This window comes from Dendronephthya gigantea, unplaced genomic scaffold (assembly GCF_004324835.1).
Source record: "Dendronephthya gigantea isolate DGI-Jeju-01 unplaced genomic scaffold, DenGig_1.0 000132F, whole genome shotgun sequence".
Taxonomy (NCBI): Eukaryota; Metazoa; Cnidaria; class Anthozoa; order Malacalcyonacea; family Nephtheidae; genus Dendronephthya; species Dendronephthya gigantea.
The window spans coordinates 455190-509557 of NW_021163142.1; the positions used below are offsets into that span (position 1 = coordinate 455190).

The window sequence follows — 54368 nt, forward strand, 5'->3', positions numbered from 1 at the left end:
AAGGACTGTGTAGTAGGAGTCCAAGATCAGGGAATAGATCTGTTTTTACTTTTTATATGACTATTTATATTAACATAAGGATTTTTATTCAAACCGGCTTAGCGATTGGAATGTAATTTGCGAAAATTTCCAAAGTTTTCTTAGCTACATTATACGCTATTTCATACGGCAGATTATTAAGCTACTTCTGGTAATTTATTATTGTTCTCGTGGTCATGCATCGTATTTTATTTTTGGCTGCAACGGTGTCCCAAGGTCGCCATTCCAGATGGCAATATATTTTAGAACAATTATATTCATTTTATTATTTCGCGTATTCTTAGTTGAAAGCCTATATATATATGAAGATAATTTTTCATATCTCCACCGAAATAAACATTTTAAGACATTTCTCTCGATCAACGTTTCATGCATATATCGAAAGAACACTAACACCCGGCGCAACTGATATATTGAAAGAACATTAAGTCACAATAGCAAACACCTGGCGCAGCTAATAATCATTTATTCGAATGGCTAAAATCAGCATCCCATTTTAAATTTGCAGTTAAATTCGGCTTCGATTTCATTCCGATTTAAAATGAGCCTAATTGTGAAGCCTGGTTTCAATAATGTCGACCTGCCCGTTTACAGTTATTCATCCTAATTAAAGATCACTAAGGTTTATATAATATTACACGTTATACTGAATAACGCGGGCAATCTTAGATCGATTGAAGAAAACACTACCGTAGGATATCGCCAGTGCCAGTGGCGTAATCAGCCTGGCGATTTTCTCCCGCTATGTCGAGTTATTATAATTATTCATTCCTTTACGTAGAAATTTATTGTTTTCACAGTAAATGAACACCGTAAAATATTAGGATAACGAGGCAAAGTAAGAGTAAATGATGAAAGACAGGCTATTCTTATCATGTATATTTTAACTATACTTTACTGTAGAGTAACATTATAATCTTGTTAATCAATGTAATTCAGTCTCTGAGTGCGAAATTGGTTCTTTTAATAAATTTTAAATCATAAATCCTCAGGCTGGCTACGCTACTGGATATCGCTATCCATCTTCAGCAAAACTGGACAACGGCGATTACGTTGCATGGTGAAACCTCAGTACACAATAATAGGCTACTGAATTCAAAATATAATAAAATACATGCAATGGCTTATCCACAAGACTGACGATTTTGTCCCGCTATGTAAATTTCCAGTTATTATAATTATTCATGTCTTTAGCAATTCATTATTTTCACAGTCAATGAACATAAAAATATTAGCATAACGAGAAAAATTGTCAGACTGGCGACGCTATACAGATAAAATATATATATGTAATATTACTTTTTATTAAAATAATACCGGCTTGAACTTGTAAGTTTATGTTCAGACATATATGATGAACTACAGGGTGTCCCAAAAAAAACGAAAACTATTGAAATCACCCATAACAATGCCATTGTTAGAGTTTGAATGCCCAAGCACTCTGTTGGGCCCACAAGTATATAAATCAGGGTTGCCATAAGCATTTTTATGCATGCATATGATGCAGTCAAATTTGCTTGTTCGCAAAAATGATATTTATCAACAATATTTACAATTTACAAATTTGGATAACATTATTTAAATGTGCATCTCAAGGACCATGACCTTCGACATGTCCCCTTTCTCTAGCAACACAAAGCATTTAGCATTTTATAAGTTGCATTAAATCCCCACGGGCTGAAATTCGTGAGCACGGCATTCAAATTTTAACAATGAGTGATTTCAATAGTTTTCGGTTTTTTTGGGACACCCTGTAGTATAGCTACAATTATGCAGCGATTATGGGCGTAGGCTTACAATTGAGCCTATTAACGATAAGGCTTTTACATTCATACCTGACTTTCGTGCATCTGCTCTTTCAGGAAAGAGAAAAACAACCTGAATCTTTCTTATGAATTAAATTTTTTAGGAATCAAATGTGTTGTTGTTGGGACAAAGTTTTCAGAATTAACAAAACTTACATTTAGAAAAATGCTAGTCAATCATATCTTCGCCATTGTTGCTAACATCATTTTGATTATTCTTGCGATAATTCTCAACGTTGTTCCAATCATAACGGTCTAGAAATCGTCTCAACTGAGAAGCAAGCCTTGCCATTTTATCATTTTGATGCAATTGGTGGTTGACTTGGCAGTTGGTGTGTTGGCAATACCCCTTTTCGTCACCTTTATGATCAGTCTATTGGATGAAACGTCGAACTGTTTGCTTGCAATTTTGCCTTTGAGAGGGACAGTTTTATTAATTGGGTTTCCTATATTTACAATCATTGCTATGACAGCAGAAAGATACATTGCTATCCTACATCCATACGCTTACCCCACCCTAGTAACAAAGAAAAGGCTTGTGAAATTTGTGTGCTCCTGTATTGTCGTGAATTTAGCTGTTACTGTCCATTCCTTTTCATTAGATGACAGATATGCCAGGATATACGCATTTGCTATAACATTAATTAATGTAATCTTCAACGTATTTGCTTACACAAGAGTATACGTGGTTGTCAGGGAGGTTGTCAGGAGGCAAGTTTTCAATATAAAGCTGTTGTTCCATAAGGTTGTTCCATCGCGAAATTCAGAAGCACATCGTAGTTTAAAAAGTATAGTCGACTATAGAAGTTCAATTGTTCAAAAATGTAAATAAACCGCATGATACGTTCACTTTGTCTTTGGAATTCGCGTTTATGTAGTTAAATTGAATCCTCAATCCTGTGCAAACTGCGACGTGTCAACGTGCCCATACACGACCATGCACATCTTGTTAAACGGCGAAATTGCAGCGATATTATTAAAATAGGACCAGAGTCTATAGGTATTAAATATATTCTTACCACAATTAAATCTAAACTCAATCGAACAGCATCAAAAGAACAACTATTTGTTCCTCTTGGGGGAATCGCTGTATCATGTAAGTGAAATCAAATCGCGCATCGAAGAATTAGCCAAAGTTTTCAAGCTGTGCAGCACACAACTCTTTGGGGACAAAACTGTGACGTAGTTAAATACGGTCACATACACTTTTTCAAATACTGGTGTATTTCGCGCGAAAACACACTTGCGACGACAAAAAATAATAAGAAAACGAAAACAAAGCCTTGGCGAGTTTCAACTCCGTCGCTGACGCCGGAGTAACTAAAACTCTCCAGTCTCATCTATAAGACCGGCAAGTGAGCGTTTGTGAAACTGAATCCGGCAAACTACAAATACATGTTTGATGTTCATTAAACAGAAGCCTGAAGCTCTTGTTTTTGCATGTGACGGCGTGTCTTTGTTCATGCAATTACTTACACTTTGTTACATTTCGTAAGCCCTTGGCCTTGGCGTAACGAATATAACAAAATCCAAGAACATAGCTTCTGACTCTGAAGTATTTTAGCACCGGTACGCTCCTTGTAAGTGCCTTTCAAAACAGTTGATTAGTTTTGATCTTCATGGACGAAAGCAACTGCTTCGGGTGAAATCGTTTTCGTGGAGAAACGTATTATCAATGACTTAATTTGTGCGAAGTTAAACTCATTAAAAAGAACCGGGATTTAAAATGATTAATTATATTTCTTGCCGCCGTCCAAAACAAAAATAATTTACTCTGTAACTTAAGCTGTTATTCTTCTAAAATAAGTTATTTTTCGATTGTTTGATAATAAAGCAATTTACCCGCGTTTTCTACCATAATCCGCACGAATTTACCTGCGTTTTCTAATTTCTACTATTATCCGCAAGAATCTATCCGCATCCGCCTATCCGCACCTGCGTTGTCTACCATACCGTTACAAAGCGAATATGAAGCATGCAACTCACTAATGTCAGTAACAAAAATTCATATGGGCTATGTTTAAGTTTACGTGCATTGACGTCGAATCGATCGACGTAGATCATAAGGTCCCTAATAGTAATATCCCAAATATTGGACCACCTATCACCAGAATGAATGGCAAACAGTTGTTCTTGCAGGCTTGTAGCTCTGTAAATCAGAATCATTTTAAAGGTGCTGTTAGACTATGTAGAAAGTGTTCGTATTTGACAACTTGGGATACCTCAGGAGTAGAATTGCATTGCAAGTTGTAATGTTGCATACTGGTAGTGTTACATGCACCGCCTGAAGCAATGTCGTAGCAGGTATTTACGGTAAATTTCTCACAGGCGTTGAAATTTTACTTTTCGTGATGTGTAAACAGGCAATATGCCCAGGTCCAACATTTAGAAGTTTGCGGAAAATTTTCAAACTTTAGCTTGCATCGGCGAGATCATGGTCCATGCCTGATGCCTGCATGCCCACCGCCTGTTCCTTGTGGTGGGATAAAATTCTGAGTTTGGCGTGAAATTTTCATCGAGTTCTGGGGCCTCCCCAACCACTTTTACACGAAGAAGCTCCGCGTGATAAAATGAGTGATCGAGGTGATTGGCACCTTTAACAAACAGAAGGTAGGCTGTTTCTTTTGGTATAATTGGTACTGTCTTTCGGGGACGAAGATCACACCAAGTGGGGACACTAGTCCCTGAGCCTCCCAACCGGCCAAGGCCTTTATATAGTTCTTGCCCTAACTCCTAAATGAGGAGTCGTAACCCCGGCTGCCTAACGTGTGTTACTCTACTTTATTTTTTTCTTACAATCCGAAATTCATATTTTAGCGTTTCCTGCAATCTGATTGGCTACGCGAGCGGTCCGTATGAGGCCGTACGGACTGGGCGAGATTTAAAAGCAGAGGCCCAACGCTAAAATATGAATTCGAACCGCAAGAAAAAAATCTATTATTTACCAGTTTAGACTGTGAAACTTAGCGTATTCAGACATTTTAGATCTGAAGAGTGGTGGAAGCATAGCTTCACGTACGAAACTGTACAGTAATCTATATGTTTTTAAATTTTTACTGTCTTGGTTTACTTTTATTCTATATATATATATATATATATATATATATATATATATATATATATATATATATATATATATATATATATATATATATATATATATATATATATATTTATACTGCCAGGAAGGACCAACTTTTTACATCTTAGCTGCCGTTGTGGAAAAGTGTACATTACTACCCTCTTTTGAGAAACCATCAAAAGCGGGGCTGATTAAGAATTTACTGACTGAGAGTGAGGTCCGTACAGTAAAATATCAAACCGAGGTCGTGCCGTATTCACCGAGCGATAGCGAGGTCAATACGGCACGACCGAGGTTTGATATTTTACCGTACAGACCGAACAATCGAAGTCAGTAAGTTATTTATTATATGACTTAATTCGGGAAAACCATAAACACGAATAATAATTCATTTTCATTACATCCGAATTGCTGTTGTTTTTCCCGAGGGCAATAAAAACTGAGCGTATTGCCCGTGGGCAATATGGGAAAATCCCGCTTCGTCAGCAGCCAATCAAATTGCAGGATTTACAAAAACAAACACTAGTCATATAGTAATAATAATTATTAACTGCTTGTCGTGTCAAGGTTCAGAGCTGCCTATTGTTTATTTCCACACCACATATATGCCTATGGCGGATTCTAATATGGACATCGAACATCAAGCAATCGATATACCGGTAGGTTCACTAGGTTGTTGAAATATTGTAGATTGTAACCGTATTTAATTTTGTCAAGTAATTTATGACCAAATATAGTGCAAATCGACATCGTCATGTCTCAATTTGATGCAAATAAGATAAAAAAGCATTCTGGAATGTAGCCATATAAATTTTATTGCATAACCGATCCCCATGTGTATAATAGATAACTTACATTTTGGGAAGATTAAGACCGGAACAAATTTCCTTTCAATTTCCTTACTATGTTGTAGATAATAAAATTTGCTAATAATATTTGCTATATGTGGCTAATGAATATAAAATGTTTAAAATCTCACCAATCTTTAAACCTTATGTATCGACTATATTTATCTCAGAATGGATGCCAAATCCCAAATGTTTATACACCTAGTTAGGCCTATATAAACTATTTCAAAATGATGGTATAAAATTCCTTCAAACCTAAAATATTTCTTACACTGTGTCTGTGTATATAGTTTATAAAAAGACTAAAATGAAGTATATCAACACATGTAATTCAACTATGAACTAAGTATATTTTATAATTGAACTACACAGGGGATTCCTGGTGCAAAGAGAAGTGCTTTCTCTGAAAAATTGTTAGAAACTTATGATGGGATAACAACTGCTTATGAAGCCTACTTAAAAGGAGCTGAAATTTCTGGTGAGATGATATTTCAGTTGTCTATAGTTGTTAGCTAAGGAAACAGCACTATGAAGTGTTTAGATGTAATTTGTATATATAATATACCTTATTTGTCCAGAACTTATTTAACCATTACAATCAGTAGCGTAGCCAGCGATAATCATCAACTGACATTTATTGCACCCTTCACATTTGCCTTGCTATATCATAGCTCTTGATTGAGGTAGGTATGTTGCAGCTTTCCAAGTTTACAGTTTTTTATTATTGTAAGACTCTGCGCTCCGATATGTGTAAGTAAAAGAGTAATACAGCAAAAATATGGCTGCATTTGGATACAAACTATCCAAAATTCAGGCAATTACAAAGTGAGGTCAATATAGATGATCCTTTTAGCGTTTCCTATGTGGAAGATAAATACCAAACCAGGGGTGGATCAATGCTATTCTGAAAGGAGAGGTGCATATTTTCATAAGGGGGTGCATTGGTGTGCTAGCAAATGATTGCCCAGTTACAGTACTTCCTTGCAATATATTGCAAATTTGTGCAAATGCCAAAAAAAGGAGTGGTATGCACTTAGTTGGTAAAATGGGACAGTATGTAATCACCTTTCAAGTTAAAAAGTTACAAGTTACTCTACAACAGCCTTATTGTACAATTTTCTAGCCTATAATAATATGCATGATAAGAGCCTTCAGTTCGTATACCGTTTTTTTCAGGAGGGGGGTTCTAAAGAACTTTAGAGGGTGCACACACCACCTGCACCAAACTATTGCTAATATTGAGAAGTGAAGCACAGTGATCTCTAATAAATAACTGGAATGATACCTTTGTGAAGCCAAGACTTTACATCGATCTAGACACACATCTGGTTATCTCCATTATTTATCAGAGTTCACTGGTGAAGCATCTTTTCTGTTCATGCATGTGCTGGTACCCAAGAACCCTCTGATTAATATGTAAAAACATAAAATTCAAAAGAAATTGTTTTTGGATATAGCTGGCATAAAGGCTTTATTCATATAAAATAATCCTGATCAGCTAAAACTGCTATGCAGTAGTGTCTGTTTATGTCTCTTATCACCAGAAATTTGTCAAGTTGTGTAAGTCTAGTAGAGTGATTGTTTGCAAACAGTTCATATATCCATATGGTTATTTCATATCTAATTCATATGATTCATTAAATTATACATCATACTAGCTTAGCTAAAATGTGCATTTAAACATATACAAACCACACTTAATTATCCTGCTATTTGTTTAGGTGACAGGCCCTGCTTGGGGAAACAATTTAATGGCTCCTACGCATGGGTGACTTATAATCAGGTACAAAACTTTCTTTTTTACTAGGGTGCTATGTAGGAATCTTTTGCCAGGGGGGGGAGGGCACTGGTAGCATTTGGAGCAGTAATAACTTAGTTGAAGTCAATTTAGTGCTACAAAATGAGTTTTGTTTTGTAGACCTAGGCAGAGGGGGAGGACAACTGCCCCCGTTCCTCCCCCTATCCTGTCTATGTGCAGCTCTGCCTTTTACCTGTTAAATACGAATATCACCTTCCATCACTGGCATATTCCGCGCGTTCACATTAACTCGAAATGCGAAGTAGATATAGCATATTCGCTACGCTCACTCGTGAGATATTGTTTTTGCCACTCGAAGTCTCGAACATAAAATCCATATCTTCTCATAGCCTTTTTACCTGTTTAATGTTCTGTTTGACTAAATAGCATAAAAGCTAGTGACAAAAATAGACACTAAGACGAGAAGTGAATAAGCCACGAAAGACCATTTAATACATAAAGTAAACATAAAAGTACCTAGAATAATAAAGTTCAACTTACATAAAAATGTCTTTTTAAAATGTGTTTTCCTTGTCTTTTCAAATTCCGACGTTAATTTCGTTTTATACTACGAACCAAAGAGAATTTGTATTGAGATTTGCATTTTCACAACAACAATAAAAATGAAAATGGCTGGAAATTATTGAAACTCGTGTTGTGTCACTCCCAGTGAACTCTAATACAACTGGAACGATGACTCAAATGATGAAGTCTCTAATATTACTGTCTATATTAGAAATTCATGCAGTGCAGCACCGCTCGCCATTTCCAACCAAGAAAATAATCTCCAGGGCCTAGATTCAGCTATAACTAAAAGTTTATATTATGGAATGACTCAATAGCACAGCGTCGATAGCCAATATTTTTATCATTTGGTAAAAAAATATAGTCACAACATTGAAGGTGATATTACCCGTTTTCTACAGCCGTTTATGGACCCTACCAGCTTAGGTAACTGTTAAAATTTCAACATTCGAGGCTTCAGAAAAACATCGAAACAGTACACAATATTCAACTTAGTACAGAATCTCAAATATTCTTTGAATATACATTATTCTTTGAATATACGTATATGCCGTTGACTGTAAAAGCTCTATTTAAAAAATAGAAAAAGTAGCCCAAAGGTATTTGTGTTTTAATCTAAAGCGTCCATCCCGTTTAATATCGTCTGTGACGTAAACACCAATTGCTATATTTGTATTATAATAACTTATTAATAAGATAAGGTTGGCAACTAAATATAAATTAACGACGTAAACCCTCAAAACTATCGACAAAAAACATTGAAAATATGAAACATAACTCACAAAAAACATCATAACAATAAAATTTGATGTTTTTAATTGCTCCCCAGTAGTATTACCATGGCCATATAGTAAATAGATTAATATAGTAAGTTCATTTTCTTGTTGAAAACAACTCTAGAAATACGAAAAATTTAGCGATACTTTTCGTGTTGCCATAAATTTTTTCGCCGTAACGATGCGGGATGTCTTTTGCCTGGCACTGGTTTTCGATATAAATGGCGAAGCAGCGACCTCATTGGCTCTTAAAATTGGCGAATAATTAAATTGGTATTCGCTAATTTTACGAGCCAATGAGGTCGCTGCTTCGCCATTTGAATCGAAAACCAGTGCCAGGCAAAAGACATCCCGCATCGTTTAATACGGCGAAAAAATTCATAGCAACACGAAAAGTATCGCTAAATTTTTCGTATTTCTAGAGTTGTTTTCAACAAGAAAATGTACTGGGGAGCAATTAAAAACATCAAATTTTATTGTTATGATGTTTTTTGTGAGTTATGTTTCATATTTTCAATGTTTTTTGTCGATTGTTTTGAGGCTGTACGTCGTTAATTTATATTTAGTTGCGAACCTTATCTTATTATAATACAAATATAGCAATTGGTGTTTACGTCACAGACCGCGATATTAAACTGGATGGACGCTTTAGATTAAAACACAAATACCTTTGGGCTACCTAGGTTCGCTCACAGACAACTTGGACTCGTTGTCTAATTGTTAAATAGAAACACGCTTCTCGACCAATCAGCACGCGCGTACTATAAATGTTATATTATAAATATTTATAGAAACTTGCTTAAAGAATAATATTATTATAAACAACTACATATTATGATATAACATTTATAGTACACGTGTGCTGATTGGTCGAAAAGCGTGTATAACTGTATAGAAACACGGGAATTTTGTGTAACATGTATGCTTTTGTTCCTATAAAACATAACACTTAATGTATGTACACTACTTCGGGAAATAGTGAGTTTTTTTTCCCTCGAGTCTCAATGTTTACCTCGACTTCGTCTCGGGAAATGTTCAGACTCTTGATAAGACAAACTTCGAGCATGAAAGTATCTCGTTCATCGTATTTTCCCGTCCCCTTCTGTATTTACGCGGTGTTCGTACTCGACCAAAAAGAAAATTAGTCGAAATATTCAGAATGCTAATCGTACTTTTGAAGTCTCTGGAGGTGTAGAAAGAAAATTTTCATAATCGTTTCTAATTATAAATTGCCCCCGAATCGGCTATTCGTGTATCCGTGAGTGTCTCATTGAGACCTTTGATTATTTTAGACAGCACTAAAAACAGGAAAAATTTAAATTAAGAAGATATACAAATATCTATAATATTTTAAAACAGATTTAGTTTTCTTTAACAACATTTTACGCTTTTTCGTAGGGCAGATTATTAAACTTCTACTGCTAATTTATTGCTCTCGCTGTCATCGTATTTTACTTTTGGCTGCAACGGTGTCCCAAGGTCGCCATTCCAAATAAAATTTTAAGACATTTCTCTTGATCTACGTTCTATATATCGAAAGAATACTAACACCTGGCGCAACTAATGTATTGAAAGAACAGTAGTAACACCTGGCGCAACTAATAATCATTTATTCGAATGGCTAAAATCAGCATCGCATTTTAAATTTTATTAATGCATCGCATTTTAAATTTTATTAATGCATCGCATTTTAAATTTTATTAATGCATCCCATTTTAAATAAAATTAAATTCGGCTTTAATTTCATTTCGATTTGAGATGAAGGGCCAAACAGACAGGGCGCGATTTTTTATTTTCCAAAAGCAAATAAATATAAACTATATCATGCATAATATTCTTGTAGATCACGTAACGATAATGTACTTTATAACTGCTCTGGCGTCTACGGATTCCAAATCTTGCTTCCAGAGGTTCATTTATATGCTTCTGAAACCCGAAAATTCGCGTCGCGTTGCCGCTTCGCGTCTGGTCTGCGTGGGCCTTAATTGTTTTCACAGTCAATGAACGTCAAAATATTAGCATAGCGGGAAAAATTGTCTGGCTGGCTACGCTACTGATAAAATATGTATGTATATAATAGTACTTTTTATATATAACCAGGGTGCAGCGTGGCAGCGTCTTCAAATAACTTAGCATCAAATGTTGTATGCTGCCTGAAATTGACAAAAACACTTCTCGACGTTTTGATCTGAAGGCCTTCTTCGTCAGGAGAGTTAGTATATGAACTAACTCTCCTGACGAAGGCCCTCAGCTCGAAAGGTCGAGAAGTGTTCTTGTCTATTTTAGGCAGTTGTTCTATCACATTTATTGCTAAATTACTTTCTTTAATGATACCGGCATGTACCGACATTATATTAATACCTATAAGATAAACTAATATAGCAATTATATGGGCGTTGACTTGATTAAGGCTTTTATTTAATACTTCACTTTCGCGCATCTGCTCCTTCAGGAAAGAGAAAAACAACATGAATCTTTCGGGTGAAGAAAATTTTTTTGGAATCGAATGTAGCGTTGTTGGGACGACGTTTTCAGAACTAAGAAAAGTTACATTTGGAAAAATGCTAGTCAATCACATCTTTGCCATTCTTGTTAACATCATTTTGATTATTCCTGCGATCATTCTCAACGTTGTTCCAATCATAACGATCTGGAGATCGTCTCCACTGAGAAGCAAGCCTTGCTATTTTATTATTTTGATGCAATCGGTGATTGACTTGGCAGTTGGTGTGTTGGGAATACCTCTTTTTGTCACCTTTTTGATCAGTCTATTGGATAAAACGTCGGACTGTTTATTTTCAATTTTGACTTTGACAGCGACAGCTGTTTTAATTAAGTTTTCTATATTTACAATCATTGCTATGACAGGAGAAAGATACATTGCTATCCTACATCCCTACGCTTACCCCACCCTAGTAACAAAGAAAAGGCTTGTGAAATTTGTGTGTTCCTGTATTGTCGTGCATTCAGCTGTTACTGTCTTTTCCTATTCATTAGATGGCAGATATGCCAGGATATATGTATCTGCTATAACATTAATTAATGTCATCTTCATCGTATTTGCTTACACAAGAATATACGTGGTTGTCAGAAGGTTGTCTCGTTCGGAAAGAAGAGCACATGATTCTTCTTCCGAGGGAAACACGACAAGAAGAAAGGTGCTTCTTCAGGAAATCAAACAAGCTAAATCTTGTTTCATGGTAGTAATTTGTTTTTTCACTCTCTACCTTTTCCCTGTTGTGGCTATTCAGTCGGTCTTCAAAAGCCTTGAGAAATTTGAAAACCTAGCATTCTTTATGTGGGTCATTACGCTCAACCTTAGCATTTCTATTGTGGACTCTGTGATATATTTTTGGACGAAGAAAATGTTGAGAAAAGAAGCAGTGAAAATACTGAACACAATAGGCCTGTGCCTGTCGTCGAACAATCAGGATACTCATTAGATAAATATAAATGTTGATTAGGTCGTAAATTTTTTTGCTGTTCATATTATTAACTTGATGTAAAAATTAAAATCTGTAAACTTGGCAGACACAAGATGTGCTTAAAGTAAGGCACTATAAAAAATATGCAATGGATAAATACTTCAGTCATTCTTCTGATTGGCTTTGATCTATCTCAGTGATTTCAGCCTGGCAAACTTATTATTTTAGCCCGCAGAATATGCTGCAATTCCCACCAAAGTTGATGTAACAAGACGCCTGTTCTGGCGTTAACTCCGGCGTGCCGCGCACGTACCATGCAGTCTTCAATATAAAGCTTCTGAACATAAACAATACAGTTCATACTCATTTAGATGCCTTGCGAACCTAAATGCTGTTCGATCGCAAAATTCAAAAGCACATCGTACTTTAAAAGTATAGAAGCTCAATTGTTCAAAAATGTTAATAAACAGAATGATACGTTCACTTTGTCTTACACTTTGCCTTTTCGCGCTTATATAGTTATATTAAATTTTCAATCCTGTGCAAACTGCGACGTGTCAACGTGCCCATACACGACCACATCTTCTTAAACGGCGAAATAGCAGCGATATTATTAAAATAGGACCAGAATCTCAATGTATTAAATGTATTCAATCTAAACTTAATCGAACATCATGAAAAGAACGGTTTATTTGTTCCTCTTAGGGGAATTGCAGTATCATGCGAGCGAAATCGAATCGCGCATCAAAGAGTTAGCCAAAGATTTTAAGCTGTGCACCACAACTCTTGGGAGACAAAATTGTTACGTCGTTGAATACGGTCACATACACTTTTTCAAATACTAGTGTATTTCGCGCAAAAATACACTTGCGACGACGAAAAATAATAAAAAGAACAAACGAATTTTAACTGAGCCCGGCAAGTGAGCGTTTGATGTTTATTAAACAGAAGCCTGAAGCTGTTGTTTTTGCATGTGACGGCGTGTCTTTGTTCATGCAATTACTTACACTTTGTTGCATTTCGGTAAGCCCTTGGCATAACGAATATAACAAAATCCAGGTTATTCATTATCAGCTTAAAAAAACCTTCCAAAAAAACCAATAATTTCCCGTCGAAAAATGCGAAAATTGGACATAGGAATTTGAGACGTTCCTGAAAGTCATGCAAAGATGAGAACATACGGTCATAGTAGAATTTGCTTTGTAAGTAAGTTTACTTGCTTTGTAAGTTCCTTTCAAGACAGTTGATTAGTTTTGACCTTCATGGACGAAAGCGACTGATTCGTGTGAAATCGTTTTCGTGGAAAAACGTATAATGAAACTCATTAAAAAGAACCGGGATTTAAAATGATTATATTTCTTGACCGCCGTCCATTTACGCTTTTTCGTACGGCAGATTATTAAGCTTCTACTGGTAAATTACTACTCTCGTGCATGATCATCGTATTTTACATCTAAGTGCAACAGTGTCCCAAGTGTTGTCCCACAAGGTCGCCATTCCAAATGGCAATATATTTTAGAATAATAATATTCATTTTATTATTTCGCGTAATATTAGTTGAAAGCCTATATATATAAAGATAATTTTTCATATCTCCACCGAAATAAACATTTTAAGACATTTCTCTCGATCAACGTTCTGTATAGTGAAAGAACACTAACATGCATGCATTCGGCGCAACTAATATATTGAAAGAACAGTATAAGTCACAATGCCAACACCTGGCGCAACTAATAATCATTTATTCGAATGGCTAAAATCAGTATCGCATTTTAAATTTACAATTAAATTCGGCTTCAATTTCATTTCGATTTAAAATGAGACTAAAGGCCCAAACAGATAGGGCGCGATTTTTCCAAGTTTTTATTTATTTTTCAAAAGCAAATAAATATAAACTATATCATGCATATTATTAGCATTGCGGGAAAAATTGTCTGGCTGGCTACGCCGCTGATAAAATATATATGTATATAATACTACTTTTTATACATAACATGCAGGGTGCAGCGTGGCAGCGTCTTCAAATAACTTAGCATCAAATGTTGTATGACAACTGCCTAAAATGGACAAAAACACTTCTCGACGTTTTGATCTGAACGCCTTCTTCGTCAGGAGAGTTAGTATATGAACTAACTCTCCTGACGAAGGTCCTCAGGTCGAAACGTCGAGAAGTTGTTCTTGTCTATTTTAGGCAATTGTTATACCACATTTATTGCTAAATTACTTTCTTTAATGATACCGGCATGTACCGACATTATATTAATACATATAGGATAAACTAATATAGCAATTATATGGGCGTTGACTTGATTAAGGCTTTTATTTAATACTTCACTTTCCCGCATCTGCTCCTTCAGGAAAGAGAAAAACAACATGAATCTTTCGGGTGAAGAAAATTTTTTTGGAATCGAATGTAGCGTTGTTGGGACGACGTTTTCAGAACTAAGAAAAGTTACATTTGGAAAAATGCTAGTCAATCACATCTTCGCCATTCTTGTTAACATCATTTTGATTATTCCTGCGATAATTCTCAACGTTGTTCCAATCATAACCATCTGGAGATCGTCTCCACTGAGAAGCAAGCCTTGTTATTTTATCATTTTGATGCAATCGGTGATTGACTTGGCAGTTGGTGTGTTGGGAATACCTCTTTTTGTCACCTTTTTGATCAGTCTATTGGATAAAACGTCGGACTGTTTATTTGCAATTTTGACTTTGAGAGTGACAGCTGTTTTAATGAAGTTTTCTATATTTACAATCATTGCTATGACAGGAGAAAGATACATTGCTATCCTACATCCCTACACTTACCCCACTCTAGTAACAAAGAAAAGGCTTTTGAAATTTGTGTGTTCCTGTATTGTCGTGCATTCAGCTGTTACTGTCTTTTCCTATTCATTAGATGGCAAATATGCCAGGATATATGTATCTGCTATAACATTAATTAATGTAATCTTCATCGTATTTGCTTACACAAGAATATACGTGGTTGTCAGAAGGTTGTCTCGTTCGGAAAGAAGAGCACATGATTCTTCTTCCGAGGGAAACACGACAAGAAGAAAGGTGCTTCTTCAGGAAATCAAACAAGCTAAATCTTGTTTCATGGTAGTAATTTGTTTTTTCACTCTCTACCTTTTCCCTGTTGTGGCTATTCAGTCGGTCTTCAAAAGCCTTGAGAAATTTGAAAACCTAGCATTCTTCATGTGGGTCATTACGCTCAACCTAAGCGTTTCTATTGTGGACTCTGTGATATATTTTTGGACAAAGAAAATGTTGAGAAAAGAAGCAGTAAAAATACTGAACACAATATAGGCCTGTGCCTGCCGTCGAACAATCATGATTCTCACTAGATAAATATAAATGTTCATTAGATCGTAAATTTCTTTGCTGTATATATTATTAACTTGATGTAAAAATTAAAATCTGTAAACTTGGCAGACACAAGGTGTGCTTAAAGTAAGGCACTGTAAAAAAATATGCAATGAATAAATACTTCAGTCATTCTTCTGATTGGCTTTGATCTATCTCAGTGATTTCAGCCTGGCAAACTTATTATTTTAGCCCGCAGAATATGCTGCAATTCCCACCAAAGTTGATGTAACAAGACGCCTGTTCTGGCGTTAACTCCGGCGTGCCGCGCACGTACCATGCAGTCTTCAATATAAAGCTTCTGAACATAAACAATACAGTTCATACTCATTTAGATGCCTTGCGAACCTAAATGCTGTTCGATCGCAAAATTCAAAAGCACATCGTACTTTAAAAGTATAGAAGCTCAATTGTTCAAAAATGTTAATAAACAGAATGATACGTTCACTTTGTCTTACACTTTGCCTTTTCGCGCTTATATAGTTATATTAAATCTTCAATCCTGTACAAACTGCGACGTGTCAACGTGCCCATACACGACCACATTTTCTTAAACGGCGAAATAGCAGCGATATTATTAAAATAGGACCAGAATCTAAATGTATTAAATGTATTCAATCTAAACTTAATCGAACAGCATGAAAAGAACGGTTTATTTGTTCCTCTTAGGGGAATTGCAGTATCATGCGAGCGAAATCGAATCGCGCATCAAAGAGTTAGCCAAAGATTTTAAGCTGTGCACCACAACTCTTGGGAGACAAAATTGTTACGTCGTTGAATACGGTCACATACACTTTTTCAAATACTAGTGTATTTCGCGCAAAAATACACTTGCGACGACGAAAAATAATAAAAAGAACAAACGAATTTTAACTGAGCCCGGCAAGTGAGCGTTTGATGTTTATTAAACAGAAGCCTGAAGCTGTTGTTTTTGCATGTGACGGCGTGTCTTTGTTCATGCAATTACTTACACTTTGTTGCATTTCGGTAAGCCCTTGGCATAACGAATATAACAAAATCCAGGTTATTCATTATCAGCTTAAAAAAACCTTCCAAAAAAACCAATAATTTCCCGTCGAAAAATGCGAAAATTGGACATAGGAATTTGAGACGTTCCTGAAAGTCATGCAAAGATGAGAACATACGGTCATAGTAGAATTTGCTTTGTAAGTAAGTTTACTTGCTTTGTAAGTTCCTTTCAAGACAGTTGATTAGTTTTGATCTTCATGGACGAAAGCGACTGATTCGTGTGAAATCGTTTTCGTGGAGAAACGTATAATGAAACTCATTAAAAAGAACTGGGATTTAAAATGATTATATTTCTTGACCGCCGTCCATTTACGCTTTTTCGTACGGCAGATTATTAAGCTTCTACTGCTAATTTATTACTCTCGTGCATGATCATCGTTTTTTACATCTAAGTGCAACAGTGTCCCAAGTGTTGTCCCACAAGGTCGCCATTCCAAATGGCAATATATTTTAGAGTAATAATATTCATTTTATTATTTCGCGTAATATTAGTTGAAAGCCTATATATATAAAGATAATTTTTCATATCTCCATCGAAATAAACATTTTAAGACATTTCTCTCGATCAACGTTTCTGTATATTGAAAAAACACTAACATGCATTCGGCGCAACTAATATATTGAAAAAAACAGTATAAGTCACAATGCCAACACCTGGCGCAACTAATAATCATTTATTCGAATGGCTAAAATCAGGATCGCATTTTAAATTTGCAATTAAATTCGGCCTCAATTTCATTTCGATTTAAAATGAGCCTAAAGGCCCAAACAGACAGTGCGAGATTTTTCCAAGTTTTGTATTTTCCAAAAGCAAATATATATAAACTATATCATGATATTCTTGTAAATTACGTAACGATAATATACTTTATGACTGTTCTGGCGTCTGCGGATTCCAAATCTTGCTTCCAGAGTTTCATTTCTATATGCTTCCGAAACCTGATCAGTCCAGTCTGCGTGGGCCTTAATTGTTTTATAATAGTCAATGAACGTCAGAATATTAACTTAACGGGAAAAATTGTCTGGCTGGCTACGCTACTGATAAAATATATATGTATAATAGTACATTTATATAACCAGGGTGCAGCGTGGCAGCGTCTTCAAATAACTTAACATCAAATGTGGTATAACAACTGCCTAAAATAGACTAAAACACTTCTCGACGTTTCGATCTGAAGGCCTTCGTCAGGAGAGTTAGTATATGCATGAACTAAGTTTCCTGACGAAGGTCCTCAGGTCCAAACGTCGAGAAGTTGTTCTCGTCTATTTTAGGCAGTTGCTATACCACATTTATTGCTAAATTACATTTTATAATGATACCGGCATGTTCCGGCATTATATTAATACATATAAGATAAACTATAATATGACAATTATTTGGGCGTAGACTTGATTAAGGCTTTTATTTAATACTTCACTTTCGCGCATCTGCTCCTTCAGGAAAGAGAAAAACAACATGAATCTTTCGGGTGAAGAAAAATTTTATGGAATCGAATGTAGCGTTGTTGGGACGACGTTTTCAGAACTAACAAAAGTTACATTTGGAAAAATGCTAGTCAATCACATCTTCACCATTCTTGTTAACATTATTTTGATTATCCCAGCGATAATTCTCAACGTTGTTCCAATCATAACGATCTGGAGATCGTCGCAACTGAGAAGCAAGCCTTGCTATTTCATCATTTTGATTCAATCCGTGATTGACTTGGCAGTTGGTGTGTTGGGAATACCCCTTTTTATCACCTTTATGATCAGTCTATTTGATGACATGCCGAACTGTTTGCTTGCAATTTTGACTTTGAGAGGAACAGTTCTATTAATTGGGTTTTCTGTAGTTACAATCATTGCTATGACAGCAGAAAGATACATTGCTATCCTACATCCCTACGCTTACACACTAAAAAAAGGTGTGTTAAATTTACACACCTTTTTTGTCCAAATTTTAACACACCTAAAGGTAGGTTTTGAAACACACCTAAAGGTGTGTTTAACACACCATAAGGTGTGCAAATAGCATCTTCAAAGGTGTGTTAACACATAGCAAGGTGTGTTTTTGTGCACACCAAAAGGTGTGTAGAACACACTAAAAGGTGTGTCAAAAAACACACCAAAAGATGTGTTTTTGGCTTGTCCAAATTTTAACACGTTCTAAGGTGTGTTTTCAAAGAAGGTGTGTTTTCATACACACCATGGTGTGTTTCATTACACAGCTAAAGCTGTGCTGGAAAACACACAAATTGTTTAAGTAAAAAGTTGCACACCTTTCCTAAAAGTAACATATAAACAGGGCTAGAAAACACACAAACACAATATTAATTTATAAATATATTTTAAGTTCTAATACTGTTAAGAATTGTTAACATTAAGTCACAGCATGAATTATATAAATATCTTAAGCATGCAGTTTAGTTTAAAATAATGTCTTACTATAAACAGTTTATTGACTTGATGTGTCTCGACTTGACACTTGGTGGTGTTTTCTTGTCTTGTTGGTCACCCTTGTTCTTGTTTGTTGGAGTGTATAGTGCCTGCTCAACTGTTGCAATAACATTATCGCCTTAATTCATGATCTTCATAATCAACAAAGGTCACCTGAAAATATAAAATAAATGCATAAGAGGATCTGGCATTTAGAATTTTCCAATTTAAGATGTGCACAAGCATCTGTTAATTTTAAATAGAACATGCTAAATGATACCCAATTTATGAGTTAAGATTTATTTTTGGTAAAATAATTTAGGATGTATTGGCAGCTATAAATACATGAATTATAACCTTCTGTTGAAATTTGTAAAATTGGGGTCTGGGCACATTTCATATTATTAGTTTCTTTAAAATGGGAAAATTTTATTTAAATATGTATAATTTGCTATCTTTCAGGATAAGTACTCAAGTCTATAGTATTAAAAATCATAAACCATTCTGGAACACTCAAGTCAAATCAACTATCTAATATGTTAAATATAGTGAACAAAAAATTGGTCCTTTGGAATGTTACTGACCCCCAAAAGGAACACAAAATATTAAACATAATTAAGACACAAAACAATTCATCAAGATTACACCTAGCGAAATATATGTTTTCTTTATACCAAGCATAAACTATAGCATAAACAGCCTTATGCATACACCGATGTACGTATAAATTTGCTTTTTAAAAGCACCTAGAACAATTAAATTTTGAAGATAGAACGTAATTAAGACTCACCAAGTCTCTCTTGTGATGTCGAATCTGTTCGCGTCGCCATGCGCTTCGGTGGTCTCTGAATTATTAGAATGAAGCAGACTTTTCAGACTTTTCACTTTCAAGCTATTCGGGACCTTCGAAGTCTTGAATTTCTTTGCATCGTTTGTAACGGAACCATCAATTTATTCGCTACAAATAGATAGAGACAACCATATTGATTACACTCGTTGGCCATATTGAAATTGATACAAATGTTTGACACAAACGATTCGAAAAGCACTGCAATACAACTTACCCTCTTATAATTTCTTCTTTATACAACATCACAAGCTCTCGTGTGTTCATCTCCAAAAAATTAATCTTAAAATCGCCTTCACAATAACATATCATTTAAACTTGAAACAGACTCGAAGCACAGTTGTCACAGTAGAGAAGGAAATGTAAACACTAAACAGTGGTTTGTATTTCGTGCGCGTGGGTTTCACACCTCGCGACATTCTTATTGGTTAAAAGCGTATGACGTATTATATCACTGACCTGTATATACAAGTCTGTATGGCAGATATTCAAAAACAACCCACGTTAATCATTCTTACAAAAGTAAACCACAACGATCTGTAAATTCCCTTAAATTTATGTCTTAGGTAATGTTTAGAGTTTTTAATACTAATCAAAGCTGAAACGCAGGCCAAAGATGACAGGAATTTAAAGCAAAAAGTTAAATTTAGATGCGATGGAACAGCGTGAAATTTCCTGTGACTTACACAAGTAATTCCTCGTAAGGCTGACGCTTTTATCGACGCACTAAAATACTATAAGTAATAAATAAGGCCAATCAAGTATATTGTTAATAATTTAAAGGTGTGTTTTATAACACACCAAAAGATGTGTTTCTTTAATGGGTCAAGGTGTGCTGTCAAACACACCAAGGTGTGTTTTCAGTGAAAAGGTGTGTTACTTTACACACCTTAATGAGTAAAAGAAAAGGTGTGCAAATGGATGTGTTTTCGCTAACACACGAAGGTGTGTTTTCGAACACACGAAGGTGTGTTTGCGTACACACAAAGGTGTGTTTCCTTACACACCAAGGTGTGCTTTCTAAAAGCGCGTAGAAAGGTGTGCACAAATTACACACCATGGCGTGCAATTGAGCACACCTTGGTGTGTAGTCAAACACACCTTGGTGTGTAATTCTACACACCTGTTTTTAGTGTGTACCCTACCCTAGTAACAAAGAAAAGGTTGCTGAAATTTGTGTGTTCCAGTGCTGTCGTGAATTCAGCGGTTACAGTCTTCTCCTTTTCATTGGGTGACAGATATGTCAGGATATTCGCATCTGCTATGACATTAATTAATGTAATCTTCGTCGTATTTTCTTACACGAGAATATACGTGGTTGTCAGAAGGTTGTCTCGTTCGGAAAGAAGAACACATGATTCTTCTTCCGAGGGAAACACGACAAGACGAAAAGTGCTTCTTCAGGAAATCAAACAAGCCAAATCTTGTTTCATGGTAGTAATTTGTTTTTTCACTCTTTGGCTTTTCCCTATTGTGGCTACTCAGTCGGTCTTTAAAAGCCTTGACAAATTTGAAAACTTGGCATTCTTTATTTGGGTCATTACGCTCAACCTTAGCGTTTCTATTGTGGACTCGGTGATATTTTTTTGGACGAAGACAATGTTGAGAAAAGAAGCAGTGAAAATACTGAACACAATAGGCCTGTGCCTGTCGTCGAACAATCAGGATTCTCATTAGATAAATATAAATGTTCATTAGGTCGTAAATTCCTTGCTGTACAGTGTATAATATTATTAACTTGATGTAAAAGTTGAAATTTGTGTAACTAAGGCACTTACATTCACTATTTTTAGTGTTTAAATCGACTGTTTCTCGACACGCACACACAATGATACTTTTACTGAATTTTCGCCAGGAAAATTTGCTGTACAAAGTTAATTTAAATACTCCAATAAAGTAGTGCATGGAAGTGTCAAGCCGAATTATAATTTCAGTGTTATTTGCACACTGCCACTTTCGTTGTTAGTTACCTTGTCACAGCAAATTATTTTGATATGGCAACCACTTCGAGTGTTTCCTACATTACAACAATTTGGTCCGTTACAGAACAACCCGTGATTCGATCTGCTTTAAAAAAAACTCAAGGCAGACATAGAATTTACCTGCATCGAGTGAAGTGCCAAAAATCATAATCTTTGAGATAGTTTGAGGTTTCAAATTACGTCGCAGAAAAAGGCAGTTAAAATCTTTTATTATTTCCAAAAATGCAAAATGTATCCTCTCAGCTATTTTTGAAATTTCCATAATTTTGCATTTTGACGCGCAAGTTGAATATATAAAAAATTAAAAAACTTAGGCAACGGGGTATTGAGTGTACTACTCTGCATTGGCAAAATAAAATTATATTTATTTCCTCCGAGTTTTTGACGCAAGCAATGCGCCAGGTCTGTTGAAGGACCCGGAAGTTTATATCCACGCGAGATGTGTTACATGAATGATTATTCGCACTTATTTTATAGCATTTATTTCATCCCATTTATTTCAAATAAGACTATTAAAAAATTTCGAATTTAAAAGTATATATACAAATAGCTATATAATCTTTTAAACATTATTTACCCTAAATCTCATTACACTTATTTCAGGTTTTAGATAGAGCCGCCGATTTGGGGTCAGGAATATTGGAACTCGGTTACCAGCCTTCCGCAGAGACGTTCGTTGGCATTTATGCCGCAAACGGAGTTGAGGTTAGCTTCAAACCAATTTCAGGTTTTTTTTGCTACTGAAATTCACAAAATTCGCACTAGTTTCGAAATTGTTTGCTGACTAAAAGAATTTGTTTGAATTAGTTTCAGAAACCCCTTGGGTAAACATATTATAATTAACATAAAGGGCGCTGATTTTTCAAAGGGCGATAAAGTATGCTAAAGTTGATATCTGTGGGCCAACACACCTATCCCTATACAGGGTGTATCAAAAAAAAGTAGACAATTGTTAAAATGTCTATAAACTGAAAATTTCGCAAAATGTCTGAAGAACGTGTGTTGATATAGGTATTTTAGGGTCTCTTGACTACTTTAACACTCAAATTAGATAAAAAAAAAAATATATCGACGTGTAGGAATGATTATTTCAAACACCACCTAAAACAACCCTCGCGCAAAAAAATGGACGGTTTAAATCTTAATTCATTATCATAGGTTGAAAGTTTGAGTAATGTTTTATAAACTATCAAAGTTCCAGACAATTTGCTGTACATTAAATCCGCCGGACGGCCTCTCGAACTTGGACTTTTTGCTATTTTTGGCCTTTCCCACATACTTTTCGTTTCACGCGGTAATAATTCATGCATTATTGATATTTTACATTAATCATGCGTGAAATCATTTGTGAGCTGCAAAAAGTATGTGGGAAAGGCCAAAAATAGCAAAAAGTCCAAGTTCGAGAGGCCGTCCGGTGGATTTAATGTACAGCAAATTGTCTGGAACTTTGATAGTTTATAAAACATTACCCAAACTTTCAACCTATGATAATGAATTAGGATTTAAACTGTCCATTTTTGTGCGCAAGGGTTGTTTGAGGTGGTGTTTGAAAATAATCATTCCTACACGTCGATATAATTTTTTTTAATTTAATTTGAGTGTTAAAGTGGTCAAGAGACCCTAAAATACCTATATCAACACACGTTCTTCAGACATTTTGCGAAATTTTCAGTTTATGGACATTTTAACAATTGTCTACTTTTTTTTATACACCCTGTAGGGTGACCAATGGAAATTTTTCAAAAAAAACCTGATTTGGCTATAACTGTTATTGTTCCAAAATAATACTTGCTGTGGAGATTATATGAAAGTCATTTAATCAGTGACATATGAACCACGATAATTGCGGGGGAGGGGGTACATATTCATGTATTCATGTTAACAGACTGTAAAGGCAGTCGATTCGAGAAGAAATTGATCTTGCGGAACATGAATATATGAATATGTACCCCCTCCCCAATGATTGTGCTAACTATGCCACAGACTTTGAGTTCTTCAGAGACGAAAGAGACTATTGCATGGGTAAAATGAAATAAATACAATATAGTGTCCGTTCTTTTTAGTGGATACTGGCAGATGTGGCATGTCTTACCTACTCAATGGTGTCTGTACCCCTCTACGACACACTGGGTTCAGATGCCTGCACCTTCATCATAAATCATTGTAAGTCATTAGCTCTGTTGCACACGTGCCTGAGCAAAATATCACTCGTTAAGGCCCACACAAACAGGACGCGATTTGGCAACACGGCGCGAATTTTCAAAGCTTTTTATTCTTCAACAGCATGCAACTATCATAATATTCTTGTAGATTACTTAACGAAAATACATTTTGACTGCTCTGGCAACCATATATTGCAAAATTTGCTTCTAGAATTTAGTTTATATGCTTCGAAAAACTCAAAACTCAACCTTTAGGCTGTTTTCCACTGTGGCGTTTTTTAACGCGCGGAAAAATTTTAAATGTTTCGAAATTTTTATTATTTAACACATGCCGGGTTAACAATTGCATACTAAAACATGCTGAAAACTAAGTTCTGTCGACGTATTCACCAAGCTTTTTCAAATATGAGATATATATGGATTTATACTTATATATAAAAACTCGACAATTGAAAACTGCCCGTATAGCTTGGCGTGTATATACGACAAACCTCTAATCGGAAACCGCAAAATCCATCAGGAATTTTTCAACAAATGCGAAGTTTTTGAAGCCTGGAAATCTTTTGCGTTATTTTCAGACATGAAAGTAACTATATTAAGACGAATAGTGGTCAAGAGAAAGTACCAAAAATACTACCTGAAAACGTGACTTGAAATTAGCCGTTTACCGTTCGCCGTTGGCCGTATTGATTGAGATTAAGGTCCTTAATAGGCTTTTAAGAAAAATTTAAGAAAACTTTAAAAAGAAGAAAAATTTTGGGGTTTTTGGCTATCGATGAGACTAATATTACGAGTACATGTATATGAGTTATTAGCTCAGACAATTTATATATTAGATCATTTTAATATGTCCCAGCGCACTTAACGAGGCTGCCTACTCCACTGCTTCCGTCTTCCGGCAAAGCCATCTGTAATTTAAACCTTAAATACGAAGTGATTTAAGACAAATGGTTTATCTCTTAGCCAGTACTTGCTAAATTATATGGGCCCAATGGCACAATTGCATATAGAGCAGCTAGGTAACGAGAAGGGAAAATTTCACCACAGCTAAAAATAATGTTAGTTCTGTGTGATATCGAGTGTAGATTTTTGTTATTAACATGTAGCCAATATTTCACTGATCGTGTGCGATGAAAACAAAGTAGAAGTTTTGTTAGCGAAAGCTGAACAGTGTCCGAAGTTGAAACACATCATTACAATTGGAGATGTTAAGGAAGAAGTCGAACAGAAGGCTGGGAAACGTGGAATTATGGTGAAATCGTTTAAAAATGTCACGGTACAACGTGAATTTTTTTCTTTTTTTCGTTGGACTTGCTACAATGCTGTTCCAATCTTGTATTGTTTGTAGCAACTTATATAATACCTGTATTCGACTTGTCAGAATAACCTTTTAGCAACTCTGATAATGCCATCCAATGAGTAGGTTTTCCCACAAGTTCCACCTTAACCACGTATACCATATATATCTATTATACTATTATATCATATCTAATGCAACTATTTCTCGAATACTTTTTCAAGGATTTAGGAAAGAATAACCGGAAAGAAAAATCTGTAAGTTCGTAGTCTTGTCTTACTATAGCAGTCAGTATCTCAAGGAATATATCGAGCATTTATATCGAGCCGATTTCAAAAGTTGGGATTTTCGTGTGCTTAATACAACGATATATAATTGAATTTTTGTATCGCGAAAATGAGTAACAAGGTTGTCTAACTGTAGTCTTTGGTGTGTTTAAAATAAACGTACAAAACGTGTCTTCTTAATTAACGTGGAATATCAAATTATTCTTTGTAAAATTTATTCTAATAGTGTTGATATTGAATCCATACTTATTACCTATATCATAGGGGGAATTTCATTATATTATATTATACCAATCAGCAAGTTTGTTTACATTTCAGTAACCCAATCAGAATGCATAAATTTTGATAAAAAGTACAATATATACCATTTTACATGAAGTATTAAAAATTTAGGCATTCTGATTGGCTTTGCCTAAAAAATGCAAACAAATATGACGATTAGTTCAAAACGAAATTCCTCCTTGTTAGCGATTATACTTTTCGTTATATTATATATAATATTTTATATTTTATTCATATTTCTAGCCTGGTAAACCTGATGATCTTGTTACAGTTTGCTACACAAGCGGGACGACAGGTATATGTAAACATTTTCGTAATTATCTCCGTTCTTTCCTGAAGGTTGGTCGTGTCAGGGTCGTTTAATTGTATTCGAAAATTTGCCTGACTAACTACGATTTCGGACATCAATGATCATAAGTGACTTGAAGATTAGCCATTCAATTTCGCCTTTGAGAGCAAGTTTCACCTTCGACTCGAGATGTTTCTCATGTTAGCATTTTCAGCCTGAATGCAGTAACAATTTCTGCGCGTAGTACAAAAGTATATACAAACTTGTAAACATTGCAACATTCCTTATTTTGCAACATTTTCAAACCAAATTTTGCGTTCTAATTAATTTTTGTGCTTAAGCTGTTGTGACTTAATTAGCCATTTTCCAATCGAGCTGGGTACTGGGTCCAGTCACGAACCGCAAAGCATCTATGTACTGTATGGAGGGAAAGTCTGAAATCATTTGTCCCTCCAAACAGTCCTTAGTTGCTTTGCGGTTCGGGACTCGACCCAGTATCCTGCTCGATTGGGAAATGCTAATGGCGTTTCCTTTCCGAGATATTCCAAAGTAATCAATAATGCAATTACAAAGTAATCAACTATTTACCTGTCTTGTAGGCCAGCCGAAGGGAGCTATGATAACAAACAGGAATATAGCGACTGCATGGGATTGCTGCGACGCGCATACATTTTGAACGGGTATGAATGATTTATAGTTAAAGGCATGCTGGTACATTGGCTAACTTTGTAAACTACACACGAAAGGGAAGTTTAAACTAGCTAACTTACTTAGGTGGTAAAAAAAAGGCTTTCAAAGAATTGGTGCACACCGATATTTTTCATTATAAATGGAGGTAGTCCCAATAAGTATATGTTTGTGCATATTTCTTTAGTTTTCTGCACCAGTTAATATATAAAATTTGTGTTTATAAACTCTACATTAATTAGGTGAATATGCATTTGTATCGAAATCGAAATTATGTAATTGCGTGCATGTTTGTCAAACAAATGTCTGATTCAGAACAAATTAAATTCTTCAGAATATATAGGATAGGTTTGATCAAGTCTTCCCGACTAGATTCCCGAAAGCGTTAATTTGTTTTTAGAATGGCCGTCCACTAGTTCCAAACGATGTTCAAATCTCCTACTTACCTCTACCTCACATTTACGAACGGACGTTACAGGTAATGGATTTTCTTTAACTTGTGATTATATATTCTGTCGTACATATTTGCTCATGTTGCAAAACTGTTGTCAATTACCTATTGCTTTTCGTAGCAAATTTGAAATTAAAGTTCAAATATTGTCTCTAATGAAAAAATAGGTACGCAATATGCGTACGTGCGTCTACGTTGCGTATCATATTTTGAGAGATTCGGTCGTATTTGGTAATATGCCGAAATAGAGACATTTTTGTTTCAATCACTCCTGCTCCGAATATTGATGCTTAACCGGCGTTTACCGATTTTGCTCCGACGCTTAGCCGGTAAAATCCGACTGACGTCAGTTCCGATAAAATACAGATACAAATTTTCAAAGCAAAAGCGCTTTGTTTTCTCTCCTTTTATTTCTTGAATACTTAATGCATGTCAAACACAACAATTTCATGGTGATTGAATTGTGAATGTTTATGCTAATCTTTGTGCAGTAAAAGTAGTTCAGATAAATAAAAACGGCATCAATAGTTTTTTCCCTCATAAAACTCCTAGTTTACATATACATGCATTTTGGAGGTTTATCATGCAAGATGCCTTTTTAAGGTTTTTTGCGAAACATGCCAAAAATGTTTTTGAGTACCGCGTTTTTCAAACGTTTATCTTTATATAGTTGGTATTACGTAGTTCTGGCTCAAGGAGTGGGTTTTCCCGAAATGTTGTCGAACTGCTATTCGAAGATATACGGTTGTTAAGGTATAAAATGTTTATTTTATTTTATTTTTAAGTTTATCAAGAGAAAAGCGCAACATAATTGTAAGGTCTCAAAATTCTATTCAAAATATGAACGAGTATTTGAACATTGTAACTAATTCACTCGTTCACATCTATCAAAAGAAGAAAATCCCACATAAAATCGCGGGGCCGTTCGTTCTAAAATTTCTGTTGTCAAAGAAAGATTGCCGCTTAATTGGCTGCAAAATATTACAAGTCGTAATTAGGCCGTTTTTAGTTGTATATGTACTTTTTTATGTAGACCTACGATTTTCCCATCCGTTCCTCGTTTGTTAAATCGCCTTTACGATATGGTAGGTTGAGTTGAATTCTCTGCTGTATGAAAAATGTCTCATTTGTTACATATTAAACAAATACTTCTTCGACGTAGCCATTGTATAAAGAATGGGTGCATACTGTCGCTCATCTTTAGTAGGACAATATAATAGACCGTTTAAAATATAGTAAATATACTAATACGCGAAGACTACGTACGTATAATGTTTAATGTAGGTTATTAAAGATCGTGCCCACATGCCGCCTTTTCTTTATATTTTAATTGCTCATTAAACGAAGAGTTAGTATAACCAAATAAATATAACTTTAAAATTTTAAAATTTTGTTGAATTTATTCTGCCAAAATTTGAATTAAAGCAATGTGAAAAACAATCATTTTTCATTGCAATTCAATGTTTTTTCTGCAGATAGTTGCATCCGTAGAGGGAAGTGGTGGAATAAAGAAACGTTTATTCAACAGGGCATTTGCCTCAAAATTGGCTGACCTTGAGAAGTAAGCAATGAACTTTACAAGACTGCGGGGGCAGCTGTTGGCGAAATAAAACGAATGAAATCCTTCGTTTCATTGCATATCTTAGAATTAAGTTATAAACGTTCTCTGCAAACCTGCTTTGATTACTGTTTCTCTTTGTGGGCCACTTGTGGTAAATCGCCAAGGGATAACTATACTCTTTTTCAGGCTCTTTACAATGTTTTAAGAACTTGTGAGGTTTTTCCCATTTTTAAAAAAAATTGTAAAGATCGCTTGAAAATGTGTTTGTCTCTTCCAGAGGTCAAATTTACAACAATAGCTTTTGGGATAAAGTGGTGTTTAGAAAAATCCAGGTACAACATGGAAGTAGATGAAAATAAGTCGCATGCGTGGTTTAGTGCTTCACGAATATTCCTCAACCGTTTTTGGATTAGATACGGTCGTTTAGAAAATTATGAAAACTGTGTAGGAACACTGAGGTCTAAAATTCTCTGTCTAAGAATTATAGAAACACTGAGGTCTAAGATTCTCTGTCTACTTTTTAGGCAGTCCTGGGTGGAAGGATTTCTATTATAGGTACTGGAGCAGCACCTATCGAAGCAAAAGTTTTAACTTTTTTTAAAGTTGTTTTCGGGTGTTGGGTATGTGTTTTAACATTTAATTCAAACATGTTTTTTTTGAAAACCTAAGCCTTAAATAAACCCTGCTGAGTGTTACCCCCTCCGGTCAAAACATTTTAGCTTCAAGAGTTTGTTAGGACGAGGTCTCATTTTGTGTCATTTTGAAATACTATTTATATTTAATATTATACGCTGTACCAAAACAACAATTCCCCTAAAAGGTTATCGAGGGTTATGGTCAAACTGAAGGTGTTGGATGCGCGGCCATGACCAATTTGCTGGATAAATCTGCAGGTACATTTACTATCACAGCACGTCCGAAGAATTGTTCCTCTTGATGGAACGTTAACAATCAAATTTGTGTTTGATTCCCAATGGCTGAAAAAACGTATTTTAGATGGCTATTAATTTTAAATCCATTACACTGGGTTTTTTGTCGCATTTATTGTGTTCCGGTCAGTTACCCCCCCCCCCCAATTTCTCGGAAATATGTTAATCATAATGTTTCATTCGACATATTTATTGAAATACCAGGTCATGTCGGGCCGCCCACAGCAACCTGTTATATCAAGCTCGTTGATGTTCCAGAAATGGAGTATTATACCTCCAAGAATCAAGGCGAAGTAATTATCTTTGTTAATACATAAAGAAGTGTCTTTTTAGCGCTTTGCATTAGAGACCTGTTCTTAGAGAAGTCGTAATAGTTCATAAATGTTCATATAACAGAATTAAGTTTAGTGAAATGAGACTTTCCCGTAAAGGGTCTCGTAGGGTATACCGAAAATTGTAAAAATTGAGAGAGCTTTCACCAGAAAGGTATCCGCTTGTTAGAGAGCCATTTTTAACTCAAAAGTCGCGCAATCTTAAAGGGTTGTTTAATTATATTAAAGAGCAATATCCATAAATTGATAAGATTTATCCATATAAGATATTGCAAAATGTCAGAATTACCTCGGTTGTAGGCCTTATATATAGGAAAGTGCTGTCTTGAGGATGAGGTTTTCATCTTCAGCCGAAAGTTCATATGCAAAAGGTCCGTGTTCTTGATTAGGAAACGGACTTTTTAAATTTTTGCCCATATTTAAGAGGTGCACACATCACTTAGTCAAAGCACTCATCATTTATACTCGCGTTTCCAATTATATTTTATATTTCAGGTCTGTATTTACGGTACGAATGTGTTTAAAGGATACCTAAAGGAACCTAAGAAAACAGCTGAAGTCATAGATAAAGATGGATGGCTTCATAGTGGTGACGTTGGAGAGTGGAAGCCGGTGTGTTTCCTAAGCCTTTTGCCCCATTGATATACGGTTACTTCTGTGGTGATGAACCAATATCATACAGGAGACGTTAGGTTTTTTATTTTCATATAGAACGGTACTTTGAAAATTATTGGACGAAAAAAGTGTATCTTCAAGTTATCACAGGTGGGTTGGTTTTATAGTAGATCTACGATTTATAGTACAAAGCAGAGTGGCGCGTTAAAATGATTGCAGTGAGATTCAAAAACAGCCTTAATTAAATTGTTCTTTTTCAGATCATTTACCGAGATTTGTTATAAAAGAGATTAAATCTTATAGTTCTAGGAACCAACTGCAGACACATAACACATATTAATGTTTCGATGCCAATATTAATTTCTCCACAATCATTTTTAAGTGTAAATTTCAATTTTATTCAAATATTATTGATTTAATTAATTTTGCGAAAATTGCATGTAATGAGCTTTGCTCGTTGAAGGCTCTGGGACTTCTTCTAGGCTATTATTGGCACCATAAAGATGATAATAATTATTAGGAATACAACCATAGGGCAAATATATAAAGCTGGAATAGAAAATTTGACGTATGGTTTCTGCATCATTTAACACAGGGTGAATATGTCGCTCCCGACAAAATTGAGAACGTTTACATCAAAAGCCCTTTCGTAGCTCAGGTGTTTGTTTATACGGTCACAGTCTGAAGGTAATATTTTTAATTATTTTTTCGCGCTTCTCCTCAGCCCTGTTAGGTTCTCTATTGAAACGGAGGACGAAATTAATCAAATGATATTGATATGCGATTATTTAAAGATTGTTGCTACAGGTCACGGCAGACCCATCACCATAAAATTATGTAGTTCAGGGGACGGTTGTTCGAAATCATTTGCGATTGATTAACTTTGCTTATATTTCTTACTATAGTCCTTCATTGTTGGCATTGTTGTGCCTGATGAAGCTGTCCTTTTGAAATGGGCCTCAGAAAATGGTTTTTCTAAAACATTCCAGGAATTATGTGAAAACAAGGTATGTGTACGCATATATCTTTGTTAGGTATCGTAATTTGTAGAGAATCAAGGAGGAATTTCGTTTTAAACTAAATGGCTTATTTGTTTACACTTTTAAGGCTAAGCCAATCAGAATACCTAATTTTTTTATACTTCATGTAAAGCGGAAAATAATGTACCTTTTTACTGGTAGTCAATATTTATGCTTTCTGATATGCATAACTGAAAATGTCAACAAAATTGCTGATTGGTCTAAAACGAAATTCCTCCTTGTTATCCGTAGGTAGATCAAATGATTTGCACTTTAGTAATTTGTTCTCTCGGAGTAGCAATATAGCCTAGTGTTGGATTCCTGAAAAGTATTTATTAAAATATAGGGTCACAACTATATATTCATGCAGTCTACTGTTTTATTAAAAAGGATGTGAAAGACATGATTTTTAAAGATATCGTTGCCCGAGGGAAAGAGGCGAAGTTGGCATCATTTGAACAGGTTCGACATTTAAAAAAACAGCCCTCACATGCCGTATTTTTTCCCCTTATGCATTTTTTCAAATTTTTAAGTTTTCACTGTTTTTTCTACAGGTCAAAAATATCCTCTTGCATTCGGAGTTATTTAGCATTGAGAACGGCTTACTTACACCGACATTTAAATCGAAACGTTTCACGTTACAGAAGAGATTCGCCGAAGAAATTGAAAAATTGTACAAGAATCAAGAACAAACAATTCGCCCCAAACTTTAATTACAAACTTAACAATATTTTTATAACTAGTAAAAACTGACTAGCTATAGGAGAAAAAAATCCGAAAAAATATTTTTATAACTAGTAAAAACTGACTAGCTATAAGAGAAAAAAGTCCGAACATTTTACATACATGTATCTTTTTTCTCAAAATGCATGCAATACAAATAGTCATAAGTACAAATAACTGTATAATATTCCAGTTTAACCTACATTGTTACAGTGCCCGAACTGCTTTCTCTCAGATAATGTTTCTAAAATATTAATCACAACGGACAATAGCGTTCAGTCATGTTGAACCAAAGTTACTAAACAAAGCCTGAAACGTGCGCCGGTGCACATACGTGGCACATCATAATATTGGATGATATCATGATGATGGCTATTTTTTACGCTATTTGCAATTATAATCTTGTCGCGGGATTTACATTCTACAGTTAATTCTGGACATGAACCCTATTACCGCGAGCAAGTCTTCCAGGAATTATAGTACAGCTTCGTAGAAATGGACATCGAAAATCAGGGAATCGATGTACCGGTGGGTGGTAGAAATATTGTAACAATATGTTGTATGCCGAAATTCAATGCGATGAAAATCATCAAGTCTTTGTCTTTGATGCATACGTAATTTTAATAAAAGGACATTCGGGCACATCCATTATAAATATTATCGTACTGGGGTCGGTTGTATGAAAGCCGGATAGCGCTATCCACTGGATAGTGTTCTTTTCAATCGCTTCAAAATCGCCCGTTGTTGGATTTAACTTTATAAATTAAATGTGGGAAGATAAGACACAAACTGATCTACTTCGACAAGCACTACTTGTTCATTATCTATTCGCTGAAGTTATAATATAAACAAGCTGTATGAAAATATTAAATGGATAATAATTATAGCTTAACTCAATAAATAGATAACGAGGCTAAATAAGAATTATAATTTATTCTTTGTAACTCTGTTGTTTAAATTGCATTCAACGCGACCAAAGTGAGGGCTATAAACTTGACCGAGGGTTGTATAATATAACCTTTATGCACTGACTGCAAATCTCAGCCCTGTGTTGTAAATGGCTTTCAGAATGAGAGTATTACATTTGCTAACCTGTAAAATTACTTCGTGATATAAAATCATCGTAAATTGACACCAGTAATTCAATTATGTTTTGTAATTCAACTATATTCTGTCGTTGAACTACACAGGGAATTCCTGGTGCAAAGAGAAGTGCTTTCTCTGAAAAACTATGTGAAACTTATGATGGGATAACAACTGCTTATGAAGCCTACTTAAAAGGAGCTGAAAAATCTGGTGATTATAATTTATAGTTAGCCAAGGAAACAGCACTGAGTGTAGTACTTATTAATTAAACCATTAGAAAGGTCAGTGCACATTCATTAGGCCGCAGCTAGCTAGGTAATGCATAAGTTTTTTTTAAATATTTCTTAAATATTTTTTATAACAAAATATTAAGTTCCTATATCACAATGCAATAGGAGATAGCAAATTGAGATAGATTTTGAATTTTTGGTTGCCACCTAATGTATTTGAAAACCAAATATTTAAAATTGAATGTGTTTAGGGTTCCTCTCCATATTGCTGGTGCTGTGGGTAAAACGAATGTGCCCTTTTCTAAAACTCTACTCTGCTACCACCCTGAAGTCTGAACTATACTAATTGGTGCCCCTGGTTTCTGTGCATATTATGGTATATGAAGATACAATTATTGATATATTAAGTTTTTAAATACCCAAACGTCTTGACCTAGTAGCTCATTTGGAAGAGCATTGGACTAGCTAGCAAACCAACACTCGAGGGTTCGATTCCCACCATGGTCAAGCTAATTTTTCAGCTTCCCTAGTTGGTGAAACAGAGTAGCATCATCACAATATTCAATGTTCTTTGATACTTTATCACTGTCCTGAAAGCTCTACGTATTGTTTAAAAAAATGCTAAACAAGAACAGCTAGTGTTAAACATGAATCATAAATCATGTTTCTTCAAATGCTGCAATTTGTATTTTCCAAACTGTGTAAGTAATTGTGATGCTAGTGCTTATTTATTGTAAACAGTATATATGCATAAAATTTAATTGAAAGATAAATTATATTTTGTTGGTGTAGACATCTAGCTTGCTTACGTGTGTGTACGAACCATACGCTTGATGCTTCTAAACATGCACTCTTGCTATTTGTTTAGGTGATAGGCCCTGCTTGGGGAAACAATTTAATGGCTCCTACACATGGATGACTTATAATCAGGTATAAAATTCCTTTCACCTGTTAATTAATATTTCTTATATTGTATACTGGCAAAAACCTCCCAATATACATTTAAATGGTTTAATACATTCAAAGCTTTAACCCCTGTCAGCTAGGGGTAAATTCTGACCTGTAGTTACCTACATGCAATTTGCTGTGTCAGAAATTTAATTGTGAAATGAGGAAAACAACAAAACAGTTATATGAAAACATACAACATGCATGCTCATCACACTTGACAAGCAGTCAATATTCAGGCACTTACATATTACATACATACTCTAAAGCTGGTGGCACATGAAGCTCATTCACCCTTATTGATTATGGTCCTAGATTAGAAGCAGCCATATTGGTTTGATTAAACCTGTTTCATTTATCAACAACAATGATCTGCCAACTGACTGAAATTCTGAATGAAGTTTTTTACTCTAAATCACCTCAGGTTTTTACTCTAAATCACATCAAACACATTTCAGGTTTTAGAGAGAGCTGCCGATTTGGGGTCAGGAATATTAGAACTCGGTTACCAGCCTTCCGCAGAGACGTTCCTTGGCATTTATGCCGCAAACGGAGTTGAGGTTTGATATTTTGATTAATTCAGGGGCCGGTTGTATCAAGCCCGTTTAGCTTAAACGGTGGATAAGTCAAATTTAAATAACACCCTTACATCTCTCTTGAATGAGTCAACTTGAATATTATGCACTGAATATGTACTTGTAAACAGTATCGTTGTATTCAGGTTAAAAACATTTTGTTTGCTTCTTCAATAAAACGATAGACTTGCTTTCTATTTTGAACTTAACCACCGTTTAAGCTAAACGGGCTTAATACAACCGGCCCCAGTACTTTAATCCACTAAATCCGCATGGCCGGCAACGGCTCGAACAGTTTCAAACTGAAACTTTTTTGTTTAGATTAATATATCCCTTATATCCAGGTTAATCTCCACAAAGGATTGATTTTTCTTTTGGGGGGGATTTAGCTTTCTATTCCCGCCACGAGTGAAAAGTACAGTAAAGGCTGCTTTCCACTTACACGTTTTTTATACGCACGTACACGTACGGAAACTTTTAAATGCTTTTAAATTTTTATTATTTAACATCTACGTCAACTAATGCATACTAAAATATGCAGAAAACTAAGTTCCTTCGATTTATTCACTTAGTTTTTTCAAAGGTAGCATGTACAAGGATTTAGACTTTTACGTGCGTGTACGTGCGTATGAAAAACGCGTAAGTGAAAAACAGCCTTAAGGTGAGTATGCTCAATTATACTTATATTCATATATCTTCGTCTTATGCCCGACTGATTTCCTATGTGAGCTATTGTTTCTACGGTTGTGAGAACATGAATATATTAATATACCCACTCTCCAACCTTGAATTACTTGATGACTGTAAAAATATTTATAAATACTCAACAAGCACTTCGATAGCGATTAGCGATACAGAAGTGATTAGATTTTCCGGTTGAAACTTCATAAAAACTCATTTCCGCCGTGTTGCGTCACTTGCGTGCACTCCGAGCATCGATGGGATTACCTGGCAAATTAGTTTCCAAGAAAACTGATTTTGGGTTAATTCTTGTTCGTATAAATACAAAAGTAACAACTGGAAATTCTCGGAAATTTGGCCTCGTTGTTTGAGCAACCACGGAATCAGTATTACGCCATAATCACCTTTTTCAAAATGGCGGAGTTTTTTTTTGTTAGAGGTGAATAAGTCAGTATTCGTTAAGAAAATACCTCGCGTGCTTTTGGCAATTTTTGACACCCTCGTTACCCCCTTGGACGATTGTGTTAATATTTATATGCATGTCTGTATACACATATAAGAAGGAAATAAATTATCATAAATCACGTTCGGGCTTTGGGGGGCGGGAGGGACACAGGTCCCCTTGCTAAAATTCTATCTTATTAACTTTTGGCTATACAAGTCAAAAGCTATCTAGTTAAGTTGTCCAGAAAACCTTTATGCAACATTTTTTAGACTATTGACGTTCTGTATTTAGTGCATCGTTTGCATAGAAAAGTTTGACTTAAATGACATATATCAAAGAGCCCCCCCCCCCCCCCGCTTGCTAAAATTTTTGCAATGCACCATTTACCCAAAATTTACGTGACGCTGAACCATATACCCCCTCCCACCATGAATTGAAGTAATAATAGACTCCCCTCCACAAATGCGCACGTAAGGTATAACCGTTGACATTTTTTAACCGTTTTCTTAATTGGCGAATTCGTTCGTGCGAGCGATTTTGTTTTAAAAACTCAAACGGGGAAGAAACAAACTATTGCATTGAATAAATTTGAATGCAGGTTCTGTTATTTTTAGTGGATTCTGACAGACGTGGCATGTCTGACCTACTCATTGGTTTCTGTGCCCCTCTACGACACACTGGGTTCAGATGCCTGCACCTTCATCATAAATCATTGTAAGTCATTTTGAGGTGTTGTGATACTTTGTGTAACTTCCATAGAAATAATAGACATGTCTATTATTTCTATGGTTACTTCAATACAACCATGCAAGCAAATAGATTACTCTTGCGGTCGTGACGTACTTTAGGAGACGAATAGAGCTTCGCCTATTGTATGATACAACGGATCGTTCAGTCAAAATCAAGTGTAGATTTCATTTTTGTTATTCAACATGTAGCCGACATTTCACTGATCGTGTGCGATGAAAACAAAGTATACGTAGAAGTTTTGTTAGCGAAAGCTGAACTGTGTCCGAAGTTGAAACACATCATTGCAATTGGAGATGTTAAGGAAGAAGTCGAACAGAAGGCTGGGAAACGTGGAATTATGGTGAAATCGTTTAAAAATGTCCTGGTATATAACTTGTATGAGTTTTTCACGCAACTAGCCCCAGAGAATCTTGTATAGTAGCTACATGCGTTTGTTTTCACGTCGTGACTTGTAAGATTTTATATACACGCAGTCAGCTCTAAGGTTGTCTTTGTAATGAACTATCGACCTTGATTATTGCCTGAACTTTTTTCCAGGAGTTGGGACGAAATAATCGTCAAGAAAAATCAGTAAGCCAACTTTTCTTATTATCTGCTAGTTTGTCCAGGGGCGAATTAGAACGATAATTGGGGGGGTTTTGAATATTCATATATTCAGTTTTGCCCGACGAATTTCTATATTGTAAGCTATTGCAATTACAAAAGAAATCCATATATTATTATATAACCCCCCCCCCCGATAAATTGTTTTAGTTAAGCCACTGCATGACACAGCTGTTTTTAATCTGCTGGATACCGTAATGTCTTCTGCATTTCTATTCCGCCGAAAAGAACAATCGATGTGGGAAAAGACTCCGGTGGGAAAAAAAGACTTTACGAGTTTAATGATTTCGGGATGGTCACATTCAAGCTAAGATAAGATAAACAGTAAATTTTTCGTTATAAATATGTTTACAGTATTCTTTCCCTAATTCTAGCCCGGTAAACCTGATGATATTTTTACTGTTTGCTACACAAGTGGAACGACAGGTACGTATATACAGTTTCGGAATTTATCTCCTATTAAAGCGAATTTGCTAAAAATGGGCCGTAGCAATTGTATTCGTGGAAGCTCAACTCTTCAATGCGTGATTTCTCACGTATATGTCGGTGTTTGTACGCGATACCGGCCTTATTTACCTGTCAGGATATCTATTCAAGTCTCTCATAAAACTGGTATGTCTTTATTCAACCTCAGGTTTTGAACTAATTCGTTTGTTCAACCTTTTCAATCAACTGCTTTTCAGGTCAGCCAAAGGGGGCTATGATAACAAACAGGAATGTAGCGACTGTAATTGCCGCCAATCGCATACATTTTGAGCGGGTATGACTTGAGTCACCGTGCTTATAATTATAATGATAATTAGATTAATTGAGACGGACTAAATAAATTTCATATTAGTTGGACTACCAAATAGGTAATCAAATAGAAGGAATGCGTGAATTGTCATCAAGTATTGGAGCTAGATTAATTCTTATCATGTCCTATAATCCTCGACAAAACTGTTAAAAAAAATATCTGAAATCATAAAAATATTGTGCAAATTCTCATTTACCCCCTTACCCCCGAAGCCAATATTGGATACCTTGTCGCTCTGACTTTGCTTAGTGAATACAGTACTCATTTATGTTTCAGGGCAGCCAAAAAACCTGCCTGAAAGTGAGACAACATTATTTACATATATTATACCACTTCTGCCTTTTTCTGCAGTGATAAAAGGTTGTTTTTTTAATTATATCCCTGACTGATGAGACAAGGTTTCAACTTTCGAGCATATAGACATACGTCTCAAGACCGAATCAATTTGGAGGCCCATAGCCATAGGACACATAAAGTTTATAATTAAGTCTCGTGTCGTGACTAATAAAGTGTAAACAAGTCTTAGGAGTGGATGAGTTTGATCTGGACCAAGCACAGGTAGCCCGCTATTGGATTTGCTTTTAGTTAAATATTAAACACATTCTATGCAAAACGACATGAAGTGTCATCTTCCTTCATTCACTGCCGACATATTATCGCAGGCGCCAATTCGTGCGGTGCAGTGTAACCTTTATGTATATATTAATATAAGGTTGGCAACTCTTTGTCGTATTTTCACATTTACGAATTACATACCCAAATTACACATGAAAATACTCGTACTTAAACACAAAAATATACACAAAAAACTAAATCTATGTGGGAACTGACTCTCCTAAAACATTTCCGAAACATTTGTTTGTCTTTAAAGCCATTGCAAATATGTGAAATTTACGAAAATACAAACACTTTTTGGTTGAATTTTTTGAAAAGCCGTCGGGATCCCATCACCCTGCCCTACGTCACAGCAAACACGCAATATGATTGGCTTAGCTTTGAATTTTGAAATTTGTTTACGTTAACGGGACTCAACCAGCCAATCATATTGCGTGTTTGCTGTGACGTAGGGCAGGGTGATGGGATCCCGACGGCTTTTCAAAAAATTCAACCAAAAAGTGTTTGTATTTTCGTAAATTTCACATATTTGCAATGGCTTTAAAGACAAACAAATGTTTCGGAAATGTTTTAGGAGAGTCAGTTCCCACATAGATTTAGTTTTTTGTGTATATTTTTGTGTTTAAGTACGAGTATTTTCATGTGTAATTTGGGTATGTAATTCGTAAATGTGAAAATACGACAAAGAGTTGCCAACCTTATATTAATATATACATAAAGGTTACACTGCACCGCACGAATTGGCGCCTGCGATAATATGTCGGCAGTGAATGAAGGAAGATGACACTTCATGTCGTTTTGCATAGAATGTGTTTAATATTTAACTAAAAGCAAATCCAATAGCGGGCTACCTGTGGACCAAGTGCTAAATTCACTAAAAAAGCTTTTTCTGACATGTTTTCAGAATGGCCGCCCACTGGTTCCTAACGATCTTCACATCGCGTACTTACCTTTACCACACATTTACGAACGGATCGTACAGGTAGGTAGCTACATCAGGATGTCGTATAAACACTACCGGCAAAACCCGTTGTTTGAACATTTATCCTTGCTCAGTTGATATTTCGCAGCTCCGGTTCAAGAAGTGGATTTTCCCGCGGCGATATCCAATTACTATTTGAGGATTTACGGTTGTTACGGTAAAAATATTTTTTCTTTTCATAAAACATTGGAATAAAAACGTTCTTAATCTACTGTAAATCGTATTTAAATCGGAAACATTCATCAACTGCAATTACACGTATATACTGTTTATATTTTTAAAATTAGTATATTATTTTTATTACAATCGTGTTATTTTGAACTAAATTTAACCTCATTTTGGGGCTGAATTTCGTTCAGAGCACAAAGTGGAGTTAAACCTAACACTTTAAAAAATAACAGCCTGTTCGTCCACATTAATTCAATACCATGCAGGATTCAACATTTAAACCGTTTGAATAAAATGTATGTCTTTAATATACTCAATACTCGAAGACCATATTTAGTCAATGTATATGTTTTTCCGCCTTAAATTTTCTAAAATTTTTCCTGTTCCTGATTAAACTAAGCAAAGATTGATTGTGTCTGTCTGTCTGAACTGTCCTGGAAATGGCTTAACAAGTCGTATGTTTCGTTTATTCTATGTAGACCTACGGTTTTTCCATCTGTTCCTCGTTTGTTAAATCGTCTCTATGATATGGTACGTTGAGTAAATTTGTAATTATAATCGTATAGGATATTTAAACCTGTTCTAGCGGTCAATTATCATGTAATGGGTGCAGGCAATTAATACAGTACTGTCCAGAAATAACCCAAGCGGCCGATTACATGGACCGGGCTAGCCCGCTTTACCGGGCTGAAATTTAGCAAACGATTGTATATGAGTAGTTTTTGCTGGGCTGAAATTTAGCAAACGCAGAAACCATTGTTGTTTATGAATTTGTGTAACACTGTGCATGTGTTGACAAATTCCTAGCCCCAAATTTCTAGCCCTAACTCCTAGCCCAATTCATGACAAATCATCCACATCCATATAATTTGGAAACTAAACATTTTCCCAGTTGAAATTATTAAATAACTATATTATAACTCATTAAGCTTAATTTAAAAAAGAATTCACTCCGTAAAAGCATTCATTTTCGGATTATAAGTGATCCGGCATGACTGGCATGAGTGTTTGTGCTTCAGGTAACTGCATCTATAGAGGCAAGTAGTGGAATAAAGAAAAGCTTATTCAATAAAGCATTTGCCTCAAAGTTAGCTGACCTTGAGAGGTAAGCAGTGTCCTTTATGATTTAAGGGTTAGAGTCTTAGAGACTGTTGTGACTGTTTTGTTTACTAAGTTTACAAAGTTTGTGTTTACATAAAGTCTCTAACACTTGTATTATACAATCTGAGCTCATTGATTGCTGCATTGAAGATCCAAGCTTCGCTGCAGGCTGTCATTTTTGAATAAACCATGATTTTCATGGGTTACTGCGAATAAACCACGATTTTAATTGATTATTGCGAATAAATTATGATTCCCATGATCTGTCGCCAGGCAACAAGAAGCCGCGTGATTGATTTTGACCAATCGCGTGAGCAGATTTAGGCCAATGCACGAAGATTGTATATTAAACACCATTATAATATAAGTATGATATAACGAGCAATTTGATTGGCTACCGCGCGTGCATTGTGAGGCCATAATGCACGCTTCTGGCTTTTGAAGTTTTTGTTGCTAAGCAACATCTTAAATAACATGTAAGGAGAATTTCATTATTGATCAAATAAATAAATTTTGTTGTTGCCCTATAATTTCTTCTTATATTATAAAAGAATTAAAAAAGCTCGTCGCGTGCCTTTATGGTGTAATAATGCACTCGGGGAAATGCTGGAAGAATTCTCCCAACATTCCCCCATCGTGCATTATTTCACCATAAAGGCACGCGACTCGTTTTTTAATTCTTAAATAAAATACGAACATGCAGTCTCTAAGCCTTAAGTATTAATTCATTAACGAAAATTTTAGGCTTGAAATATTTTATATACATATTCTATGAAAGATTATAGCTATATATTTTTATCTTTCAGAGGTAATTTTTATAGCAATAGCTTTTGGGATAAAGTTGTGTTCAGAAAAATCCAGGTACAAGAATTAGGTAGAAAAAAGTTGCAGTATATATAGAAATATGTTGCTTAAGGATTCTGCATGTTCGCGAGGTTACAAAATTAATGAAGTCGCGGAGACACGGTCGTTTGAAACTCCAAAGTATGACTGAAATTGCCCGCTTATATTTTAGGCAATTTTAGGTGGAAATGTTTCTGTCATTATTACTGGAGCAGCGCCGATCGAAGCAAAAGTTTTAAATTTTTTTAAAGTAGTTTTCGGATGTTGGGTAAGTGTTTGGTAGGTTTCAATTGATAATATTTCATGAACTCATTGCAAGTGGTGTAAAATTGACGCTATTGGACTTTTCTCTGTGTAATGGGGCTTTAATTATATTCTAGCTCCTACAGGGTGTCCCAAAAAAAACGAAAACTATTGAAATCACCCATAACCATGCAATTGTTAGAGTTTGAATGCCTAAGCACTCTGTTGGGACCCACAGGTGTATAAATGTTTACCATACTCATTTTTACGGATGCAGGCATATGATGCAGTAAAATTTGCTTGTTCGCAAAAATGATATTTATTAACAATATTTACAATTTACAAATATGGATAACATTATTTAGATGTGCATCTCAAGGACCATGACCTTCGACATGTCCCCTTTCTCTAGCAACACAAAGCATTTAGCATTTTATAAGTTGCATTAAATCCCCACGGACTGAAATTCGTTAGCACGGCATTCAAATTTTAACAATGAGTGATTTCAATAGTTTTCGTTTTTTTTGGGACACCCTGTAGAGTGAAAGTGATAATTAGTCTTTTGTGATGCTACTCAAATATCATATCTACCCCACTAATACAATTTCCTCTTTAAAGGTTATAGAGGGTTATGGTCTAACTGAAGGCGCTGGATCCGCGGCAATGACTAATATGATGGATAAATCCTCGGGTACTGTATAATAATGATTACACCACCTCTCAGTAGCGTAGCCAGCCTGTCGATTTGTCCCGCTATGCTAATATTTTGGTGTTTACTGACTGTGAAAAAAATATATTTCTAAAGATATGAATAATTACAATAAGTCGAAATTTACATAGCGGGACAGAATCGTCAGGCTGGCTACGCCACTGCCACCTCTTAGCTTTTTCTGCGTACTCTTTTATACAGTAGCGTAGCCAGCCTGTCGATTTGTCCCGCTATGCTAATATTTTGTGTTCACTGACTGTGAAAACAATAGATTTCTAAAGGCACGAATAATTATAATAACTCGAAATTTACATAGCGGGACAAAATCGTCAGGCTGGCTACGCCACTGCTTATATACATGTTTACTTTGCGTAAAAATCGTCAGACAAGCACATGCAGGAGAAAAAATCCAGGTAGCTACATGCATCGCTCATATTTAAGATAATCGCCACAGTTTTTGGCTATTTTTATGAAATTTATTTAATTAGGTTTGATATTGCAGGCAGTAATCCTGCGGAAATATGCAATACAGACGTTTTTACTCTTGAAATAACTAGGTCACGTTGGACCGCCTGTAGCAACCAGTTATATCAAGCTGGTTGATATACCAGAAATGGAGTATTACACGTTCAAAAATCAAGGCGAAGTAAATATTCCTTATATATTTTATATATAGCTGGTGCACCGTAGTCACAGATATATCACCATTCATTTTAAAGGCTCAGGAAAGGGAGTGAATATTAAAAAGCTATACTTATGTTTGGGGTTACAAAAACACCTTTATCAATACGGTCAGGAGATATCAGCTATAGAAAGCTATTCTAAGAAAAGTTTCCAAAATTTAGGCGATTCCTAAATTATAGAGAACTGTACAGAAATGGATGCATGGTATAAGCAGGTGTCTGTACTTAGAAGGGGTTTAATTTGGGTTGAAAATAATATCCTTAGAAAGTTACCCATATAGAATAGAGGTATTACAGAGGTGTTAGTATTAAAGAACGCTCCGTATTTGCTTGCATGCACCAATATTTGAGAATTGAAAAATTCCGTGCAGGAATTTTTTCTAGTTTGTTACGTTACCCCATTTTTTATATTTTAGGTATGTATTTACGGTACGAATGTGTTTAAAGGGTACCTAAAAGAACCAAAGAAAACAGCTGAAGTCATCGATAAAGATGGATGGCTTCACAGCGGTGATGTTGGAGAGTGGAAGCCGGTGTGTTGGGTTATTATGGACTTATTTTACCCTTTTGAGATTTTGGCGTTAGAGTTAGGATGATGGACACATTAATTACGGGACCTTTTCATGTACTTGTTGAAATCATCACGATACTAATACCACACTGTTTTCATATAGAACGGCACTTTGAAGATTATTGGACGAAAAAAGTGTATCTTCAAATTATCACAGGTGGGTTGGCGCTTCATTTGCACGGATTAAAATGAGGGTGAAATGATCAAAATGATGCTGAGAAAAAAAAGATTAAACAATTTGTGTTCAAATATTATATTCGTGTTACAAGAACTATATGTTGGGATCGATCAGCTGGCCTTACAAATACAATCCTTGGAATATAACATTAAAAATAGATTGCTCAGATCTGTTATTATCGATTTATCTGTTCTATTTTGCAGCAGATATTGATCTCCTAAATGTTCATGTCTCAGAAACATGAACGGATATTGGTATTGGTCAGAAAAATGAATTTTCTATTATATCATTTATGTATTATAGACTTTTTTCTTTTAAAGCACTATCAATGTTGTTTTTGGGTATTACACATATATCGCAGGTTGTGCATGATCATCGGAAATACATATAGCTATACGTTAAATTGATTTTTAACCTAACATGAGGCTAACCTTATTTCGATCATGGAAGGAGGGGCCTATAATTATGAAGATAGTCACGATATGTTTTACTTCAGGTCCTAAAGTCATATAATGAGATTTTAATCGTCTTTTCTGTATCATTTAACTCAGGGTGAATATGTTGCTCCTGACAAAATTGAGAACGTTTACATCAAAAGCCCTTTCGTAGCTCAGGTGTTTGTTCATGGTTATAGTCTTAAGGTACGTTTTTTGTTGTATTTTGTACATCTCTTCATCGTATATACGCTGTATAATGATCGTAAACAAATAATTGCATGTCCAAGGCTATTGGGTTAATGATAAAATCACGTTCCTGCGGATTCTGAAAAACATATTGAAATAATTTAATCAATACCGCAGTCCTTCATTGTTGGCATTGTTGTACCCGACGAGGCTGCCATGATAAAGTGGGCCTCGGAAAATGGTTTATCGAAAACATTTCAGGAGTTATGTGAAGACGAGGTATGTACATGTCTAGTAACCAATATAGTATTGTCTGTGTAAATTTTTTGTTCGCGCGTTAAATATTTTAAATACGATGGATCACGTCAATTATTCCTTTTCTCTGCTACCTCCACCTTCTCTCTATTCTGCCATCCCAAAAGTAGTTAACAGTGTTGGATCTCTGAAAAATATTTATAAAACTTGTGAATAATCACTATGGTATTCACCTTTGTACATCTCCAGATTGAACTTCAACAAATTATATTATTTTATCAAACAGGATGTGAAAAACATGATTTTGGAAGATATCGTTGCCAGAGGAAAGGAAGCAAAGTTGGCATCATTTGAACAGGTTTGATATTTAACAACGAACCGCTAATGACCGCGTGCATTGCGTATTTTAATTACACTTTCATAAGGTTTTCAACAATTTTGTTAGATTATAAACGCTCTACGTAAGATGTTTTTTAGCAGTGACATACTTAAGATAGCCAATATACCATTGTTGATACATCTAGCGAAACAATGTGTTTCACGTCTGCCGTATAAAACGATGTTCAAGAACTGCGATGAGTTTATATGCAAGTACGGCCGCCAGTTGGTTATTTAGGACAACATGCATACTTTGTTCGCGAAGCAGGTTGGGTACGTCCAAGCTGGAGAAAACCCTTTAATTTTTACTGTTTCTATTGCAGGTCAAAAATATCCTCTTGCATTCAGAATTATTCAGCGTGGAGAACGGCTTACTCACCCCAACTTTAAAATCGAAACGTTTCACGTTGCAGAAGAGATTCGCCGACGAAATTGAGAAATTGTACAAGAACCAAGAACAAACAGCGCGTTCTAAACTTTAGTTAAAAACTAGCTACCAACAAATGAAGTGCAGCTACATGCTGTACAAGCCGGCGACAGTAGTCGGCGCGCAGTGTATTGTATGTCATACATATAGCTAGTATATAAATAGTGCTATCTGCTATCCCCCCTATTACTATTTATTTGTTATAGATATTGTTTTACAGATTGAAGCTGAAGCCTGCTTATTAAAATAAATATTCATGAATCTGTCAATCTGGGAATGAGAGCCTTTAATCCTTTCAGTAAAAGAAAGTATAAACGATTTTTTATTGTCGCGTATTAATAGATCAGTTGTCTCGTCCAGTTGAGTATACGTATATTAATAACTATTGACAGATGTGCGGTATTTTTTTTCTAAAACCCTAATATGGCTTTCAAGTTGGGTTAATTTCCATGCATATCCACAATCAATCCCAAGTTATTCCCAAAACTATATTTTGTCATAAAAACACTAGTTCATATTCAATTAAAGGAAAACGTACCTAAATTAAATGTCGTTAGATATTCTAACAACACAAACGATATTCTAACAACGAAAAGGCAAACGGCGTTGTTTAAATACTTCGAATGTCTGTTTTTGTTCAAGTAAGTTTCAAGATGGTACTAGACCAACACCTCGGCTGTATGATACCATCGCGACGCCCACGCCTCGATTATACGACGGACGCCAGATGAGATGGGAATCTCTTCTACAAGTACAACCGTCATTGTGATAACCAGAGGGACATTTGGTGCATCCGCGGGCGAATGTCAATCCACACAAGTCGTACCATGGACATCCTCCGTTATTGGCGTTGATTATGCGAGCATCTCTGAAACATGTGAGGCCATCGTTGCGATAGCCGCTGGGACAGTTACCATAGCACATGTAAGTGTTGCCATGAGGCGTTGAGCTCGGGCATCTTCTGTAACATAAGCCAGCAATTTGTACAGGACGATCTTTAACACAGCCCCAACAAATCGTTCCAACACCTAGCGAAAAGGCCCAGTGTGAGAGGGTTCTGCATGGCTGGTAGCACAAACCTGCGTGCATCACTGAGTGACTGCTCGGACACGATCCAGCTAAAGTGCTTTCTGAATTGAATAAGAACACGAGAGAAAACAGAAAATGAAGATACTGCGAAGCCATCTTTTGATAGTCTATCTTGTGACGAGAGACAAGTTGCAGCAATACTGGTCAACACCACCTATCAGCCAGAGAACGAGATGGGCTTTTATAATGCAGGGAAACGTCAGCAAAATAGTAAACAGATTCAGTCAGACATAAAGACGGGGGTAAAATGGTAAACGATGATCGATATCCCAAGTGTATGAATAATTGGATTAGATTGATATGTTATGCACGCAGTAGGAGTCACAAAAATAATGTTGACCAGGGTTCAACTTAGAAAGAATGTGTTTTCTTAGTTTGTTTCCTAAACTTTTGACCACGAAATAGATATTTCAAGATGGAAACGTATATATATTATAGCCTATGATGCAGTTTGACAGCAGAGAATGACTGGAAGCTGTTTGAAACAATATACATAATTATAATATGTAGGCGTAAAAAGTAATGAATAACATTTTGCTAACAGGTTTAATTAAACTTCATTAGGGACAAGTTTCTAGTAAACATGCAAGGTCATTCAATTTTGTTGTATGAGATCAGGTCGCGGAAACATTTGGAACGATTTTTGTTGCTATGTTTGTTAAATATAGAGAAACCAAATGGCAACCGTTCATCCTATAACTTATTTCATTTTTTTGAACGGTCCAATTGTCTCTGAAGTCTCTTGTGCTACAATTGCCCTGGTATTGTTTATTAATTATTTTTATATTGTCTGGTATGCGTCCATGCAGAACGAAGACAAAAATTAGGTTAAGAGGCTCTTCACATGATCACGGTTACCCGAGATTCGACGAAGCGTAAAATGACTTCGAGGTCCGTGCTGTAGTCATCCTAACAATACTATGGGATTTTTTGTTTTTAAAGCCTGGTTTCCATTTAGTTTTAATTATCAAAAACAAGTCATTTTCACTGATGATATACGAGAAATAGTATGCATGTATAAATCGCCTATATTTCTGCATTCAAATAAGATATCGTTGACTGTGCACACATGCAGAAATATTCTGTCACAACTAGAGTAATAGAAACCCGGCACCAAAGACCTATTTTAATACCTCAGAACATCTTACGTTTCGGTAATAAAACAACAACGCATAAAAAACTAATATAATAGCGGGTTCCAAATAGATTACGGTATTGAATATACAATATATATTATTAATTTGAATTTTTTGCCGAAAATTTTTTACTCGTAATTACTTTCATATTACCATGCATGAGCGTGTGCATGCGTTCGAGCACGAGTCAGTATGAAGCTACAACGATTATTTGTTTTGACATGCGAACCTTATTCCAAGCAGGCACTGTATTATAAACCGTCCGACAGATTTGTCCCGCTGTGCTAATATTCTGAAGTTCATAAACTATCATAACAATAGATCGTTGTAACCTGTATAATTTTACATTCAATGTCTCAAAAACCTTTTTTTTCGCCTTGTCAAATCTCGGCTAAGCAGGATCATGTTAACAGGCCGCAAATCGTCAGGCTGGCTACGCCACAATTTAACCTTGAAAAGTGAAGAATCTAAAACTCGTTGTTTTACCAATACTGTGGCCGATTGTATCAAGCTCGTTTAGCTTAAACGGTGGTTAAGTTCAAAATAGAAAGCGAGTCTATCGTTTTATTCAGCAAGCAAACTAAATATTTTCAACCTGAAAACAAGGATAATGTTTACAACTACATATTCAGGGCATAATATTCAAGTTGACTCATTCAAGAGGGATGTAAGGGTGTTATTTCATTTTGACTTATCCGCCGTTTAATACAGACTTACATTATTATTATTATTATATTATTATTATTAAAACTTTATTTCATGAGGGGTTCACATTGTTACCTTAAGGTATTCTTCCCAATGGCCCTCGAAAGGTAATATGAAAGTTTTCATCGCGAGAAACATTGGCAACGAATGATATGCTTGCATACAGTGCAGCTAAATTCATTAACATGGTCTACTTCATTGTTTAATTGAAGAAACATTATAAGCTAGCACGAGTGGGAGTATATAGCCTCGGCTGTCTCGCTAAATTGTGTATATAGCATATAAATAACGAGACATCTTCAGGAAAAAAATATGGATTCGATTAGAGTTTTGAAGTTGCACGATTGCCCAACATGACGGAAAAGTAGCAGAAATTAATAATACGATATTATTTTTGAATGAGCATTACGATAGTCCTGGATATGACGCCTGTTAATGGTGAGGTAGATCTTAAAGGTAAATGGAAACAATTAGGAAAGTATCTGCACGAACAGATTATTTATATTTGAGATATTGAGGTACTTCAGTGAAATAAGTTATGCCAGGGGTGCATGGGATTGGTGTTGTTGCGACCTTTCTTCAAGTCTCATGTAACAGGTGGCTTCCGATTAGATTTCTCATAACGACCACACAAACAACGGAGAGTAGGAAAATGATGTAGGCAGAAAGGATGCAAAAGTATTACCATTTCATTCAATAACTGCAAACCTGCAATAGAAAAACGTTGTTGCCTAAAACGAACTGTTTCGCGTATGTTATTTTTTCTACTTTTTTAAACCGGAACTGTTTTTACGAATAAGTCAAAATTAATTAAAGGTCATTCGCAACAATTTCACAAAGATATATTTCACATAATTTTAATTTGCGTGGAACGTAAGCATTTTAGATTATTAAACTGTAAAAGGAAGTTGTGTAGGAAAAGGGGAAACTCCTCAGTTAAACCAGCGACTAGCTTTGACAACATGGAAACACTTATGCACAAGAGACAAATCTCTTCGATGTAGCAGTAACATAGATTTGTTTGGCGAATACAATCAAAATCCAATTGGTTAGGATTACTGTCTGTTGTGTACAGACTACAGTAATCCAATAATAGAGAAAAACGAAACATATTAAACATTAGAAGTTTAAACGAGAGCTCATGCATGGCCAGCGCCACGACCAGCGCAATGATGGAAGGCTTGTCACAGTGAAAATCTCAGACTTAAAGCGTCATGCAATTTTTCTTTGGCCTAATATATAAAAACCTCTATGAGTATATATACTAAAATTTTACAAGCCAAAAGCTCTGAGCCCGTAGTTTAACAATATTGAACAATGTTGTGCTGCTCATATTGTTCACACCTGTCAACAGCATTGAACAATATTGACTACAGACTAGTACTGTTGAAACAGAATTGAGTGTAACAATATTGAATATTGTTTATGATGATCGCGTACTGAGAACAATATGGGCAACACAATATTGTTTAATTCATTTCATATCAATATTGCAACCATCTGATCGTTTTTACTTTTAGACCTGTGCAAAGTTCCCAAATTTTCAACACCATTATGACTTCCCGGAGCTGCTACTGTTAGTCTGTTACTATTAAAACACCTATAGTGGTTTTTAAAACAGCAAGTTCATTTACAGCGAAAATATGGTGCGTGGTTGTATAGTATCAGGGCTGCGGAAGATCCTTAATTGGGGGCCTAATATTCATATAGCCTAATCGTGTTAACAGTCCGTAAAAGCAATCAATTTCAAAAGAAACTAATAATGCAGAACACGAACATTTCCCAGGTCGTGTGTTTGTCTCATTTTGTCTGTCAGTAATTCCATGAAGTAAAGTCGCGTGATGAAACTTGAAACAGACGTACTATTAATATATCATCAGTAAACATTTTTAAATGATTTGGCCTAATAATAAAAAAATTGTCCAAGTTCTTAGTAAGGGAATATAGATCTTTCAAAAGAATGAAAGCTATAACAAGAAGGTTGTTCACCAATAGATTATTTTGCATATTATTTATAATTTACCGACTGAAAAGTAGTTTGAAACAAGATATGCCTGGGTAGAATTATTAAGATTTTGACCTTGCTATGAGTTAAGGCATCCAGATGTTCCAATTAACGTCAACTTGCGATGTTTTTGTTTTTAATGTAACAACCACCAGAGAAACGGAGATTACCCTGGCTGTCAGAAAACAGGATCTGTTAACAATGCAAGAGATGATATGAGGGAGAGGTGTAAACACAAAAACAGTAGCTAATAACATTTCATTTAAAACTGATGTCACGTCGTAATATTAACAGACGCTCTGTTTATATTTTCAACTGATATTTTCTTTGATATGAAATACGACAAAATGTCCGCGAATCTTTCCTATATGAGCGATGTTCCCTATGGTTTTAATTGAATAGGAGTTATGGTCTGTGTCCAAAAGAATCCGAAACATGCGAAATTTAGGCAATTTTCAGAGAACCCATGCGCAAACGCAAACCGGACATTATCTTTAAAGGTGCAAATAATCGTTGCAGCTTCATACTCACGCGTGCTCGAACGCATGCACTCGTTCATGCATGGTAATATGAAAGTAATTACGAGTAACAATTTTTCGGCAAAAAATTCAAATTAATACGGAAGGAGATGATTTATTCCATTGGGGAAAAAGATAAAATACCCCAATTTCATGAAACGCGACACTCTTACTCGGTTACTCCCGGCATGTGATGTATATCTACGAAATGCGCAGCTTGCTTCAATTCAAATTGTTTCCAGTATATTCAAGACCGTATCCTATTTGGAAACCTCCATTATATTAGTTTTTCATGCGTTGTTGTTTTATATAGGGGCTGTACACATGAGTCCAGTTAGCCGATATTTACCGAAACGTGAGATCTTTTGAGGTATTAAAATACGTTTTTTGTGCCGGGTTTCTATTACTTTAGTTGTGACATGCATGTTAAGGTGGCTGATAGTCAAAGATACTTTATTTGAATTGTAGAAATATAGACGATTTATACATCCATACTATTTCTCATCGGTGAAAATGACTTGTTTACGATAATTAAAACTAAATGGAAACCAGGCTTTAGAAACAAAAAATCCCATAGTATTGTTGGGATGACTACACCACGGACCTCGAAGTCATTTTACGCTTCGTCGAATCTCAGGTAATCGTGATCATGTGAAGAGCCTCTTAACCTAATTTTCGTCTTCGTTCTGCATGGACGCATACCAGACAATACCAAAAATAATTAATAAACAATACCAGGGCAATTGTAGCACAAGAGACTTCAGAGACAATTGGACCGTTCAAAAAATTGAAATAAGTTATAGGATGAACGGTTGCCGTTCGGTTTCTCTATATTTAACAAACATAGCAACAAAAATCGTTCCAAAAGTTTCCGCGACCTGATCTCATACAACAAAATTGAATGACCTTGCATGTTTACTAGAAACTTGTCCCTAATGAAGTTTAATTAAACCTGTTAGCAAAATGTTATTCATTACTTTTTACGCCTACATATTATAATTATGTATATTGTTTCAAACAGCTTCCAGTCATTCTCTGCTGTTAAACTGCATCATAGGCTATAATATATATACGTTTCCATCTTGAAATATCTATTTCGTGGTCAAAAGTTTAGGAAACAAACTAAAAAAACACATTCTCCCTAAGTTGACCCCTGGTCAACATTATTTTTGTGACTCCTACTGCGTGCATAACATATCAATCTAATCCAATTATTCATACACTTGGGATATCGATCATCGTTTACCATTTTCCCCCCGTCTTTATGTATGACTGAATCTGTTTACTATTTTGCTGACGTTTCCCTGCATTATAAAAGCCCATCTCGTTCTCTGGCTGATAGGTGGTGTTGACCAGTATTGCTGCAACTTGTCTCTCGTCACAAGATAGACTATCAAAAGATGGCTTCGCAGTATCTTCATTTTCTGTTTTCTCTCGTGTTCTTATTCAATTCAGAAAGCACTTTAGCTGGATCGTGTCCGAGCAGTCACTCAGTGATGCACGCAGGTTTGTGCTACCAGCCATGCAGGACCCTCTCACACTGGGCCTTTTCGCTAGGTGTTGGAACGATTTGTTGGGGCTGTGTTAAAGATCGTCCTGTACAAATTGCTGGCTTATGTTACAGAAGATGCCCGAGCTCAACGCCTCATGGCAACACTTACATGTGCTATGGTAACTGTCCCAGCGGCTATCGCAACGATGGCCTCACATGTTTCAGAGATGCTCGTATAATAAACGCCAATAACGGAGGATGTCCATGGTACGACTTGTGTGGATTGACATTCGCCCGCGGATGCACCAAATGTCCCTCTGGTTATCACAATGACGGTTGTACTTGTAGAAGAGATTCCCATCTCATCTGGCGTCCGTCGTATAATCGAGGCGTGGGTGTCGCGATGGTATCATACAGCCGAGGTGTTGGTCTAGTACCATCTTGAAACTTACTTGAACAAAAATAGACATTCAAAGTGTTCAAACCACGCAGTTGCATTTGTTTAAAGTTACGTAGTTTTGTCCTCTTTATTTTTCTTGAGCACATACGATTTGAGGTCCACTATGAACGGTGGTGGACTAGGTTGGACTGGTTAACTATTGATTATTGTACAAGTATGAACTAATAAAAACTGTGTTGTTTATTGCGCAATTATGGGAAATTAAAAACACACGTTGTTCAATGATTATGACGTTTTATAACAATGTATAATTTTCTGTACATTAACCATCCATATTTAAGTATTCGATTGATTTGGAATCGTAAAATCGAGTGTATTTTTGAGATGGAAAATAAAAATGTCTTTGACGTTTTGCATAAAATGTTAACTTTCTCTTTATTACATATCTTAGTCTCAACGGTTTATTTCATCGTCAAAATTTTACTCTTACGGCTCATAAGCCATGGAAGACCTGCTAGAGAGCATTCAGCTTAAATACCAGCGCCATTTGTCGGTA

At 35.6% G+C, this 54368-nt stretch overlaps 1 protein-coding gene, 1 long non-coding RNA gene and 1 pseudogene across 6 annotated transcripts; 2 read left to right on the forward strand and 1 right to left on the reverse strand.

Moving 5' to 3' along the window:
* Positions 1-5527: 5527 nt before the first annotated feature.
* Positions 5528-31520, forward strand: LOC114536234 (annotated as a pseudogene).
* Positions 19159-20391, reverse strand: LOC114536204. Its single transcript, XR_003688413.1, has 3 exons — positions 20179-20391; positions 19905-20072; positions 19159-19288 (listed from the first exon to the last, which is right to left on the reverse strand). It is a non-coding gene; the product is annotated as an uncharacterized LOC114536204 (long non-coding RNA).
* LOC114536202 (long-chain-fatty-acid--CoA ligase 5-like) lies at positions 31506-47138 on the forward strand. 5 transcript variants are annotated; one of them, XM_028557524.1, is made up of 26 exons: positions 31506-31522; positions 31741-31842; positions 32245-32316; positions 32409-33105; positions 33768-33873; positions 34762-34823; positions 35300-35401; positions 37157-37256; positions 37481-37656; positions 37830-37862; positions 38270-38321; positions 38579-38655; positions 40211-40288; positions 40363-40445; positions 40936-40987; positions 41476-41561; positions 42364-42418; positions 42573-42668; positions 43262-43334; positions 43910-43998; positions 44452-44568; positions 44710-44763; positions 45336-45425; positions 45585-45686; positions 45949-46020; positions 46364-47138. In XM_028557524.1, the coding sequence occupies exons 4-26, from the start codon at positions 33073-33075 to the stop codon at positions 46520-46522; spliced, it is 1947 nt and encodes a 648-aa protein (XP_028413325.1). In that variant the 5' UTR covers positions 31506-31522; positions 31741-31842; positions 32245-32316; positions 32409-33072; the 3' UTR covers positions 46523-47138. The 5 variants fall into 5 exon arrangements, with proteins under 5 accessions (XP_028413325.1, XP_028413326.1, XP_028413329.1 ...); XM_028557525.1 differs by having other exon boundaries at positions 37481-37632; XM_028557528.1 differs by lacking the exons at positions 45585-45686; positions 45949-46020; positions 46364-47138 and adding an exon at positions 44991-45038 and having other exon boundaries at positions 45336-45370.
* Positions 47139-54368: the final 7230 nt, after the last annotated feature.

Excerpts from the sequence above, each read along its gene's own strand:
- LOC114536202 (XM_028557524.1), top strand. The coding sequence starts at position 33,073 with ATGGACATCGAAAATCAGGGAATCGATGTACCG. Across the intron at positions 43,335-43,909 it reads TATGATGGATAAATCCTCGG|GTCACGTTGGACCGCCTGTA; the intron begins GTACTGTATAAT and ends TGAAATAACTAG. Across the intron at positions 46,021-46,363 it reads AGTTGGCATCATTTGAACAG|GTCAAAAATATCCTCTTGCA; the intron begins GTTTGATATTTA and ends TTTCTATTGCAG.